We start from the raw sequence: 72,089 nt of genomic DNA, 5'->3' as shown, positions 1-72,089 counted from the left end.
GCAAATACCGGCCGCTGTGTGCGGAACGTGCCGCGGCACCAGCGGTAGCCTCTCCAGTACTGGAAACATGTCGCCGCGCGCCGCCGGTCCCTCTGAAGCCCAGAGCCCGCCCTGAGCTCTGGAAGGCCTCACCAGCGACAAGCAGATTGCTCACGCAGCTGAGCCGACAAATTCCTCTCTGCAGAGGCTGCTGCACCACCCATTACGTCAAGTGATCATTTTAGAACAGTCCAGTGACACCCTGAATTGAAGAGCCTGGAGAAACCTGTCTCTTAGCGATGTTTTATTGAAATACTAGCTCAAAATTTTCGGTAAAATTTTCGAAGAACTCCGATCTTGTGAGCAAAATTAGTGTAAAACAGTCTAGATCGCAATGGTTATTTTGTTTAACGTGGCCGGTTTCGGCCTGGTCTTAGGCCGTCTTCAGAATACCACCATCAGCTGAAGTTGACGATGTGCAGAACAGTCAGTAGACCTCAGTTCCTGAAACTGGATATCGTCAACTTCAGCTGATGGTGCTATTCTGAAGATGGCCTAAGACTAGGCCGAAACCGGTCATTTTGAACAAAATAACCATCGCGATCTGGACTGTTTTTCACTAATTTGAAGTACTAACTGGTTGCCGTGTGTTGCCCCCTTATTACTCATCTCGTAACGGCCCTTATTTTAAGTCAAATGAGTTGGGACCACTATTAAGACTTTCTGTGCTGTTAGGTCTGTTTAGCTATTCTTTTATTCAATTTCCGTTGCACACGTCTCGTGTGTGTGTGTGTGTGTGTGTGTGTGTGTGTGTGTGTACAGTATTTAAAGTTGAGGAGTGTCCAGTGGTTGTAGCTTTCACACACAAGAGTGACGCATTTTGATCTAGGATGGCCGACTGCAATGTTCGTTACTTTCAGACTGCGTTATCAGCAGAAATTTGCTCTTACTGATACAAGACGAGTCAGTGTAATACCCGTTGCTTTGAGAAAACAATATCTGGAGAATCTAAGCCGTATTGACATAAAACGAGACAATGCAATGCTCACTGCTTTGGCAGGATGATCACTAATTTATCTTTGTAACGGGTCACTGTGCACAAGGACAATGCCGAAACGGTGAAGTGAACCAACGGGGGATACAATTATACATTCAAGCGCCAAAGAAACTGGCACAGGCATGCGTATTCAAATACAGAGATATGTGAACAGGCAGAAAACGGTGCTGCAGTCGTCAACGCCTATATAAGGCAACAAGTGGCTGACGCAGATGTTAGATCGGTTACTGCTGCTACAATTGCAGGTTATCAAAATTTAAATACGTTTGAACGTGTTGTTATAGTCGGGGCACGAGCAATGGGTCACAGCAACTCCGAGGTAGTGATAAAGAGGGGATTTTTCCATACGACCATTTCACGAGTGCACCGTGAATATCAGGAACCCGGTAAAACATCATATCTCCGACATCGCTGCGGCCAGAGAAAGATCCTGCAAGAACAGGACTAATGACGACTGAAGAGAATCGTTCAGCGTAACGGAAGTGCAACCCTTCCGCAGATTGCTGCAGATTTCAATATCGAGTCATCAACAAGTGTCAGCGAACCATTCAACGGGACATAATCGATATGGGCTTCCAGAGTAGAAAGCCCACTCGCGTACCCTTGATGACTGCACGACAAAAAGCCTTACGCCTCGCCTGGGCCAACCAACACCGACATTGGACTGTTGATGACTGGAAACATGTTGCCTGGTCGGACGAGTCTCGTTTCAAATTGTATCGAGTGGATGGATGTGTACAGGTGCGGAGACAACCTCATGAATCCGTGAACCCTGCATATCAGCAGGGGACTGTTCAAGCTGATGGGGGCTTTATAATGGTGTGGGGCGTGTCCAGTAGGAGTGATATGGGGCCCTTTGATACTTCTAGACACGACTCTGGTAGGTGACACGTACGTAAGCGTCCTGTCTGGTCACCCACATCCATTCATGTCCATTGTGTATTCCGACGGACTTTGGCAATTCCAGCAGAACACACATCAGCAGAACACACAACCAGAAATGCTACAGAGTGGCTCCAGGAACACTCTTCTGAGTTTAAACACTTCCGCTGGCTACCAAACTCCCCAGACGTAAACATTATTGAGCATATCTGGGACGCCTTGCAACGTGCTGTTCAGAAGACATCTCCAGCCCTTCGTAATTTTGCGGATTTATGGACAGCCCTGCAGGACTCATGGTGTCAGTTCCCTCCAGCACCAATTCAGACATTAGTCGAGCCCATGCCACGTCGTGTTGCGGCCTTCTGCCTGCTCGTTGAGGCCCTACACGATATTAGCAGGTGTACCAGGTTCGTTGGCTCTTCAGTGTATTTCTGAAGGCGTCGCCTAACCAGTAGCCTAAGTTGTAGGACAAGTTCAAGCATCTTGAAATCTACGTCGAGACTGAAGTAAACAGATATTTGTATGCTCTAATGATTGACATAAATGACAATAAGATTAATAGAACAAAGTTCTGTATCATCAAGATAAATTATAAAATTACGGCAACAATCGAGGAGGTACCAAAAGTGAAATACTGTTAGGAGCTGGGGGAATACGATCCGTTTATATGGGCAACTCACATAAACGAAATAACCTTTCGACAGCAATACGCCAGAAATATAGCCGATATAAGGAAGTTTTGTGCAAAGCAAGTAAGTAACGAGCTACACAAATGTGTGTCGCACTACCACAACTGCGCTAGTTGCACTAGTTTCAACAGCTTAGCATGCACCGACCAGCACAGAACAGCAGCCAGAGATGATGACTACCCGACGGCAGCGCGGAACAGAGTGGTTCAAATGGCTCTGAGCACTATGGGACTTAACATCTATGGTCATCAGTCCCCTAGAACTTAGAACTACTTAAACCTAACTAACCTAAGGACATCACACAACACCCAGTCATCACGAGGCAGAGAAAATCCCTGACCCCGCCGGAAATCGAACCCGGGAACCCGGGCGCGGGAAGTGAGAACGCTACCGCACGACCACGAGCTGCGGACCCGGAACAGAGTGTTCGAATTTAAGTTCACTGCCGTCAACTCTCTTCTCTCTAAAACCTCTGCAGGGAAGAGATGCTATTATCAATATGATGGGTGAGAATTGTTGCTAAAATCATTACAAAAGTGGGGCAAAGCACACTTCAATCCTTTTGCATAAAAGATAGACATTTTTTAATAAAAAGTTGGCACTCTGCCGGAGATAATTTTTTTGTGGTGGTCTACTTCTATGTATATACTCCGCAACCCACCGTATTGTGTTGGCGAACGGTACCCTGAACCATTGCTACACGTTTCCTTTCCTGTTCGACTCGCTCATACAGCGAGGGATAAAACAGTTGTTTATATGCTTCCGTATGAGGCCTAATTTCATGTATCTTATCTTCGTGGTCCTTACACGAAGTGTACGTTAACGCCAATAGAGCTTCAAATACTGGTTCTCTAAATTTTCTCAGTATTGTTCCTCCAAAAGATTTTCCCATTTGAGTTCCCGAAGCATCTTCGTAGCATTTGTGTGTGCTTCGAACCTGCTGGTAACAAATCCAGCAACCCGTCTCTGAATTGCTTCGGTATCTTCGTCCAATCGACCTGTCACGGATCCCAGACACTCGAGCAGTACTCAAGGATACGTCGCACTAGCGTCCCATACGCATTTCGTTTACTAGCGAACCACACTCTCCTAAAATTCTCTCAATAAACCGAAGTCGAACATTCGTCTTCTCTACTACAACCCTTACATGCTCGTTGCATTTCAAATCGCTTTGCAACATTACGACTACGTACAACCACGTATACGACGTGAGTGTGTCAAGCAGGACACTATAAGACCAAACAGAAGTTTTGTCTAAGTCATCTTGTATCTTCCTACAGTCATTCAACTTCAACACCTTTCCTCACACCACAGCGTCATCAACAAATAAGAACAGATTGCTCCTCACCCTGTCCGCTGGATCATATACGTATATAGAAAATAATAGCGGTCTCGTCACACTTCCCTGGGCAATGCTGACGATACCCTTGTTTTTGATCAACACTCGCTGTCGAGGACAAAATACTGGGCTCTGTTACTTAAGTAGTCTTCTAGCCATTCACATATATGGGAGCCTATTCCGTGTGCTCCTGCCTACGTCAACAGTCTGCAGTGGGGCACCGTGCCAAATGCTTTCCGGACACCTAGGCTTTTCAGAGGTCTTGGCCTGAGTTCTGCCAAGTGCCCTCTGCCCCTCGGTAGGCCTGCTCACCTTAATGAGATACAGCGACTCACTTTCTGCCGGCAAGGGAGGATATTCAGATGTTTCCGGTGGCATGCCATCCATCGTGGCGAGTGCAGGGCTGCCTAGTCAAACACACTGCACCTGTAAACTCACCAGATAACTGCGAAAAGGCCGCGTAGCAATGTGTACACTAACATTATGACAATAACAGCACAGATTTAGTGTTTTCATTTTTATTTGTACAGTCGCCTAATTAGATTTTTGAATCGATATACTTCATCTATAAAATGACATAGTTGCAATCAATTTCCACTTTATCACAGAATCTAATAAGCCGCATAATGAAACATTTATAGCTTGTTTAAACCATGACCTATACACCACTCGTAAATTAAAAGCAAGGCAATCGATACCCGACGGCGCAACGGTACACTGAAGGTTGGCTGCTAACTTCTTATATAATTTTGTACATGTTTTGCGTCTTTCAACATCACCATTTTTGTTTTAGCAGTACAATACACACAGGCTATGACATTAGCTAATACTTACTATTAGACAATTCACCTGCAAGTTTTATAATTTGGGAAATGCTATAGAAACTCTGGATTTCAAAGATATTTGAGAAAGAAGAAACATACCATTTACTACCAATATTGATCGCATACGTATCCGAAATGATTTATTATATTTCAATGAGTTTAAATAAGACGTCAGAACAATACAGACAGTCGTGTACCACACTCCAGCCCATACAAACACGCGCACTTGATTCCAGCGATTAACATTACAGAGACATGGACGAACTGGCTGGCCAGCAGTGTTGGTTCACTCCAGGATGAAAGGCTAATGTGTTCCAGAGGTTGTGCCCATTGCAGAGGATAGTTGTAAGCGTCTTCTTGTAGCAACGCAGACTCTTCCATATCTTCTGACCTGCCCTTTGTCTCTGGCTGGGACACCACACTCTTTTCTCTCCCCTGGCATTCTGAAAAATTTGCTCTGGCAAATCTTTAGAATGGCCGGCTCAGAGTTGGAATTAGTTGTTAGTAGCTCTTGTCTCATGACTAAAAACATTAAAAAGAAAATGAACAGCGCTCACACTTTTTCGACTTTGGTAAGGCACAGCGCCTCAGATTTGGAACAGGACGGACAGATAGTTAAAGGGCGGCTCTTTGCCATGAATGAGCACTGCGCCCTCAGGGTCTGTATTGTCCTCTACAGGGTGCAGAGTTGGATTTGGGCGGGATGGAGCAGGTGGTTGTCACGGGCGATTTCTTACGAGCCCATGACGTGCCATTCAGTACTGACCGGCCGCCGTGTCATCCTCTGTCAATCGCGTCATTCGGATGGGGTATGGAGGGTCATGTGGTCAGTATCAACATCTACTCCGCAAGCCACCTGTCGGTGTGTGGTGGAGGGTACTTTCAGTACCTCTATCGGTTCTCCCTTCTATTCCAGTCTCTTATTGTTCGGTGAAAGAAAGATTGTCGGTATGTCTCTGTGTGGGCTCTAATCTCTCTGATTTTATCATAATGGTCTCTTCGCGAGATATACGTAGGAGGGAGCAATATACTGCCTGACTCCTCGGTGAAGGTATGTTCTCGAAACTTCAAGAAAAGCCTGTACCGAGCTACTGAGAGTCTCTCCTGCAGAGTCTTCCACTGGAGTTTATCTATCATCTCCGTAACGCTTTCGCGATTACTAAATGATCCTGTAACGAAGCGCGCTGCTCTCCGTTGGATCTTCTCTGTCTCTTCTATCAACCCTGACTGGTACGGATCCCACACTGGTGAGCGATATTCAAGCAGTGGGCGAACAAGTGTACTGTAACCTACTTCCGTTGTTTTCGGATTGAATTTCCTTAGGATTCTTCCAATGAATTTCAGTCTGGCATCCGCTTTACCGACGATGCACTTTATATGATCATTCCATTTTAAATCACTCCTAATGCCTACTCCCAGACAATTCACGGAATTAACTGCTTCCAGTTGCTGACCTGCTATATTTTAGCTAAATGATAAATGATCTTTCTTTCTATGTATTCACAGTACATTACACTTGTCTACATTGAGATTCAATGTAGCATACCGCTAGTACTGCAGTTGTCAACTTTCCAGGCCTTGGAGCCGCTACTTCTCACTCAAGTAGCTTCTCAGCTGACATCGCGAATCTGAATGCTCATCAGTCCAATCCTCTCCCCAAGGAAAAATCACTGGCAGTGGTCTAATCGAACTTGGGCCCTCTGCATAGCTATCAGGCACGCTGCCCACACAGCTACTGACGCGGATTCAGGGGCGACTGAAAGTCGTACATACACTGAAAACAACGCTGCACTTATTACAGTTTCGCTTTACAATGACACTCTCCAAGTAGGATGGAATTACACCTTGCGCCAGTCTTATAAGCGACAGGAATGGGTGGCAAAGTTAAAAGGTATTCGAAAGGAATACTGATATTATAGGGCGGATGCAGAGTCGTTGAAGCAGAGCCAGACGCAAGTTACAAAAGACACACACAGGAAGAGGGCCTAAAGCAGTCTGTCCTATAGAGCAGCTGTAACACAAGATAACGGGAGTCACGAACGTCTCTCTGTACTGCCCCTAGATTTTTGAAACATCAGTTCAGCACTGAGGTAGCAGCACGCTAGAAGGACTTGGTATGCAAGTAACGTAAGATGATAAACATTGACTCACACAGTCAGCACGGATTCAGAAAATACCCTTCTGGTGAAACATGACTAGCTCTTAATGAATAGTGTTATTGGCCCTCTTCTGTTCCCGTTCTATACAAGCGATTTAAGATACAATCTGAGCAGCCATCTTAGGTTGTTTCCAGGTGACCCTGTCATCTACCGTTTAGCAAAGTCATCAGAAGAACAAAACCAATTGCAATATTTTTTAGACAAGACATCTGTGTGGGGCGCAAAGTGCTAGATCACTGTAAATGGTGAAAAGCCTGAGGTCATCAGCATAAGTTCTAAAATGAATCCGTTAAATTTCGACTACATGATACATCACACCAGCTAGGGATTACAATTTCGAAAAATTTAAATTGGAACGACAACACGGAAAATGTTGTGGGGAAGTCGAACCAAAGACAGCGATTTATTGAAAATACATCTATAAGATGCGACAGATTTACTAAAGAGGCTGCCTACTCTACGCTTCTCCCTCTTCTTGAGTATTTCTGCGCGATATAGGACGCTTACCAGGTAGGATTGACGGAGGACATCGAAAAAGTTCAAAGAAGGGCAGATAGTTTTGTATTATCCCAAAATAGGAGTGAAAGTGTCACAGATATGATACATGACTTTAGGAGATAGCCATTAAAACAGAGGGGTTTTCCGCTGTGGCGGAAGTTTTTCTCGTAACTTCAATCAATAACTTTCTCCTTCGAATGCCGAAATATTTTGTTGACGCCCAGTTTCATAGGGAGGAATGGTCCTCGTAATAAAATTAAGCTGGCATGGAAAGATTTAAGTATTTCTTTTTGCCATGTGCTGTTCCAGAGCGGAACGGTATAGAAATAGACTGATGTCAACCCTATGCCAGGCACCAAGGTGTGAATTGCAGAGTAGTCATGTAGATGCAGATATGGTGGTGCCCACGTTAACGCTGACAGGCTGGGATTGTACGTTCCTCCGTTAAAAGCGAGGACAATTGTTTTGGACTCGTTTATTTTCGTGTTGCATTTCTTCCCATACCTTTATTTAGCGATAGTAAATCACATGGCTTCAAGATATTCTTAGCTTTCAGGTAAATCACCTGTGTCATCAGTATTATTATTTTACAATATAATACCATACTGGTTCGTAACTGTTCTCTGAGTTGCTTCTTTTATATGAATAATAAAAATATTTGGAAGTAGTGCGTATCCTTAGTGGATTTCATTCTCAATCTGTGGTTCTTCTTGAAAGGCCACCAATCACAGGCACCTAGTTTTTGTGAAGGTTCTATAACTGTTGTTCGTCTCTGCGGTCTATTCCTATTCTCTTTAATGTGTCAAACATTTTATCCCCATTTCTAAAGTGCTTAACGCCTTCGTTATATCCTGTGAGTTCCGCAGAGCTGTAAATCTTGTGAGGTGTCTTCAGTCAGAGCTCTGGCCCATTCACAGTGCTTTGTTGTCCTGACCTACAGACAAAGCAAGCGAGAGATCTCTGCCTCAGCCACAATGCTCTTCCTGGAAGCTCTCCTGGGCCGCCATTGTGTGGCGCGGTGCTTTCTTCCCGTGTATTCACGTTCCCTCCGTACAGACACATCACGAGGTGCCGGCCGTCATCTTGAGATACAGTGTTCCACACTACTTTCGTTGTGATGGACACTGCGAGCGAACTGGCATTGTGTCGCTGTAAGAGCACGTCTCTCTAGCGCTGTTAAGTGCAAGTGCGCCTTTGTTACAGGCTATCACCGGCAAGGCCATAATGTCAGGAGATGGTCCAGTAATCTGCTGCTCCGAACGTTGTCGCACCGATGGTCTGATTCAGCTCTCGCAAACGACCAGTAATAATATGTCGCTGTTTTTGTGATCTTTCCAAGGCGTTTGAATGCGCAGATCGTGTTGCACTATTAGAATAACTCGTTTTATTGAACTGATGGCTTTACACACAACTCATTTGAATCATACTTAACACACAGAAACAAAAACTTATGCTGGATAGTTCAAACTGTCTTGTAAGGGCAGAATTCACAAAGGCGTCCCCTAGGGTTCAATTTCAGGTCCGTTCCTATTCCCTATATATATTAATGACGTTCCACTTAACATTCAATAACAGAATTGGTACTTTGTGCAGATGATATTAGTGTTATAACAGATCCCCATTAGAGAGAAAGCAAGAGAAAAGATTTTTAATGACGTTTCCAAGGAATTTTTGAGTGGTTATCTGAAAATGGATTCTCCTCAAATTAAAAAACACTACGCAGTTCAGTTCTATACAACAAATAGTCGTAACAACAATTGATATAATACATGAAAAAGAGTCAGTAATTAGTTTACAATGCTCCAAATTCTTGGATGCACATACTGATGAAAACTTGAACTGGAAAAACAATGAAGTTGAGCTACTATTGCTCTTCGTATAATTGCTGGTCTTGGAAACAAACGAATCAACCTCCTGACCTATTTTGCGTATTTGCACTAAATATTGTCTTACGGAATATTTTTCTGGGAGAACTCACCACTTAGAAAGTAATTATTGCACAAAAACGAGTAGTAAGAATAACATGTGGTATTCACCCGCAATCTCCATGTAGACACCTCTTCAAAGAGCTAGACATTTTAACTGACAGCCACAATACATACATTCCCTAATGAAATTCCTCATAAATAATCCATAACAACTTGAGCAGTAACGTGCTTCTAAAATAGCATGAATGCCTCGAACTAATTTATGAGCATAACATGTCATAGGAGCAACGACATATATGACATAACCTCTTACCAAAAAATCATCCATAAAATATTTGAAAATGGCCTAAGGCCGAAATTGTACTATCGTACAGGAAATAAAGAAAATTTCAGCTGAAGACTTCAAGAAATCATTCAAAAAATTTATCGCAGCTGCGGAGCCTATTGCATTGAAAATTATTGTATATGTGTTAAGGTATTTTGTGTATGTGTTATAGAAGTGCCCGGTGCTTGCGTTATTCGACCAGGGTGTGTGACGTTGCATTCAGACTAGTGAGCGACGACGGGATTTCAGTCCTGTCTCCCGATATGTTTCTGGGAATCGGGCCACCTATTATTGTATTGGTGTAATTTTTTTACGGATGATGCTCAATTTCTCATTGAGCAGTCTACTCCCCAAGCAACTAATAACGGCTAGCCACATAACAAGCTTATGTGGCACCAGATGTCTACATACAGGTCACTTAAAGTGCGTAAACTGCGTGACTCTGGTATGTGGTCGTGGAGGTGGCGCTCATGGCGTCGCAGATGTGTTCCATCAACGTCGTATCAGGCCAGTTTGGTGCCGAAGACATCAGCGTGAGTTCGCTGTTGTGTTACTCATACCAGTGAATCACTATTCTGGCCTTCCGTGACATTGACAGTTATCTCGTGGAAGATGACATTGTTTTTGGGAAAGATATCAAACATGAAGCGATGAAGGTGGTCCGCCATAATGTTCACGTTGTCTACAGCTGACATGGTCTCGTGGAAGCTCAGATGAACGTCCTTCACTGCGTACCACTGCCACTCCTGGCCTGCATCCGCGATCCAGTGCGCGTTTCAAGTAGCCATTCGCTTGGATGATGGCGCACTAGAACACCGTTTTCAACCTGGTGTAACAAGAAAAATAATACATTCGAGCACTTTTCCATTGATTCATGGTCGAGCCTCGGTCACGCCGTGCGCACTGCTACAGTAATTGATGATGTAGTTGCGCCTCTCTGTGGACACATAAGGCTCATCACCGCAGCCGCTGTTCAACAATGTGCGCTGAACGATGTGCCCCGAAACAACTGCATCTGCACAAACACAGAACTCTATCGTGAGACCTGCCACAGATTGCCGCCATCCTCCAAGTTTTATCATGAGCCCTGGACGTCCAGTACATTGTCGACTAGTCCTGGTTTAACCATCCTTCAACCGCTTTTCATACGTGTTTATGATATTAGCACGTGAATAGAGTATAACACTACAGGTAATTACTACAGTAGCAAGTTCTCTACAATGTTACTCTTTCGGCGGTAATTAAAGCTGACCGTGATCGTGTGCTAATGACAAGTAATCGAAATTTGTTTCGTCACCTGACAGATTACTCATTGAACAGGGAGCAATAGTTATTTTAGCGGGAATCAAACCACAGTTGGGAAGTAGGAAAGTAAAGCCGTGTTCACCTAAATAAAAAACGGTCGCCAGTCTACTGAAGCAAAGTAATTTCAAGTAGATATACTGACAACAAAATAAACTAACTGCTGTTTTAAACTTTACTTGGAACTGAAATCTATTTGGTGAATTGGACATGAAAACAAGAATCTTAGCGTGTACTGGCAAATTAATTAGTCATGACCAACACACATAAATGAATCACATATATTGGCAAAAAACTAACGCACACAGACTGTTTTTAAGTGTCAAAAGCAATGATCATTACAGAATACCATTTTATAAGGGAGAAGCTCAGATAAATTTGACAAGGTGACTTTAATCTTCACTTGTGAAAGATAATAGTTTTAAATTAGTTATCGATCTGTTACTTTAACTCGCATGGACACTTTTGGTTTCCATATGAAGCGTATTGGTCTTTGAATTATACAGAACATGAATGAAACATCGGGACCCTGAATTTGTTATGATCTTAATAATTCGTTGCCAATTAGACTTAGAACAGCACAAATGTCTCTAGAATGATTATCGGAGTTCATACATAGTTTCACTGTAAGAATCACTGCACCATGGACTCAACGTTTGGTGGGCGATCCAGAAACTGGTCTATGTACTGACTGGGTTTAGTACTAATACTTTTAATAAGACACTTTAAGAATATATTCATAGACACAAATATATGGATGAAAGCACTAATACAAACCTGTAAAGTAAATAAGAATTGTGTGTAAGACTTCTAACTGCTGAGTTCTGTACTTTATTTTCATAATCACAGTTTTATTATGTTACTTTTGATATTGATATTTAATAAGAACTGAAAATAGTGAGTAGTCTTGTGAGGTCATGTTTAGGTGGTTTCTTATCCTATGACTGAACACAACTGTGTAAGCTGCAATGACATTGTTTAAAATTGCAATCTGGTCAAAGACATACATGAAATACACGCATTTACACAGTTTACAAGTTGACAATTTTACGACAGTTGTCAAACGAACGCATCTCATCCACAGGAAGTGAAATAATCCTAAACACAACAATCGTAAAAACTGGAAGTTTCTTTACAGAATTACTCTTACGACTACGTCATGATGTTGGCCAGTACTACAATAAATCATCCGATTCCGGTTCAAAGTTCAATACTATTTAGGATGAGAATCAAGTCTACAGAGGATGCTTAGTTTTGTGACAAGTGGAGCAAAAGATTACCCAAGGTCGCTCGAGTTTACAGTGGACGCAAGCTGGTGAACCAACAAGTTTACGCCTGTGAGTGCGGTATTTACCTTAGCTGTGATGAGCTGTCGTCTGCATGGCTGCTCTCACCCACTGAAATTCCTATGAAATCTAATTAAGGCTTTGTTGATTTTATTCAGCAGAAATTTTCCCTATGTTTTTGTGGTGCGAGAAAACGGATATGTAGCAATTAGTCTTGGAACATGGCGATAGGCACGTGCATGGCTGGGGCAGTGTGCATATTAAAATGCCCTCTCAGTCCTAGCAAGGACAATTAACTAACTGGCTGGTTCCTTTCTCCACAGTGGGAGCTCAAAGATGCAACAGCTAATATCTAGCTGAATGTCAGCCGCAGTGAACACAATGTCCACTCAAATTTCTCCTCTGCATCGTAAAGAACATTACGCGTTCTGTTCTGCACTTGACGCCAGTTCAGAGTAGAGTCCACGACAACTTCGTTCTTGCCTATCTCATAGCCAAACTGTCTTTCGTTCTTCACGTCATGGCTTTTTTCGACCAACAGGAGCGTTCCTCTTATTTTGTGGAAACTCTCTCTACCAATTGCAAGGGCCCTACCACTGAACTGCATCGAAATTTCGGCACTTTACTCTTTCCTAGTTCGTTTCCACCAATCAGACGTTTTGTGCCAGCTCACATGTGGCATTCGCTGTTCACGTGATCAACTGCATCACTGGTTTTGTTTGTATCCGTTTTGAATTCCGAAATGCAGTTTCCTAAAGCTTCTTTCTGTTGTACTTCTGGTGGCTCTTTACTCGCTCTGAAGTATGCATCATCTGTCCGGTCACTGACTGCCGTCGTGAGATGCCCCCCTTAAGAGCTTTCCGTAGTGCCTCCCGGGGTGTGGCCTTTGCATCTGCCCACTCTGGCTTCTACAGAAAACGTTCCCTCACGCTACTTGTTTCACCTTCTGGTCATTGACTTGCATTATGGAGTGGTGTGTTAATACCGTCAATTGAGTGTCATCCCTTTTGCATTACATACTTATTGGCAAATCTGCTCAGTACCACTGAAGTAAGTTAGGTATCATATTAACCTTCCCGTTAAGATGTATAAAACTCTTACGTAAAATGCGAAATTGACCTTCATTTATTTTGCCACCTTACATAACCTCCTCCTTCTGTGTTCAATTTTGCGCTGAGTCAATCAATGGTTGAGATATTGATTGCAGTTAGTGCAAAATTGTTTTCAACTGCTGACTGTAGCAATCGACCTATTTACTGACCAATTTCCTATTTTAATATTTTTATACCTTGGACAGTGGTTCGATCTAGTCATCTTATTGTTCTATTTCAGATTGTACTTGACTTCATGTCGACAGATTTCAGCTCTTAAGTTACATCCTTTTTTCTTTCAAAATTTAATATTCTTTCTAATTTTCTTATTTTTATACAATTCTATTTAACTCATCTAAGCTCCTTTTCTTTCTGCATAGTTGTCTACATTTTAATTTCAATTTAAATTCAAACAATTTGAGCTTATCTCAAAATTTGTATCATCCCTAAAAATTTTAACATTGAGATGATCTTTTTTTGATTACCTAATTTATGTTAAACGATGACAGATATGTATGGAAGTTGATGAAACTGTCATATACATTATCCTCCCCTTTTACAATATCTCCAGCTTTCATATCATTCATGATCTAAGAAAGTTTCATTTCTTATAATAAAGCTTCATGATTTATTTTAAACTCAACCAAATGATTCCCATGACGTTACAGGCGTAATGCTATTCATGAACATGTTTATTTTCCACAAAAATCTTAAATCTTCACAGTATAACTTACAAAAATTTTCAAATTTTTACTTTTACAAATATATTAAATTTCTAATCCTACTAATTTCTTTACAAAATTTAAACAGACATCATGGAATACCTAAATCTATTTGTATTTACCTATCCTGTGTTTTTGAAAAACGTATCATACATTAGAATCTTAACCTCTCCAAAAATGTTAACTTTAGGTTTTCTTAATTTAAACATGTTGAAAAATATGAAATACAAGGAAATATTATGATTGTGTCAAGATTACAGTTATTGAACACATCGCCAATAAGGATCTGTTGGTAACACATAAAAGTCTTCAAATGCAAATATTTTTAAACGCAATCGCCAAAATTAGTCCCTTTTTTTTGTTTGTTCAGATACTAGTTTGTCACAGACAGTTCTTTCTCCTACATCTTTAACGTGGTTCATTGAAATAGTAACTTGTTTTTCGTGTGTTTCGACATGCCTCCATCGAACATGGGATGACGATCGGCCGTGGGCCTCGCCCCGTCTCTGCTGAGCATGGAATGACGGTCGGCACGCGCTCGCCGCGTCTCCGCTGAGCATGAAATGACGGTCGTCAGAGAGAAAGGTTACTGAAGGTCTGAGCGTGTCGTGAATGCGTGGCTGCCTCTGTTCCATTTCGCATGTGTCTATGGCGACGTTGTATTGGAGATCTATTATTGGCATCATAAACTTTTCTTCTTCGTTTGACGAATCATTATGTCGGTTCATGAATGGTCTATTCGTCTCCAGGTTTTCATTTGAGTGGTCATCTCCCATCTCTCGGTATGATATCTGAAGTATTGCAACTTACCATAAGGAGTATCGGATATTTGTACTGCTAGAACAGTTAAGTGCAATGATGGTCTTGTATGGGAAGGGATTTGAAAAGGTTTCTTGATATCTTCTGGTCTAGGCTCTTCTTGCTTCCAAATCTTCTGCATTGCATCTTCTCTTCTTGGTGCATCTTGCTGTCTTCACACTTATGTCTTCGTTATACTCTGGACCGGGAATTGAGATTGAATACCTGCTGAACCTCGTAATCGTTTAATCCGTTCTTATTGCGTCTTCTTTGAAATTGTTTTGTATTCTTTTATTGTATTCGGTTGTTCATCTAGATAGATTGGACAGCCTTCCATCGTTTTCTTGCCTCGTCCCATGAGTATTCAGATTTTTTTTTTGCAGTTGTCTCATCTCTCCTGCACGTTGCGTTACAGAAACTTGTCTCTTCTTCTTCCTGTGGTGAATTTAAACACTTGCTCTTCGTCGCTGTACTATGTCCGTCTCCGTTCCGGTTCGGTGAACATCCCTCATCTCTCCATATGCTCCTTGGAAGAGTTCGCGACAGGAGTGTCAAGTATCTAACACTTTCGCAAAGTATCTAACACTTTCGCAAACCATTGTTATAACGCTTGTATGTTGCTTTCGTATGAATAACGGTCACGTCAGGGTATATGTTGATTGTATCCAGGTGTTATCTTCTTGACCGTTGCTTCCACCAAGGCCTCTTCTCTCGTCATCTCGTAAGGTGACGTACCGGGCACTCGCGCTCAGTGTCCCTTCCTCTCACGCCTAACCGCTCTCCTCAATCCTGCCGTCGATATGGCCGCAATGATGCTGCACCTTGTCTGTCGACGTCATATCTAATACTATGTTCGTCTACATCTACATCTACATCCATACTCCGCAAGCCACCTGACGGTGTGTGGCGGAGGGTACCTTGAGTACCTCTATCGGTTCTCCCTTCTACTCCATTCTCGTATTGTTCGTGGAAAGAAGGATTGTCGGTATGCCTCTGTGTGGGCTCTAATCTCTCTGATTTTATCCTCATGGTCTCTTCGCGAGATATACGTAGGAGGGAGCAGTATACTGCTTGACTCTTCGGTGAAGGTATGTTCTCGAAACTTTGACAAAAGCCCGTACCGAGCTACTGAGCGTCTCTCCTGCAGAGTCTTCCACTGGAGTTTATCTATCATCTCCGTAACGCTTTCGCGATTACTAAATGATTCTGTAACGAAGCGCGCTGCTCTCCGTTGGATCTTCTCTATATCTTCTATCAACCCTATCTGGTACGGATCCCACACTGCTGAGCAGTATTCAAGCAGTTGGCGAACAAGCGTACTGTAACCTACTTCCTTTGTTTTCGGATTGCATTTCCTTAGGATTCTTCCAATGAATCTCAGCCTGGCATCTGCTTTACCGACGATCAACATTATATGATTATTCCATTTTAAATCACTCCTAATGCGTACTCCCAGATAATTTATGGTATTAACTGCTTCCAGTTGCTGACCTGCTATTTTGTAGCTAAATGATAAAGGATCTATCTTTCTGCGTATTCGCAGCACATTACACTTGTCTACATTGAGATTCAATTGCCATTCCCTGCACCATGCGTCAATTCGCTGCAGATCCTCCTGCATTTCAGTACAATTTTCCATTGTTACAACCTCTCGATACACCACAGCATCATCCGCAAAAAGCCTCAGTGAACTTCCGATGTCATCCACAAGGTCATTTATGTATATTGTGAATAGCAACGGTCCTATGACACTCCCCTGCGGCACACCTGAAATCACTCCTACTTCGGAAGACTTCTCTCCATTAAGAATGACATGCTGCGTCCTGTTATCTAGGAACTCCTCAATCCAATCACACAGTTGGTCTGATAGTCCATATGCTCTTACTTCGTTCATTAAACGACTGTGGGGAACTGTATCGAACGCCTTGCGGAAGTCAAGAAACACGGCATCTACCTGTGAACTCGTATCTATGGCCCTCTGAGTCTCGTGGACGAATAGCGCGAGCTGGGTTTCACATGACCGTCTTTTTCGAAACCCATGCTGATTCCTACAGAGTAGATTTCTAGTCTCCAGAAAAGTAATTATACTCGAACACAATACGTGTTCCAAAATTCTACAACTGATCGACTGATCGACGTTAGAGATATAGGTCTATAGTTCTGCACATCTGCTCGACGTCCCTTCTTGAAAACGGGGATGACCTGTGCCCTTTTCCAATCCTTTGGAACGCTACGCTCTTCTAGAGACCTACGGTACACCGCTGCAAGAAGGGGGGCAAGTTCCTTCGCGTACTCTGTGTAAAATTGAACTGGTATCCCATCAGGTCCAGAGGCCTTTCCTCTTTTGAGCGATTTTAATTGTTTCTCTATCCCTCTGTCGTCTATTTCGATATCTACCATTTTGTCATCTGTGCGACAATCTAGAGAAGGAACTACAGTGCAATCTTCCTCTGTGAAACAACTTTGGAAAAAGACATTTAGTATTTCGACCTTTAGTCTGTCATCCTCTGTTTCAGTACCATTTTGGTCACAGAGTGTCTGGACATTTTGTTTTGATCCACCTACCGCTTTGACATAAGACCAAAATTTCTTAGGATTTTCTGCCAAGTCAGTACACAGAACTTTACTTTCGAATTCATTGAACGCCTCTCGCATAGCCCTCCACACACTACATTTCGCTTCGCGTAATTTTTGTTTGTCTGCAAGGCTTTGGCTATGTTTATGTTTGCTGTGAAGTTCCCTTTGCTTCCGCAGCAGTTTTCTAACTCGGTTGTTGTACCACGGTGGCTGTTTTCCATCTCTTACGATCTTGCTTGGCACATACTCTGAAACGTCCCCTTTGAACAATTTTACAAGACTGTGCTTAACCTGACACACAATATTTTGTTAGCGCAACGCAATCTGACTTTCAAAATTCCCTACAAAAGAATAGCCCTGACTAACATTAAACTATACCTTTCACAAATCACTTACCTCACAAAAATCTTCGCTGCTCAAGCTACTGCAATACAGCGAGCGCCACTACTGCCAGCTAAATAAAAGATTCAAACTACTGAAGGCACTAACTACTGATAGGGATAGTTAGCAAATGAAAGATATTAGTAGAGAACAAACAATGTATTTACCTTGATATCATCATATATAAATATAGCAGTTCATGACAATTTACAAATCTCAGCCATCTCTCTCCCCACATCCACCACTGCTGGCGGCTCACCTCCAACTGCGCAACGCTACGCGCTGTTCACAGCCAGCTGCCTAACACTACAATGGCGAGTATTACAACAATGCAAAGCAGCCACAGACTGCCCACAGCACAGCCAGTGATTTTCATATTGAGCGCTACGTAACGTTGCCAATAAGAAAACATAAACAGCCTACTTACATAGAGAAAACATAAACAGCCTACTTACATAGAGAAAACATAAACAGCCTACTTACATAGAGAAAACATAAACAGCCTACTTACATAGAGAAAACATAAACAGCCTACTTACATAGAGAAAACATAAACAGCCTACTTACATAGAGAAAACATAAACAGCCTACTTACATAGAGAAAACATAAACAGCCTACTTACATAGCCCCCATGCTCCCCACAAAAATTTTTACAAATGGTGTTGGGCACTGGCCAATACAGATTTGACAAAAATTTTTCACAATTACAGTAACAAAGATATAAAATGCACACACTTATTGATACATTGTTGGTCAAAAGCTAAAAATCTCTCACAGTCCATAAAGACAGTCCACATTGTTCATCACAGTAAAAATGCAGAGTTTTTCTCAAAGTCCAAGCAGTAAAAGAAAATGCACATAGAAGTAGTGGATTTCCATGCAGTCTTGAAGAAGTACTGTTGTCCTTCCAACTGAAAGACAGTGCTGACTCTTGACATGCAGACAAGTATTGGTCCACAACAGAGCAAACCCACAGCAGAGTCAGTCGAAGTTTTGATGAATATTGGTAGGTAGGTCATCACAGAGCAGACCCACTGGAGTCCTGGTAGAGATTGTGGTATTGGTGGGCCACCAGAGGTGCAGACCCACTGCAGTCCTTGTAGAAATAATGGCGTTGGTGGGTCATCATAGATGCAGACCCACTGTAGTCCTTGCAGAGATAATGGTATTGGTGGGCCACCAGAGGTGCAGACCCACTGTAGTCCTTGTAGAGATGACCAGCAGCCATCTGTTGCGATTGTGCAGGTGCACATTCACCATCGAAGAGTCTTGCGGAGAATATAGCAAGTCTATAAACCACCACTTGTGCACTCACAAAGTTTTTGGAATTGCCCTTAGAACGAGCAATGCTGTTATCCAGTCCCTTGCTGAATTAGTAACACACGTGCAGACACTAACAGTCCCTACTTCTCACATATTGTCCATATACTATGACCAACAGAAACGTGTGCAGTGAAATGTAACTTAATTTGAAGAACTGGTAACAATTACAATTTGGTAACATAAAAATACAATTACAAAGACACAGAAAACATCATTAAAAACATAATAATACAGATAACATTTGTAGTACAGGCTTTACAAAAGAATCGAACTAACATATACATCAGTGGAATTATGACATGAGTACATACATAAAAGATCACAATAACTTTTGAAACATCAACTTCACACATGAGCATTAAACAGAACGGAATTAATGTCTAACATCTTTACAAAGTAAATAACATATTATTAATGCCAATTACATTTGAGGATAACAGTATTCCTCATCATAGTGAATGTAGCTTAATATTAAAAGAAGAAAAAATTCTATGAAACTACACAGAGACAGGAAGAAAACAAATACACAAGGGTACACACACACATAGTGGGATAACACCAATAGGAAAGGACAGGGTTCGTTTTCAGTGTAACATTTGGTACTGCAGTCCATCCCAAAACTTCATATATCTTTCCTCTTATTTCATCCTTTGTTTCCACCAAAAAAATTCTATCTAAGCATGCTTTCTGTGTTTATATGTTCACACGTTTCTTACCTCATTTTTATTTTCCATTATCTTACCTCATCATTTATTTCCAAGAAAATCCTGCCTAAACCTGTTTTCTCAATGCATTTCTTCCAATTCATCGCAACTCATTCTCTTAGAGGCTACCCCCTCTTAAGCTAACTTAAATCTACTGAGCTCAGATGCTAAACTAAGGGACGAGGCAATGCAGCAGCACAAAATAAGTAACACAAACAGCAATGACCAAAAATTGGAAAATTGCAAAGCAAGCTACAGTGTCTAAATTAACAGATAAAATGCAAAATTACAACTAATATGAGCCAATGTGCAGCAACATGAAAAATCAATGAGTAGTAAAATTGGCTTAGCAGAGTAACACAAATTAAAGTTCAGTAGCACTATGCCTGGCAAACAGCAGCAGCAAATATAAAAAAAATAAAAACTTATATCTATACATGACAAAGCTCAAGCAGAAAAGATATTACAGTAAAAACAACAATGCAGATAAGGGAAATGTATATTCACATCTTGATATCTATGTAATTAAAGTGGTGCACCACAAGAAGTTATTCTACCAAAAAGTTACCAATTACTTGAAAAGAAAATTATGAATGCAGTTACTAGTTCCTTCTTATTGTTCTTTCCTTTCCAAGTGCTCCTTTTTTAAAGAATGTGGATCATAAAATAATTATTTAATAGATCTGTTGACAGAAAGTGTTCACATTAGCAAATGCATTTTATTTTATAAAAGCAATGCTGCAACACAACTGAAAAACAGGTATCAAATGAAATAAGCAATTACGCAAACCAAAGCATAAAAACATCATTCAATAGTCATGTGACATTTCATAAGTTAGTAGAAATTCTCTCAACTCTCGTAGAAAGACGCTTGTCGTAATCAGGTGTGCAGATGTACGAATACTTCCCATCAATTCATAAGCATTTCAGTAATTAGCACAAAGTGCGAGTAATCATATGTTTTCAAGTAACGAGGGTGTCGCATTAGCGATGAAAGGCACACCCTAATGGCTTGTTCTCCAGGTGTTTGACACAGCTGTGTGCCCACAACGCATTACAAAAATCATATGTGGTTAATGGCGTCCCCCTTTTTTTTTTACCTGTGCCGCTGAAAAGGGCTCGCAATAATGGCTTTTTCTTCAGGCGTCTGACACAGCTGGGTGCCCGCGACGCATTACGTGCAGGTGGTCACTTAACTTTCATACGGAAATATTTACGACAGCACTACCGTGGTAGTCTCATATAAAAATATTTCACAGGTCAAGAATTAGCGTTGCAAATCTGTAGAAACCAAATCCTATAAATATAAGTGTCCAAAAAAAAAATATTCGTCAGCATTGTGATACAGTCACACATTTCATAACTCTTAAAGTACGTTTCTTGGTTTCCAACATCCTGTTTCACAAGTCAAGAGTCCCTAAACACTACTCATTATTCCTTACCTCATTGTACATATACATATTCGTCGACACTTCTTCAATATTTCATCGTGAGAAATACGTAGCATAATAAACATTCCTCAACAACATAATACACATCGTCGTCGTAATAACAACATCATAACACTTCAGTCAAATCTCAAAATCGTCGTAGCTTCCTCCAATAATTAAAAAATTCTCTGCTCATGTCAAAAGTGTCATCTGCCTCAAACGTACTTTAAAAATCATGCTCCCTTACCAAATATATCATTCAAAGCTCTCATAGTATCACAATGGTTCCGAAAAAATATGAACAGTTTACAAAGTACAGACAAAATACAGTTTCATAAGTGTGAAGTTATCCAACTGTGTATTGCGTAAACATCTGTCACTGACGTAGTAAAAAAAATGTTTATCTCTCAGTTAAATGATCAGATAGCTGTGTAATTTGTGTGTTAGAGAAATATGGTACCGATGTGTAAAGTTGTATAAGCAAATACCATATTAGCTAGGGTTCCTTGTGCTTGCCAAACACATGGTACACAAAGTAAGCGTGTACCCCCCTGAGGATTAATGTAATTATACCCTCAGGTGTTACAGATTACAGCAATGGAATGAAATGTATCACGGAAAACTTTCTTTGTAATTCAAAAATCTTTAAAAATAAATGTTTTAAGTACAAAATTAATGACTCAAATACGTGTCCTGTAGCGCTAAATGTGCGTCTTGTTGCAACATAATCTCTGTGGAAGTGTCGTAGTTATCGTCCTCCGAAAGCTAAGTTCTGCAGAAGTCAATGTACTTACCTCATGATAAACAAAGTGAAATGCTTTGCGTATAGATATCTTAGTTATTACGCTTATTGCCATGATGATGAAAGTACTGTGCTGTAACGTATTGTTGTGCTATGGAAAAGGCTGTCTCCTTGTAGCTATACCACAAAAGTTACTACTAAAACATGTTTTTCTTTCCAGAAGAATTCAGAAAACTGTGCAGATATAAAACAGAAACACTGCAAAAGCAACATTGTAAATTGTCACTCATTAGTAGCGTCGTGATAAAATCGTGTAGCTGTCACATAATCTAACCACTGTGCCATCTGGTATCTCACTGAAAGTACTTTAAACCCAGAATGTATTTTCAAGTAAACCAAAATGTTGCATTAAAATCTCATTAGCAGTACCAGTATGTGTCCTAATTATGTAACCCTGATAGTCGTTACGTAATCGTGCAACTAACAAGCAAGAATGTACAAATACAACACTGTGTCGTCTGTTCACTATAACAATGCATTCGTAATTTCTGTTTTAAAAATGTTCCCTAGGTTCTAGACTGGATATTTAACTTCAAACATTGTTGCATGTTAACAGTTTCTAAGTCTGACAAAGCATATTAGTAATGTGAAGCGAAAAATTTTATGACAAGGACTAAGTTAAAAAGCAGATTATCTTTCAATAAATGGTTTTACATGTGAAATGTGGTGTAAACCTTTACTCTTCCTAATACGCAGACTTTCAACTTCAAAGCAATTATCATGTTGTTTACATCGGTAAAGAATGCTAAATCTTTTCTCAAGGCTAGCGTTTTTGTTATTTTTCCCTGAGCCAGCGGCCGCACGCGGCTGCCTGCGGTGCGAGTCATTGTCTGTCCCTTTGTTGGCGCGCGTCGTTATTGGGATTTGGAGACCTAACTTCTACAAATTCACCGTGACGAGAGGGCCCTGCTCTGTTTGAATCCCGCCAGTTCTGATGCAGTTCAGGTCTATCGTTACGATCATATCGTCTGTCGTCATGTCGGTAGATGCCATAGTTTCTTTCTTGTCGGTCACGTGGTGGAGAATTTCTCCCTGAATCGAAACTGCGCGCTGGACCGTTGCGTCTAAAGTTATTCTGTCTCCCCTGATAATATTTATTTTGGTTCCCATATTGTCTGTTTCTCTGATTGTCTCTGTGATAGTCATTACCACGGAGAGGTGATCTTTCCCTGTAGTTATTACTACTCTGCCAACGGTTGTCATACGGGTGGTGTCTATTTTGGTCACGATTTGTGTTGTGAGAATAGCCTTGTCGTGTCCAGTTATTACTTCTTTCATCGCGGATTTGCGACGGATGTGACCTGTAATTGTTGTGTTCCTGGTTTCGCGTTCCGCGATTGTCAGTGTCAATTTCTAATTCTTGTAACAGTCCCTGAAAAGCGTCAATGTCGTCTTTGCAACGTCCTGCTAAAATAATATGTCGTAAATGTTCAGGTAATTTGATTAAGCAAATGCGGATAAGTTCTGAGGGGCTGTATGGGTTTGACAGGTACTGATTCTTGTGCAACATGTCTTCAAAATATTTCACAAGGCTGGAGAATTCAGATTGTTCGAAATGTTTCATCATTATGATGCCATGTTTTACGCGGTCTTGTGTGGCTTGAGACCAATATGCTGAGAGGAAGGCATGGTAAAATTCTCCTTCACTGTGGCAATCGTGAATTACCGATCGCATTCTTACAGCTGGTTCATTCTCTAGGTAGCCACACATAAATTCTAATCTGTGTTCCAACGACCAGTTGGGAGGAAAACAATGAGAGAATTGATGGAGCCATGCTTGTGGATGAATGTCGTTGCCAGAATTCTTAAATGTTTTGAATTTACGTGTAGTAATGAACAGCTTATAGTCAAAATCATCATGTCGTCGAGTCGCATATCGGTCATTGTTAGGTCGTGTCGGCCGTTCCATCTCAAAATTCGGTGCACATTGCCAATTTCTTTCATAACTTCCGAAATGCCCTGTGTTATTATTTTGCGGCTTTTCCGTATTTCTAAGTCCCTCTTCCCGTGTTGGAGCGCGAGTGTCTTCTGAAATACGTAATTCTTGTATTACCTGTGTCAGCTGATCTTGTACTTCCCGGATTTCTCTTTGGTGTTGCGTATCAATTTGATTCAGATTTTGTTTCAGTTTCCTAATTTGTTCGCTCTGTTCTGTGTCATTAAAGACTACCGGTTTTGCGTCATTCAGATTATCATCTACCTTCGTAGATAAATTATTTAGCTGATCCGAAAGTTCAACTACTTTCTCTGATAATGAACACATTTCCTCAGTGTGTTTTTCTGAACCAAGTTTCAGAGTGTCCATTTGTGTTGAAATCGAATCTACTGTGTCCTTTAAGTTATCCTGAGTTTTTGCAAGTTGCGTAACCGAATCGGTAGATGCAACTGAGTCAAATTTAGCTTGCAAGGTCTCATGATTTTCATGAACAATAATTTGCAGTTCTTTTATGGCTGCTTCGTGATTCTGTAATGCATTTTCATGCCGCGAAAAAATAGGTTGAAAATGCTCACAAATTTGTGTTTTTACGTCATTACAGACTTTTTGACATTTAGATTCAATGTTATGTAACTCAGTAGTTAAATCTTCACGTGTTTGTTCAAGTGTGGTGTCTAACTTTTGAAGATTTTGTTCCATTGTGTCTAACTGTTGCTGTGTTTGTCTCTGATGTTGTTCCATTGTGTCTAACTTTTCAAGCTTTTGCTGTGTTTGTCTCTGATTTTGTTCAAGTGTTGTGTCTAACTTTTGTAGCTTTTGTCCCATTTGTTGCATTAACTGTAATAACAATGCACTGGTGTCTGAAACATGTTCCTCAGTGCTTTTCGGCAGTGAATTTGCACCGGCAACATTGACATTTTGACATGCAGAAAATGTGTCTTGACTTATTTGAGAAAACGGCGAGAACCCAAAACCTGAGTCTACAGTATTCGCAAAATTGTGTCCTGTCATTCCCGATTCCTGAGGCAAGCTGTTGCCGACCGATCGATCGATAATGCGTCCCTCTTCACTAATTGTTTCACTGTCCACGCCATTGTTTGCCGCCTGCTCCATTTCCCTATGAACAGTTACCAAATTACTACTTTGAACATCAGTTACTTCATTACTCGGTGGCGCTAACACACTGCTTTCATTTTCACTGTCATTTCTCAGTTTACTTTGGAGCCTAGTATTACGTTTTTCACACGCCATAATTGTCACAGTATTTCACACGACAACACAGAAAAACACAATTTGAAGATCAAAAATAAGAGAACACATTAACATAGCACTGAAAATAATATCTAGTTAATTCAAGCGCAGCTGCGAAATACTTGGTACAAATCTACATGCATGCCAAAACTGTTTTACTGTACAACAATGAAAGACTGCAACGACAAAGGAGATTTTCTCTACAATTACGCGCTAGCAATAAACAATAGCTACACTAATTACACAAACTACAAGAAAAAATCAGAAGATTCCAGTGAGGTATCCTAGGCTAAGGGTCGACATATGAAACGTCCCCTTTGAACAATTATACAAGACTGTGCTTAACCTGACACACAATATTTTGTTAGCGCAACGCAATCTGACTTTCAAAATTCCCTACAAAAGAATAGCCCTGACTAACATTAAACTATACCTTTCACAAATCACTTACCTCACAAAAATCTTCGCTGCTCAAGCTACTGCAATACAGCGAGCGCCACTACTGCCAGCTAAATAAAAGATTCAAACTACTGAAGGCACTAACTACTGATAGGGATAGTTAGCAAATGAAAGATATTAGTAGAGAACAAACAATGTATTTACCTTGATATCATCATATATAAATATAGCAGTTCATGACAATTTACAAATCTCAGCCATCTCTCTCCCCACATCCACCACTGCTGGCGGCTCACCTCCAACTGCGCAACGCTACGCGCTGTTCACAGCCAGCTGCCTAACACTACAATGGCGAGTATTACAACAATGCAAAGCAGCCACAGACTGCCCACAGCACAGCCAGTGATTTTCATATTGAGCGCTACGTAACGTTGCCAATAAGAAAACATAAACAGCCTACTTACATAGAGAAAACATAAACAGCCTACTTACATAGAGAAAACATAAACAGCCTACTTACATAGAGAAAACATAAACAGCCTACTTACATAGAGAAAACATAAACAGCCTACTTACATAGAGAAAACATAAACAGCCTACTTACATAGAGAAAACATAAACAGCCTACTTACATAGAGAAAACATAAACAGCCTACTTACAACTCATCTAACGCATTATGTACGACGGTTTTGACCTTGGTCCACTGATCCTCAACACTATCTGTACTTGAGACAAAACTTTTGTGTTGAGCCAACAGGTACTCTGAAATCTGCTTTTTGTCACTTTTTCTAAACAGAAAAAATCTTCCTACCCTTTTTAATATTCCTATTTACGGCTGAAATCATCGATGCCGTAACCGCTTTATGATCGCTGATTCCCTGTTCTGCGTTAACTTTTTCAAATAGTTCGGGTCTGTTTGTCACCAGAAGGTCTAATATGTTATCGCCACGAGTCGGTTCTCTGTTTAACTGCCCAAGGTAGTTTTCAGATAAAGCACTTAAAAAAAATACACTGGATTCTTTGTACCTGCCACCCGTTATGAACGTCTGAGTCTCCCAGTCTATATCCGGCAAATTAAAATCTCCACCCAGAACTATAACATGGTGGGGAAATCTACTCGAAATATTTTCCAAATTATCCTTCAGGTGCTCAGCCACAACAGCTGCTGAGCCAGGGGGCCTATGGAGACATCCAATTACCATGTCTGAGCCTGCTTTAACCGTGACCTTCACCCAAATCATTTCACATTTCGGATCTCAGTCAATTTCCTTCGATACTATTGCACTTCTTATCGCTATAAACACGCCTCCCCCTTCACTGTCCAGCCTGTCTCTGCGGTATACATTCCAATCTGAGTTTAGGATTTCATTACTATTTACATCTGGTTTCAGCCAACTTTCTGTCCCTAGTACTATATGGGCGCTGTGACCGTTTATTAATGAGAGCAGTTCTGGGACCTTTCTGTAGACGCTCCTGCAGTTTACTATTAGCACATTAATATTGATATTCCCTGTTGCATTTTGCCTACTCCTACCTTGCTGCGTCTCCGGAGGCGTCTTGTCGGGCCAAGGGAGGGGATTCTCTAACCTAAAAAACCCCCATGTGCACTCCACACGTACTCCGCTACCCTTGTAGCCGCTTCCGGCGTGTAGTGCACGCCTGACCTATTCAGGGGGACCCTACATTTCTTCACCCGATAGCGGAGGTCGAGAAATTTGCACCCCAGATCTCCGCAGAATCGTCTGAGCCTCTGGTTTAAGCCTTCCACTCGGCTCCAAACCAGAGGACCGCGATCGGTTCTGGGAACGATACTACAAATAGTTAGCTCTGATTTCACCCCGTGAGCGAGGCTTTCCGCCTTCACCAATTCCGCCAACCGCCTGTACGAACTGAGGATGACGTCTGAACCCAGACGGCAGGAGTCATTGGTGCCGACATGAGCAACAATTTGCAGTCGGGTGCACCCAGTGCTCTCTATCGCCGCCGGCAGAACCTCCTCCACATCTCGGATGAGACCCCCTGGCAAGCAGACAGAGTGAACACTGGCCTTCTTCCCCGACCTTCCCGCTATTTCCCTAAGGGGCTCCATCACCCGCCTAACGTTGGAGGTCCCAATAACTAATAAACCCCTCCCCCCTGCTTTGCGTATCTTACTCCTCTTATGTCCTTACCTATTCTCTATTTTACATGATACTGTAGGTAGGCTGTTTAGGAACCATTGTGATACTATAAGAGCTTTGAATGTCGTATTTGGCATGGGATCATGAGTTTTAAAGTACGTTTGAGGAAGATGACACTATTGAAATGAACAGAGAATTTTTTTAGGTTTTGAAATTATTGCAGAAAACTACGACGTTTTTGAGATTTAGCTGAGGTTTTATGATGTTATTATTATGATGACGATGTGTATTATGCTGTTGAGGTTTGAGGAATGTGATTACATGTTTATATGTATATAAATAATGAATAGAAGTTAGGGACTCTGTTTTGTGAAAAAGGATGTTCGAAACCAAGAATCATACTTTAAGAGTTATGACTTGTGTGTCAATGTGTGAATGTATCACAACACTGCTATTCATGAGATTTCGTTTCTACGTATTTCTACTGTAATCTTTCGATCTGTGAAATTTTTTTATATGAGACTGTCACTGTAGCGGAAACTACTTTCGTAAATTTTTGGGTAAGAAAGCTAAGTGACCTTGACGTAGTGCATTATGGCGCCCAACTGCGCCAGTCGCCTGGAGAAAAAGCCATTAGATGGAGAAACAAAGAGGCTATTAACCTCGCTATTGACATTCCTTTGTAGAAAGCATAGCAAATACGACACGCTCATTACTTGGAAACATATGATTACACTTTGGAGCTCGTACTTTGTGCTACTTACTGAAATGCTTATGAATTGATGGGAAATATTCTTACATCTGCCCACCTGATTATGACAAGTGTCTTTCAACCAGAGTTGAGAGAATTTCTACTGACTTATGAAATGCCACATGGCTATTGAATGATGTTTTTAAGCTTTGCTTTCTAGCTAGTTGCTTGTTTCATTTGATATCTGGTTTCCAGCTGTGTTGCAGCATTTGTTTTATAAAATAAAATTAAATGCATTTGCAAATGAGAGCACTTTTGGTAAATATTGAAAGTCAGATTGTGTTGCGCTAAAATATTGTGTGTCAGTTTAGGGTTTATCAGAATAAGTAAAGAGAGAAATGTCTGAGTACGTTCAGTTCTGCTCAGCTGTTTGAAAATCAAGTAACATAAGAGATTTATCAGCACAGTAATTCATTAATTTTTCTAAGGGGACATTTCAGTATCATTATCTATTTTATTCTATCCCTTATTTCCTTAAATTATGTTATAACTTTACGATCATAAAAAATTTCTTACTAAAAAAAGTTATTATTTTCTCTAAAAAATGTTTTTCTTATCATTGGCTTTTTTAATTCATCTTTCCTCCCTATTGTATTTGCTTTTCTTGATCTACAGGTCATGATTTCCTCATCTTCATCACGATGAAAAGTAAGAGTGAAATTGATGGTGATGTTGGTTAGTAACTTAGTGAATTCCTGCCACCATTTTATTATTCTAACTGCAAGTATTTCATATGATTTTTGAAAACTTCGCATCCTTGCCTCCGACTCCCACGGCTTTTTCACTGCAGTCTCTTCTTTTTGGCTGTAACAGAACTTCAGAATACAGTAAATCTCTTCTCTTTTCTTTTTCCTTTTCAAAAATTTTCTCTGTTGTCCTTTTGTATTGTTTTAAAGCTTAAAATTTTTTTATCTGTTGAACTTATCCCTTTCTCCTTTTTCTCGATAGTAAACTTTTATGTTCCTGCCTTTCCCCAACATCCACTGAAATCTTTTCTGGGTCAATCTTACTTCCTACTGTTTACCTCCTTCCACGAAATAACATGTTTCTTGCTTAGCTTAATAATTCAATTCTCTTTCCTAATTATTACTGCCTAACAACTTCTTATATTTATTTCCCTCATATCTTAATATCAATATCAGTTTGTGGTACCGTGCAGAAATCATCTATGCTTCACTTGTTTCCCCAAAATATCTCCTCAATTATTTGTTCATCGTCCTCGGCGAAAAAAATTAGAAATGACTATCTCCTTCTTACCTAATCCTTTATTTCCTTCCTACTTCTTTATCTCCTTTCGTCCACAAAAATCAACTTCCTTCTCCTTTACACTACATCTTTAAGAGAGAATCTACTACTGTTTCGTCAAACTATCCACATGCTGATCTGTATCTTCCTCCTTGGTTTCTACGCTTTCCCCAGAGAACATTTCTTTAGTTGCTACTTTCCTGCCTTTTCTTTATAATATCCTATTACCTTCCTACGCAATTTGTTTTATTTAGCTAACTGAGATAAGTACAAGTTAAAAGTTTTATCTGTGTGCATTTTGTTATCTTTGTTTAATTTACAGACATTTAATACAACTACATTCTCGTGTGATGTTACTCTTTTTTTTCTTTTGTTTACCATTTACACAATTTCAAGTGATTCACATGGTGCAAACCCAATGATTTTCCTGTTTTTGGATTAATCAGTTCGACTGCGTTATCATGGATTACTTTTCTTACTTCCATGGGGCCTTTGTATATAGAAAAGGACTCGTGGCTTTGGTGTTTCTTCCTGCTAGAGAGATGGTGGGTTTTTACTAGTGCCTTTTGTCCTACTGAAAATGTGATTTCACCGTTCTGTCCCCTCGGTTCTTCCTGTTTAACGCCGCATTCTTCAAATTGATCAGTGCTAATTCTATTATAGGCTGGGTACTGGTAGGAATTTAATTATTTCTTGGATTTTATCTGGTGCTGGTTTATTTTTCAGAACGGTGATTGGAGGTAATAACGTACTGCTATGTGACATTTCGTTTATAACATTTTGGAAATCAGACAAATGTCTGTCCCACGTATTATTCTGCTCGCTACAATACAAACGACAGAGAGTTCCCAAATCTTTCATCGTTCGTTCATCTCGTCAATTCTGACTCTTACCTGGGTTTGCTGGCATCAACTCGACTTCTTGTACCGGTTCATTTTGCGTATTTTGTCCTGCTAAAGCTTGATTTTCCCAACTTTTCTGCGTTCTGGCCATTCCATTTCCACCTGAGTAACCTGGATTTTGTTGTTGAAAACCTCTAAACCTTCCTGCCTCCTTTGCACGGTGATTATATATCGGATCGTAGTTGCTGCCGTAGTTTCTAGGACCAAATCCACTATTGTAGTTCCGCGACCCACCGAAACCATAATTGTTAATTGACCTCTGTGCGTTTCCAAAACCATAATTATTATGGTTATCCCATGGGCGATTACCACTCCTTCTAAAACGATTACCTCTTCCTACATTATAATTGCCATTTTAACTATTATTAAAGCCTATTCGGTTCTATTATTCCCTCTACCATTATTTTCTCTCACTGTACGTTGTTTCTTCGCGTCATCTTCACTGAAGATGTTTTTCAAGTTCTCTTAACATCTCTTTAAATGCTTGTATATTATCTCCTGCTCTACCAACCAATTACTGCTGATAACGTAACGGTAACATCATTGTGCACATACGTATCAGTTCCCCATCACTGTACGGATTATCTAAACACAGATTCTTTTTTGTCATTTCCTCGAAAAATTTAACTGGTTTCTTTTCTGTTGGAAACTGTCCCGTGTGAATTAGAATCACAATATTTGATTCAACGTACTACAGTTGCTCGTCCTCTGATACCACTTCTGACCCACTAGATCCGTCATTTGTCTGTTTTTGTGCATTCTCAGACTGTGACACCAATCGCGAAACTACCACCATTCTGTCTGCACTATCACTACGTTCCTTTCCGTGACTCGCACTCGAAGCTTTTTGTTGTATCTCGATCTTTATCCTGGCCACCGACTATCCCCAACACAAAGACGTCCTCGTGCCAAACCACATTTTACAGTCCTGACTAAAACTTTTCGTTGTGCAAGGGCTTCCCTCCGGGTTTTACATTTCTTACAATCCTTCATTCTCTATGCACGAACCAGTCATACATATAACATTTAACACATTTGCATTATGGGAGTAAGTATTAAAAAAATACATTCACAAATAAATTCTGCATCCATAACTACTCAGAATAACAACAGTTATTTCCATATATGTTGAGTCAAGCATTCGTAGGAAACATGCAGTTTATATAAAAGAGGCACAACGGATATCGTACGTAAGTGTTAAAAGCCGACCAGCAAAAAGATCTCTGCACCACTTGGCGTATCATATCACAGCACCCATATTCAGCTGTACCGACATGCTCTGCAAGAAAGAAATTAGCGTACCTGATGCCGGTTGCTGCTGCGGTGTAATTTAGACTTTCTGGAGGAAGATAGTCATGTTTCTGTGCTTCCGCATTCTGTTTTGTTTATTTAGTTCGGATTGCTGCTTGTTACTGGCGCTAATCGTGCCATTCATTCGCGAGTAGTTCACAGTTCTCGTGTTTGAAAAATTTATTTCGTATAACGTTAATTCAAAGTAATTTCTCGAATCGAATGTTTGGCGATTTGCTACAGGAATTTGATATTTCCTTGTGAGGTATTAGAATCCACTAGCACAGATGGGTAGGGATAGGCAGTTATAGCTGTCCCATATGTGAACAAAGCTGGTTAACGAGGTCTCTCTCTCACACACAAAAGGCACTGGAAAGATTATGTATGTTTTATTACAGATATATATATTTGTGAACTTGTGGATCAGTTTGTATTGGCAATCTTAACAGTCCATGTGGGACCCCAATATTTTCTGAAATATTTAGTTTCACATATAAGGCCTAGTAGCTTCCATTTTATCATATTTTCGTACCTACAGTTACTGCCTTGTAGCCACGCGGCTTTGTTCACTGATGCTGACACGAGGTGGCCTCATGACACTTAACCACATTCTCCTGTCAACTTAGTTTTGAAACTAAACTGTCTGCTCGCTTTGTAATCCGTACTCCTGCTTTATTTCGTTAGATTTTTCAGTTATGAGGAAAGGACGCCTGCCGCAGATCCTGAGACTCAAGAACAAGATGGCCCAGTGGTTAGCAGACCGGACTAGCATTCGGGAAGGACGTTGGTTCAATCCCGCGTCTGGCCATCCTGATTTAGGTCTTCCGCGATTTCCCTAAATCGCTTCAGGCAAATGCCGCGATGGTTCCTTTGAAAGGCACGGCCGACTTCCTTCCCCGTCCTTCCCTAATCCGATGAGACCGATGACCTCGCAGTTTGGTCTCTTCCCCCAAATCAACCCAACCCCAACCCCCTGAGACTCAACAAGACAGCGGTTTAGTAATGGTCAGGTCCACGAAGAGCACTGATTAGTAATTTTGAAGTTATATCACCCACAGATGGCAAGCACATTTGCCGGCAAGAATCAAACGTATAAGGTTAAACTCGTTACTCGTTTGGTCCTTGTGTAGGCACTGAGAATACGTAACATACAGTCTGTGCTAATTAGAAATACTTCACAGAAACAGTCCAGGTTCTTTGCGAAGGTTCTACCACGGCATTACACTACATCCACAATGTTACTCCGAAAGCCACTTGCAGGTTTGTGATGGAGATACTTCTGGTACCTCTGATTCCTCCCCCCCCCCCCTTCCAGTTTCCTGTTTCATTTGCGAATGGCGCGTGAGAAGAATGGCTGTAGATGAGCCTCAGCATTAGCTCTAATTTCTAGAATTTTCTCAGCGTGGTCATTTTGTGAGCTGTATGTGACGAGGAGTGATATGTTGTCCTTCTCTTCCCAGAAAGTATCCACTCGAAATGTCGACAGTAAATCTCTCCGTGATGCACAACTCTTCTCTTGTAACATTTGACAGAGAATTTCTGAACTTTGTTGAGCATCTCTGTAACGTTCTTGCGCCGGCTAAACAATCCCGTAACGAAATGCGGCCATCTTAGTTGGATCTTCTCTATCCATTCCTGGTAGGGTCCCAGATTGATGATCAATACTCGATCGAATGATCAATAATCGGTGGGACAAATGTCTTATAAGCCTTATATTTCGTGGATGCATTATATTTCCTTAAGATTCTTCCTCTGAATCTCAGTCTGGCGTCTGTTTTCCCTTACCTAAATTTTGCAAGGCTGAATGCGTTATCCAGGATTCAGTATCTGAAAATTGATATAAAATCCAGGGTGGAACCCGTTAAAATTTTAACTTGTACTTACGTTTTATAAAACGTGGTGCTCTTTTAATCCCTTTGATTAAGAATTTCTCTTCATTTTCACTTTCGTGCTGTCACATAGGACATAGGTTTTGCAGATGTTGTAGGTTCTTCATTTATCTCTGTACATAGCAACAATCCACTATGGACTGCGAGCTTCTCTACCCAACTTAAATTACAGAAGTCAACAAACGTTAGAACTGTTTCCCGGTTGTTCTTCGTTTTGCCTACCATTACCAAACGCAGTGTCAGAAGTGCTTGCGCGATAGCTTTTATCTTGTGATTCGTGTCCAGTTTTGTTTGCATTCTTCAGCAAGTTACTCTTTAGAAGCATTACTTGTCACACCAGTCCTTCTATAGTTTTGGCATTAATCCACACAAATGATTGCAGTTACTTAACTGCTCTTGCGATAATTGCTTATCATCTCCATCGCGGAATTACTAGTTTAGATTCATAATTATACATCTCTATATCGGAAGATCTTAAAGCTGCATTCGCTTATTTAATCGCACGAACGTGACGGAACTTAAGTTGCATGTAAGTGAAATTATGGTCCTCACATTCCAATAAATACCTCTCTTTATCGCTGACGGTAGATGGGTGTTCGCGCTGTGCATTACTGCCAGAGGGTCTCGAAGCAGCCGAGTCCTCATACGAGGACGCGCTGGTGGCGTATGATCACTGTCTTTGATAAAACTTTGCTTTGCGGTGGACTATTAAATCGGAAAACGTGCTGACGTAAGTATGCGATTCTACGTAGCTGCATGTCCGTAAGCAGGAGTAATCTAAGGCTGTCGCTCGTTTACCGAGGACGGCAGCGAAAATTATCGAAGCAAATTGCTACGAGCAAATGGGCACCGCTCGTAGATTCCGTGACGACATCGCAGTCGCTGCAGAACGGGCAGATGATTCTGCGGTCGGTCTGAATGGTTAAGTGTGGCCCGGAACCCTTGGCAACGCTCCACACGCATAACACACAAACTAGATAGAGAAACTAAGAGTGTGCAGCCTGGCTGCAGGCAACCCGCAGTACCGCCTCTGGCTGCTTCTGCGAAACCAGCGTGTGGTACGCAGTGCAATACAAACGCTTACATTCATTACTGTTACTTTAGTGGCTGCTGCACTGGAAGAAATATGTCGTTCCTCTCTAAATATGACAAAATTTCTCTATTTCACAGGGCATAAATTCAGTGCAGGGACAGCCAGTTAATCCTCAACGTAAGCAAGTGATGTAGTGAGCCGTGCACTGGACTGCATTGGTGAGTTGCAAGTGCGTCAGAGATTTTGCTGTTCCGTCTCTGGGTAACGGATTTCACTGTGTCGCGATAGCGGGGCACGCCAAGAGGCGGAGAAGGAAACTTAACTTCGAGCGCGCCTTCGCGTGTCTTGTCTTGGTCCGCACGCTCGGTCATGTTTGCTGGCTCTGAGTTCTCGGGCAGTAGTTTGTGCTCCGCACGAACTGCAACCAGCGTGTAAACCCTACGTAAGACTGGGAGATGTCTGCGGTGACGCAGTGTACCATTTAGCCGTGATCATTTCCTGTGTCGAGCGGCCCTCAAACACTTGGTCGCGAGCTCCAAATCCATACGTGCGGGTGCTCTGCAGGCTGTGTGGAAATCGACGACGGGAATTTATTTTCACCGATGGCATTATAGGAATTTCACAAACGTACTAGAGCCCTATTGCGAATTTGAACTTTTTGAAACTTTAACCTTTGCTCGTACTCCAGGCCAGCATCTAACAATGAGCTCACGATTAATAAAAGAAAGAAAAAGAAAAAAACACAGAGAATAAAATTTTAAGACGAAGTTTCTCATAAAAACATTACTCTAATTAAATATAAAAGTCTCTAAAACAAATTCAAGCTGACATGTAAATGACTTTATAGTTAACTTCTGCAATAGTTCAACACAGGATCATTAAACAACATTAAACAACCTCATGGTTTTAAAATTAAGCCACCACTCACTCAGTTACAAATGCATCAAGAAATAATGGTTATAATTGGAGTCGTATACTTAAAGCAGGATTACACAGCTTTCCTTTCATTACACATGAACTGCCGCTCTTGGTACGAGTCCTTTTACTCTCCAACAATCAACAGGCCTGCTCGCCCGTCTCCTCAGGTAGGTCGTTCGTTGTACACACAGGAGAGAACACAAAGTAACAAGTCAAGCTTCTGAAACTCACAAACGGATGGTGTTAATTCAAGAAGCCTCGAAAACATGTTCATACGTGCTTCCGGGAATACAGGCCAGGCAATAATGGCAATTTAAACTATAACCTGGAATACTTCAAGCAACCAATTGGTCCAGTAAATAAAAAAAAAAAAAACAATACCACGCTTGATAAACCATCGAAACACGGGATTTCACTACAAATCGTACAGGACTCGCAGTTGGCAATACCCATAGCACAGATTGAAGTAGCTGACGAGAATTTGGAATGAGGCAACAAGAGGCAGCAATACATTAAATCACGTTGTTATCACCTTTCATAGGCTGAAATTTTGCACACACACAAAAAAAATACCCTATCCATGGTTCCAGTGGCGTCGTGAGCAGAAACAAGGCTGTCCACTCAGAGTCCCGTCAGCCAACGAACGTCAGGAACACCAACGCCAGTACCAACAGTCTCAGTTCTACGCGTTGCCAGCTTATACTGCCGGCCAGCGTGCATCCAAACACTGTGCGTGCGCAATTCACGCCTCCTAGCGGTTCCATGTTCACTCTCCCTTTACGTGCCTCGCCGCAGGCGCGCGCTACGAGGGGCGTTCAGAAAGTAAGCTCCGATCGGTCACGAAATGGAAACGACTATGAAAATCCGATAAAGCTTTGCACAGATGTGTTGGGTAGTGTCTCTAGTATAACCCCAGTTAGCATCACGTCGCTCTTCTCATTTCTGAGCTCGCAGTGAGTGCGTAAAGATGTCTAGAAAATAGTGTCTGCCGCCAAGTACGAGGGCCTGGTGAGAAATTTCGCCTGAAGCTATGCAGCTAACATTACATAACTGTCGTGCTGTTTCGTCTTCACGACAATTCTCAGCCGTATTCCGCAGGGGCAATGAAGATGCTCCTGCATCGTTTTCAAATGGAAATGTTAGATTACCCACAATACAGTCCGCAATTGTCTCCCCCTGAGTTTCATCTCTGGTCACATGAACCGCTGTCATTGAAGACAACATTTTGACACAGACAACGAGGTGTAGGCCAGCGTGGAGAATTGTCGGAAAGCACTGGCGGCTGCCTTCTATGATGAGGCTATTGAAAAGTTGGTACAACGCTATGACAAAAGTCTAAGTCAGGACGGCGACTACGTAGAGAAGTAGCTGAAAGGTGTAGCTAATTGTTACAAGTAAAACATTTCTGATGTTCACTGTGGTTTCAATTTGGCAATCAATCGGAGCTTACTTTCTGAACAGGCCTCGTATATAGGCAAACTTACGCCAGACGGGATCGATAACCGCTAGGTCGATGAGCACACAGTACATGAATTCATTTACCTTTTAATATGCGTAATGGTTTACATGGGTAATTGCGTGACGAGTGTTGTTTAGGGTGTAATTATTTTCATTATCCTGACAAGTCGCGTATATTCCCTCCCCCCTCCCCTCACCCCTTGTTTTGATTTATATTGCTTGTTGTAACTCTGCTCTTTTATGCTGTAGTAAATTGGGCAGCTAACTTTTCAGTGGTGAACGATCACGTTTGAGGTGCCACCTGTGAATGGTGTATCAATGTATTCGAACAGCATGCTTACTATAGAAACGGAAATTATTTGTTACTAACTGAAATTTTTCTTCTATTTGTTAATTTCAAAAAATTATAAATATTTGCAAACTAAAGATTTTGTTGTTCTTTTAAGGTTATACTGAAAAGCGTCTTTTTATATCTACATATACGTAGATATTCCTTAAACCGCAGTACCAAGTTTGGCGGAGAGTAGCGTGTACCACCACCAGCCATTTACTTTCCTGTTCCACTCGCAAATACAGTAGAATGGCTCTACAGTCAGCTTCAAATGCCGGTTCTCAGTAGTGCTTCCCGAAAAGAATGTCGCCTTTCCTCCAGCATTTATTGTTTGAGTTCCAGAAACATCTCCGTAACATGTGTTGTTCGAACCTACGAGTAACAAATTCAGCAGCCCTCTCGGAATTGCTTCGATGTCTTCCTTCAGTCTGACCTGGTACAGACCCCAAACACTCGAGCAGTACTCAAGAATAGGTCGCACGTGCGTCCTATATGCGGTCTCCTTTACAGGTGAACCACTCTTTCCTTAAATTCTCCCAATAAACCGAAGTCGACTACTCGCCTTCCCTTACACAGTTCCATTTCATACCGGTTTGCAACGTTACGCCCAGCTATTTAAACGACGTAACTGTCAAGCAGGACACTAGTAATACGGTAACCGAGCAACACAGGTTTGTTCTTCCTACTCATCCGCATTAACTTACATTTTCACATTTAGAGCTACCTGCCTTTCATAGGAATAACTAGAAATTTGGTCTAAGTCGCCTTGTATCTTCCTACAGTCACTCAATCCCGACACCTTACCGTACACCACGGCATCATCAGCAAATAACCGCAGATTGCTGCCCACCCTGTGCGCCAAATCAATTATGTGTTTAAAGAACAACAGCGGACCTATGACAATTCCCTGGGACACTCCTGGCGATAACCATTTGTCTGATGAACCCTCGTCGTCGAGGAAAGCACATAGGGTTCTATTACTTAAGAAGCCTTCGAGACACTCACATAACATTGAATTTATTCCCTACCTGCAACGGGGCACCGTGTCAAATGCCTTCGGGAAATCTAGCCTGTTGCCCTTCATCCATAGTTCGCACGATATCGAGTGAGAAAAGGGCAAGCTGAGTTTCGCACAAGCGATGCTTGATAAACCCATGCTGATGCGTAGACGTAAGATTTTCAGTATCAAGGATGTTCATTATATTCGAACTGAGAATATGTTGAAGGATTCTGTAGCAAACCGAATTTAGGGATATTGGTCTCTAATTCTCGGAGCCCGTTCTTCTACCCTTCGTATATAACGGAGTCACTTGCACTTTTTTTCAAGTCGCTAGGGAGAGAGATTAACGATAAACGCAAACTACGTAAGGGGCCAATGCCGTAGATTATTCTTTGTAAAACCCTCTTGGGATTCAATATGGACCTGGTAATTTATTTGATTTCGATTCTTTCAGTTGCTTCTGTACGCCAAACACGCTCATTACTACGTCGTCCATACGGGAGTCTGTCCGAAGGTCAAATGACGGTAGGTAACTTCGGCTTTCGGTTTGCTATCCTCAGCTGCTGCTCAAGACTGGTCAACAAGCGACTGAACGGAAGCGTTAGACCCGCTTAGTGAATTATGGTAAATTTTCTTTGTTAATACCTTTGGGAATCAAAAGTTATACAATGACATATTCTGTACCCTAGCACCTTACCGCTCTCTGCTCCATGCACTGCTACCTTTTCAATTACTATCACATTCGTCTTAATTCGAGAAAGAATTTTCTAAGAATGCACTTCTGTAGTACGCTAGTATGTAAAGTAATTCAAAGTGTATTGCTGAGGTGAGAAATGAGTCGATTCTGTATAGATTCAGAGAAGACAGGAATGTGCGGCAACCATAGTCTAGGAGGAGGGATAATAGCGGGCCGTTGTGGCCGAGCGTTTCTAGGCGTTTCAGTCTGGAATCACGAGATCGCTACGGTCGCAGGTTCGAATCCTGCCTCGGGCATGGATGTGTGTGATGTCCTTAGGTTAGTTAGGTTTAAGTAGTTCTGCGTCTAGGGGACTGATGGCCTCAGATGTTAAGTCGCATAGTGCTTAGAGCCATTTGAGGAATAATATGGAAGAACGCGAGGGGAAGACAAACGATTGGAGATATCCTACGAATAATTGAGATAATTGAGGAGGATTGGTGTAGGTGCTGCTCTGAGGCAAAGAGATCGGAGGGCATCAAATTAAACAGGAGACAGTAAAAGCTCCTACGTATTTTTTTATTAGTTTTGCGGCTGAATACACTTCGCTTAAAAAAAAAAAAAAAAAAAAAAAAAAACTTGACAACGTGCGGAGTAGGGGCAGGTGTCTCCTTCACTTTCCGAATATTGAGGTTCCTCAAACTGAAAATGAAAAAAGTATCACTCTGAAGTAATAGTAGAAATCATATTACTCCGTTTTATTGTCTTTTAGGCAGGTAACACAATCCTTAACAATGCCTAGGTTCATATAAACTCGTATTAACGAGTTGATTCCACTTTCATTCTGATTAAGCCACTGCTGCTTTGCATTTTTAAATTAATTTAACAGATCATCACTGTTCACGGAAGCCTTAGGTTCAAATATCTATAAGATCCTCCAACGCAAGTTACTGGCCAACGATCATGGTGCTGTTTCGTCCTCAAAGTTCATACTTCCGCTAACCGGGTCATAAATCACTTTTACGTTATGAACGGACGTAAATCAATTAAAGTCATAATCAACGCTGATATACTCTCTCCTGCCGTGGAAGTCTGTGCAGTGACGTGCTGGGGCTCTGTAGCGTTTCCCAGCACAGAAAGTATTTTATATTATCTTTGGTTACATAGATATGAATTAATTAATTGAAATGGAATGTTTATTGTTTTATATTCATTACTAAGCATGATGTTTAAGAAAGCACAGAATAATTGGTAAATACTGGTTTAGAACACTACACGAATGTTTCTTGCTTTACTGGAGGCAATGCTGTTGAAGTGATAAGTACGACACAGAAAAAAATATACTCCCTATTCAATGATGTTACCTCCAGCCACAGAGAATGAAGTGAATAAAACGGTAAGATGAAGCACCAATGTGTGTTACAATGCATAGGGATTATACAAGACCCCTTTACAAATATAATAAATGAATCCTTCACATCAGGGACATTTCCAGAGCAGTTAAAACAGGCAAGAGTTGTACCTTTGTTAAGAAAGGTAATGCAGAGGACACAGAAAATTACTGACCCATTTCCATGCTGTTAGCATTCTCAAAAATAATAGAAGCAATTATGAAAGACAGATTAATTAATTACCTGAATAAATACAATCTTTTAAGCGAAACACAGTTTGGTTTCTGAAGTGACAAAAATGTGGAGTCAGCCACAGCAGAATTCACAAAAGTTGTTCTTGATGCTCTTGATAAAGATGAGGGTGTCGCAGGCATATTTTTGGATCTTTCTAAGGCGTCTGATACATTCGACCACAAGATTCTATTAAATATACCCTATTTAGCAGATAGGGTATAAAGAGTTGAGATAACACATACTTCAACTGTGCAGTGACGTGCTGGGGCTCTGTAGCGTTTCCCAGCACAGAAAGTATTTTATATTATCTTTGGTTACATAGATATGAATTAATTAATTGAAATGGAATGTTTATTGTTTTATATTCATTACTAAGCATGATGTTTAAGAAAGCACAGAATAATTGGTAAATACTGGTTTAGAACACTACACGAATGTTTCTTGCTTTACTGGAGGCAATGCTGTTGAAGTGATAAGTACGACACAGAAAAAAATATACTCCCTATTCAATGATGTTACCTCCAGCCACAGAGAATGAAGTGAATAAAACGGTAAGATGAAGCACCAATGTGTGTTACAATGCATAGGGATTATACAAGACCCCTTTACAAATATAATAAATGAATCCTTCACATCAGGGACATTTCCAGAGCAGTTAAAACAGGCAAGAGTTGTACCTTTGTCAAGAAAGGTAATGCAGAGGACACAGAAAATTACTGACCCATTTCCATGCTGTTGGCATTCTCAAAAATAATAGAAGCAATTATGAAAGACAGATTAATTAATTACCTGAATAAATACAATCTTTTAAGCGAAACACAGTTTGGTTTCTGAAGTGACAAAAATGTGGAGTCAGCCACAGCAGAATTCACAAAAGTTGTTCTTGATGCTCTTGATAAAGATGAGGGTGTCGCAGGCATATTTTTGGATCTTTCTAAGGCGTCTGATACATTCGACCACAAGATTCTATTAAATATACCCTATTTAGCAGATAGGGTATAAAGAGTTGAGATAACACATACTTCAAATAGATCCAAACATTTAGTAAAACAGTTACGAGAACCAAAAAAATGTAGGGGTTCCAAAAGGTAGCATATTAGGACCAATACTGTTCCTGATACACTTCAAATACCTTCCCAGTAGTGTTACTCATGGTTGAAAAATTCTCTTCACTGATGACAGCAATATTATAGTCACTGATAAAACAAGAGAACTCCTTGCCGAGAAAGCAAATGAAACTCTCAAGGAAGTTTATGATTGGTCAATAAGTAATAAAGTGACATTGAACATAAAGAAAACTAATGCCATGAATTTCAGTTTGAAGAGGAAAAATGACAATGTTAAATTAAATGTAGATGGCACTGCAATAGACTGTGTAACAAATGCAGAATTTCTAGGAATGAATATTGATTGAAGTGGTGTGAACACACAAAGGTACTTGCAAACAGAATATCATCAGCATGTTATTCCCTTAGAATCCTATCATCAGTGTGCCACATGAAGTGTCTTTTAGTTACATATTATTCATATGTACACTAAATTCTTAGCTATGGCATTCTTTTTTGGGGAACAAATGCACAAAATATGAACACAGTTTTCAGACTGCAGAAGAGAGCCATAAGAAAATAACCAAAAGAACTAGTCGAGCTCATTGCAAAGATCTGTTCAACACACTGGGGATTTTAACTGCTCCATGTGAATTTACTAGTCAGTTGTACACATCAAAAGTAACATTGGTAATTACCACACAAACAACTCTGTCCATAACCATGCAACAAGAGATGGACTCAACTTACAACTTACTCGGTTTTTTTGTTGCTAGGTGGGGTCACTTCAGAGAATGAGTTAGTTAGTTGGATGCATGTTCCATTGATCAGTCACATGGTAGGGTAGCTGTTATGATGTGGTACATGTCAAGTGCACAAGAAATGCACACACACACACACACACACACACACACACACAGATATATATATATATATATATATATATATATATATATATATATATATATATATTACAGTACAGTGTTAAAGATTAATATTTCTATTATTTACCCATTCCCTTAAATGCCACAACATGCATATAGTATATTTATAGATATTCAAGAGTTCATCTCTGGTATAGAAGGAGTTGTCAAGGAGATATGATTTCAATTTATTTTTGAAGCTATTGCTGACTGTTAGACATTTTATTTCATCTGGTACAATGTCAAAAATTTTTATAGCAGCATATTTTACCCCTTTCTGTGCAGAAGATAGGTTGAGTAAAGGATAGTATAAGTCTTTCTTTTTTCTGGTGTTATAATCATGAATGTTACTGTTTTTAAACTGGTCCACATTGTTGAGCACAAATTTTGTTACTGAGTAAATGTACTGTGAGGCTGTTGTAAGTATTCCCAATCTTTTAAAAATATGCCTACAATGTGTGTGACTATGAACCCCACACATTATTGTAGACACTTTCTTTTGACCAGGGAATACTAGTTGTCTAAGTGTTGAGTTACCCCAAAATATTATTCCATACGACATCAGAGAGTGAAAGTATACAAAGTATGTTAGCTCAATAATTTCTAGATCCTCAAAATTGGCAATTATTCTAATTGCAGAAGTTGCTGAACTTAGTCACTTTAGAAGATCCAAAATATGAATTTTTCAATTAAGATTCTCATCTATATGTACACCCAAAAACTTAGTATGAACTACCCTCTCCACTGACTTCTGACGATGTGTTATATTTAATGAAGGAATTGTACTTTTTGTAGCAGAAAATTGTATGTACTGTGTTTTTTTGAAGTTTAAAGCAAGCCCATTTGCAGAAAACCAATTAATGACTTTTCCAAAGACCTTATTTGTATTGTCTGCAGCTCGTGGTCGTGTGGTAGCGTTCTCGCTTCCTGTGCCCGGGTTCCCGGGTTCGATTCCTGGCTGGGTCAGGGATTTTCTCAGCCTCGTGATGACTGGGTGTTGTGTGATGTCCTTAGGTTAGTTAGGTTTAAGTAGTTCTAAGTTCTAGGGGACTGATGACCGTAGCTGTTAAGTCTCATAGTGCTCAGAGCCATTTGAACCTTATTTGTATCATTTTCAATTGGAATTTCTTTTACTGGCTTAATAATGATGCTTGTCTCACCAGCAAATAGTGTCAATTCAGCTTCTTCTTTCAGGTTAGAGGGGAGGTCGTTCACACATATCAGGAACAAAAGGGGACCCATGATTGAGCCCTGTGGAATACCTAATGTAATTTCACCCCAGTTAGATGAAGTGGCAAACTTATTTAAATCACTTGACCCATATAAAGAAACTATCCCGTTCTGTAGGCAAGACTTAAACCACTCATATGCTATTCCATTTATATTATACAACAGTAATTTCTGTAACATAATGTCATGGTTCACACAGTCAAATGCTTTGGACAAGTCACAGAAAATTCCTATTGGTGACATTTTAATATATAAAAACTATTATGTGGACAGTGATATTGTATATTGGTGTCTCGGTGGAACAGCATTTTTGAAATCCAAACTGGGATTTACCAAGTATCCCATTACCGTTGAGATGGCTAACCACTCTTGAGTATATTACTGTCTCAAAGATTTTTGAAAATACTGTAAGCAAGGATACTGGTCAGTAATTATTGACATCTGTGGTTTCCCCTTTTTGCAGAGAGACCTGACAATGGTATATTTTAACCTGTCTGGGAAAATACCTTGAGTTATTGATGCATTACATATGTCACTCAGAACATCAGCTGTAATTGCTCCACATTGTTTTAATATCTTATTAGAGATGTCATCTACTCCAACAGAACATTTATTTTTCAAAGATTTAATAATTTTACTTGTTTCACAAGAGGTTGTTAGGTGAAACTTAATCTGACTAAAATTTTTCAAAACTGACTCTTCTATGTACTGACTTTTGAACTATTCTCACTAATTTTTTCTCCTGTTCTTAAGAAATGGTTGTTAAATACATAAGCTACTTATGTACTGTCGGTTAGGATGGTCTCATTCTCTTAAATGGTAATACTACTTACACCAGTGGTTACTTTTTATGTCTTCCTTCTAACAAAATTCCATGTTGATTTTATTTTAATGCCAGAGTTGTTAATTTCTTCTCTTACATACATATTTCTTGATTTCCTTACAACTTTTCTCCTTGTATTACAATAATTTTTATAGTGTAAAACTATTTCTTGATCTTTACCTGTTGTTGCTGTCTCATACAGTTTCTTTTTCTTTCTGAAGACACTTTAATACCTGTAGTGCTCCAAGGTTTCCTTGAAAAGTGTGTGGTGTTACATTTAGTAATTCTCTGGGAAACAATGTTCAAAAAGCGATATAAAGTTATCAAGAAATATGTTGCATTTATCATTAGCATTTGGCTTATTATATACATCTGCCTAATTATCATTTCTTAAACTTTCTCTGAAGTGCTCTATAGATACCAGGTTGAGCAACCTCTCACTTTTACTTAATGGTTTCTGAGCTGTACACCCTGTTAGGTTTTGTAAGTCAGTCAGTTGTGCATCATGGTCTGACAATCCATTTACCACAGGGAATGTGTGTATTTGTTTTACACCATCTTTCTGAACAAAAACGTTATCTATTAGAGTGCTAATGTCTTGAGCTATATGCGTAGGAAAATTGACCACTGATTCTAAGTTATATGTTCTTAATAATTCTTCTAGTTCACTTTTCCTTTCAGAATTACTTAGAAAGTTTACACTGAAATCACCACAGATGAATAACTTCTTTTTGTCTGACAGACAGCATAACAGGGAGTCAAACGTTTTTATGAATAGCTCCTAGTCTCCTCATGGTGACCTGTACACTGTTGCTAATATCAATACAACATTATCTAGCTAAAGTTCACATGCACAAAACTCAAAGTGCTGATCAACACAAAATTTGCTTACTTCTACAGTTTTGGTATTTATACCCTTGTTTTATGAAAATGGCAACTCCTCCTTTATCCATCCTAGATCTACATGTGTAATATGATAAATTATACCCATTTATACTGACACTATCCATCCCCTCAGTTACATAGTGTTCAGACAGACAGAGTATATCAATCTCATTCTTATTTTTAAGATCGTCTTAACACACTAATAGCCCATCTACTTTATTTTTTATTTCCCTGATATTTTGATGGAGTTGATACTGTCCTTAGCTTTGCCCCTATGTACTGTTTATGAAATTTCTTTTATTCAATTTTTCTTGGTTGTTGTCTGTTTGGACTTTGAATTTAACCTAAAAAACTTGTCTGTATGGACACATTAACTACAGGGATCACCCCTTGTGTGACTGTGGCCCACCTTACAGTTTCTGCTAATAGAGAAGCTAACTTATTTTTCCTCTTCCCATTCAGGTGCAACCCACTTGTAGTGTATCTCCACCTACCAATAGCATTAACTTGAACAACACTTATGTGAGATTTTGCCGGTGTCTGGAGTGTTCTGTTCAGCTCTGTGTTAACATGCCTTACATCAGTGTTTACCCAGGGCTGATCGTACCGCGGAAAGACCTCCACAAACACCACATTTGTGTGTCCAGTTTCTGCTCCTATTTTATCCAGGCCACTCCTCATACTGTATCTTGGATTCATAGCCAGGCTGTTTCCTGCTCCCCCAACTATAATTACCTGATCTTCCTTCTCAAAGTCCCTGCATAACTGACCTAAGTTTTCTGTCACTTGGCTAAGCACTTGGTTTCACAAAACTTTGAAGCTGCTGGCCCACACCCCTTCCATGACCGCTGCCTATAAGCGCAGAATTCTTTTCCGATTCTGGTTTGATCCCGACCTGTCTTTTCTTTAAGCTATCATTCTGTTTCAATCTACTGTCAGCTACAACTGGATGGGGCCCTTCCTCCACTTCAGGTAACAAGCCAAACTGATTTACTATTTGCATTTTTATAGTTTTTTCAAGTGTTTTCCTTTTTCGCCCTTTGCTTGCTACTGTTTACGAGTTCCCAGTCTCTTTTTCCTTCCTTAACCTACATAATTCCAAGGTCGCGATTTCTAATTCAGCCTTAAGGGCACCAGTTTTTGCCTCCCGTTCAGCGATTTTTCTGTCCTTTTTACATAATCTACACTGCCATGGAAGAGCCTTATTTTCCACCCTTTCCTAGCCGCTACATCCGCCCCAATGAAACCATAACTTACAGTCTACACAGAACACCAGCTCTTTCAAATTTCTACGGCAACCACCACATTTATCACACATATTTTGATAGACAAGCTTAACACAAAAGCAGAGAGTAAGTTGGCACAAGAGCATAGTAATTTCGTAACCTATACTAATCCGTAAATAAACACTAATGTAAACAAACTTTTAAACTCACTTCCGAGAGTTTTAACTACTTAACTCTGTATGACAGACAGTAATCAATTTGGCTTTGAAGCGATACCTCTAGTCAAAAACGAAAATCTACACTCGCCTGAAATCTACTCCTAAAAAATGTAAACAAAACCAGCGACTACCGGCCTTTACGAAATGCTTCCTTTTTTATCTACATACGGTCAGGAAAGCGAAACCTATCAATAGATAGCCTAGAGAAGAAGTAAATACAGTACTCTAAAATGTAATATTAACTAAATTAGCTCTTATGTCAATATTAATCACTTAACTTAGCGAGAGCTTCGTATACGCGCTTCTAACTAACTGCAGGGCTACCAACTGAGCAAAGATATGAAGGTCAACTTTGTTTTTTTTTTTAATTTGATGCTATAGTTCAGAACTTATTTTCTGAAAGCGGCTATCGAGACGAATCCAATGATATGTAACAGTAAGATCTTTGAAGGTCAACGAAGGTCACAAAGGTGGCATGAACGTCCATTTACAGAAGGTGTTAGAAGTGATGACCATTGATATCAATGTAGTGCTGCAATCTTCTTATCATGGATTGAGTGGCATTCCTTATCACATCGGCACTTTTCACATGCTCTGACAATTCTCTCTCATATCTTCAGGTGTAGTTGGAACGTCTTTATAAACAATGTCTTCTATGAATCCCCACAAGAAAAAATCCAGAGGCATCAAGTCTGGCGAACGAACCCGCCATGACACATCTCCTCCGCGTCCAACCCAACGATTTGGAATTGTCTCTGCAACTCATTTCTAGCTATCAGTAAAAAATGTGCCGGACACCCATCGTGTTGATACCACATTCTGTTCCTTGTTCCTAGAGGTATGTCTTCCAATAGCAGACCTAATGTTTCTTGCAGGAATGTAGTGTACTTCTTACCATTAAGATTTCCTTCGATGAAATAGAGGGCTATAATTCTGTCCTTCAGAATCCCACATCATACAGTCACCGACCGTTGTTTTCGATGCGCAACATGGATTTTCAGTTGCCCAATAATGCATGTTATGCAAATTAACATTTCCATGGTTCGTGAATGTAGCCTCGTCAGTACATAAAATCAAATTAATAAATTTGTCATCCCTCTGAATCTGAAGTTGAGCCCATCGGCAGAATTCTATGCGACGCATACAGTCCGTACCAGTTTATTCTTGGTGGAGACTGATATGGCAAGGATGATATTTATGGCGATACCGAACACGAACAATACTTCTCTGGTTCATGCCAGATTCCCTTACGATTTGACGCGAACCTATCACAAGGATTTAGAGCCACAGTGGCAGGAGTACCAATTTCCGTTTGCTCGTTAGTAATTTTTCTTTGTGGGATGTGTTATCGATGCATTAACGGTCCAGTTGCTCTCAATTTATCATACACATATTTAAACGTACGACATGCAGGGTGAGTACGTTGAGGATATCTTTCAGCTTAAAAGTCCCTAGCTCTCACTGAATTTCGTTGGCAGTCTTCGTAAATGAGAAGCATATCAACTTGTTTTTCGAAGGAATATATCATTCACATTTACTTGAGTCGACGATACTAGTCTTACCGTTCTTATTAGTGTTGTATTGCGAAACCGTCGAATGATGTTTACACGTCAATGGCACGTTAGATGGATACCTCGTATTCAACGAATATTTATATTTGCACGATATACGAGAGAGAATTGTCAGAGCACTTGCTTCTTTAAGTGCCGATGTGATAATGAATAGCACACGATCCGTAATAAGAAGATTGCAGCACTGTATTGATACCAATTGTCATCACTTCGAACACCTTCTGTAAATGCCACATTTTTGACCTTCGTTGATGTTCAAAGACCTTACTGTTACATACCACTGGATTCGTCTCGATAGCCGCTTTCAGAAAATAAGTACCTAACTATAGCACCCCATTTTAAAAAAAGTTGACCATATCTCTGAAGCGACCACACCTAGCAACAAAAAAACCGTCATATTATGGCCCCCGCTGTCCCATGCAACATTTGTCCCAGAAACGTTTCTGCTACTATTATAGTTTCAGAGTTATTCTAGGTGGCAATAATTAGTGATTCGCCCTAAAATCGATGTAGTGCCGCGAGGAATGAGGATAACTGGCAGCAGAGGCACTGTGTCAGTAGTGTGTGGATAAGTTGAGTATTTGGGTCTGACGGGAGGCATGTTAGGGTAGTCTGTGCAGCTGCACTGACCACTGTGTCCGGATGGTTCAGTGGCCAGTCGGCTCTCAGCCGTGCTAGCGTGCGGAGCTGCTCCGCGCGCCGTCCGACGCTCCGCTGTCGGTGGTGTTTACTTCCGCGTCGCGGTGTTTGTGTCTATCGAGTCCAGTACTAACGTACACCATGGCGCACTCGTACCGCCGTGCAACGATCAAAGTAACGTTTCAGGCCGAACATCCACGACCCAGAGCTTTCGAAGTCGAACAGTTCATACGTGAGGATCTACGTTTGAACCCCCAGGACGTAATCGGCATACATTTTTCCATCACTGGAAGTGTTGTCTAAATCAAGATGTCGACGGAGGAAATTTGCAATGACATAATTCAGCGTCATGCCACCGGACTGAAATTTAAACACTCTGATGGACATATGGGTGCTGTGACGGTCGCCCATGCTGGATTCGGTCTCCGGACATTGCGGGTGTTTGAGCTCCCGTTCGAGGTGCCTCAGGATGTGGTCATTGCCGCTTTCCAACCATATTGAACCGTCTTGGGTCACGTCGCGGAGAAGTGGCAAACATTTACGATCTACCTCGTATTAAATGGCGTCCGGCAAATAAAAATTGAGCTGACTAAAAATGTCCCATCGTACCTGCTGATTGGCGGTGTGAGGGCCATCGTCATGTATGATGGACAGCCACGAACGTGCGCACGATGTGGCCAGGAGAGACATGTACGTTCCGAATGCTTACACCGCCGTTTAGTACAGACGCCGTTACGTGAAGAGACTCAGGCTTCGACGGTCACGTCCTTACCCATCACATACGCCAAGGTTGCACGGGACCCCGTCGTACCAATCTCGATTGCGCCAGTAGCATCGTCAACGCCACCCGCCGCCGCACAACGCGCCGAGGACACAAGCACGGCGTCGCCTCCAGTGCTCGCTTCAGGACCGTCCGGTTTGCATACCGAAACCGATGTTCCTGTTGGAACCATGGACGTCGACCTCGGTGTAGTGCCGACGTCTGCCTTTGTCCAGATGGGTTCGGCGTCAGACGACGGGCGACCACATTCTGATTCAGAAGGCCACATCAGAAAACAGCGGTCGCCTCGCAAACACAGGAAACGACGACGAACGCCTTCCGATGACGCCCTTTCTCAGTCGGCCCCACGAGATGTCGACCTGATGTCTGACGGTGATCTCCCACATTGCGTCCAGTCACGCGATGTGGCAGCAACAGGCGCCCATCCTGTGACGCCTACTCTCCCAGCCAGGGACGTGTCCTCGCCGTTGTCAACGAATGATGACGGCGGTCCCCATGCCACTCATGTTGCGAAATCTACAACACCCGTTCCGGAAGTACGTGACCGTCACATGTCCACGTCGTCAGCTTCCTGGGCCGATGACGTTGAAGAGGAAGTGGAACAGACTGCCAGCGTGTCTGCACAGGAGTCCACCTCGGCGACACTGGGGCTGGCGTCCCGCCAGTAACTATCACCACGGCGGGACCACCGGCGGGTCTCCACCTGCCGGCTACTTCTACCGCACGTTCTGCAAATACTGAGGATGGCCGTACACAGCAATATCGTATCGCCACGATGAATCTTGCCACCATTCGTGCCCCCCATAAACTGGCCATGTTCAGAGACACTATTTACTCTGCGGATGTGGATATAGCACTCTTACAAGAGGTGTTTGGGGCTGACTTCCTAGTTCCCACCGGATACAACGCCCATGTTTCCCCCGCATCCGATACCGGTAGCGGCGTCGCCATCCTGCTACGCGACGGACTCCCTGCAGAGGACGTCATCTACCTCCCCACTGCGCGAGGTATGGCCCTCACACTGTTCGGCGTGCGTATTATTAATATCTACGCTCCGTCCGGCACTGGCCGCCGACATGACCGACAAACTTTTTTTGCCTAAAGCCTCACACCCCTCTTCACCGGTCCGCAGGACGATTTGGTACTCGGTGGGGATTTTAACTCGACACAAGAGCCCGCGGACCAACTCCCGCGACATTCCCCTTGTGCATCTCTCTCAGTGGTCATCGACCGTCTCCGACTTGTTGACACATGGAAGAAGCTCCACGGCATTCAACCGGGCTATACATTCTACACCTCTCACTCGTCAAGCCGCATAGATCGCATCTACGTTACCCGCTCCCTTGCTGATGGCACACGTCATGCGGAAGTCTGGCCCTTGGCCTTTTCAAACCATGATGCGTACCTGTGTGACGTCACTCTCGCCCGACAGCAAGTGTGGCATAGTCGTGGTCTGTGGAAACTCAATGTCGCTCACATGAGCTCCTCAGACTGTCGCCGTATGGTCGAAGAAGCGTGGGCACGCTGCCACCATCGTCGAGAAGCCTATGACTCCACTTTATCATGGTGGCTCTCCTGTGCAAAGCCGACCCTCAGGAAGACTCTGATGAGTTATGGGAAGAAATTAAAGGCGTGGCAAACTAATACCCTGCACTTCTACTACACCATTCTACGTGACTGTACGACGATGCCTTTCTCGCCAGCCCGGCAGTCGATGGTCCATCGCACGAAGGCGCAGATCTCCTTGATCATGTGGCGTAACTTGGAAGGCACTGTAGTCCGTTCTCGAGCTTCTAATCGAATCCCTCAAGAACGTCCGTCGATGTACCACCTCCTTCAGGAAAGACAACGACGACGACGAGCTCTGATCCAAGTCCTCACTGATGTGGAAGGGCGCCGGCACGACACCCAACAAAGCATCGGTCGTGCTCACCATGCTCATTTTGCCGGGCTCTACGCAGCCGTACCGCATTCTGCAGCACTGCTCACAGAAGTCGCTCAGCTTACTACGAACACTCTTCCAGAGGATGCAGTGCATGACCTCCAAGACGACGTAGCCACAGATGAAGTGGTAGACGCTATCAAGGCGGGTTCCGATAACAGATCTCCTGGACCTGACGGTATACCCATCGAATTTTATAAAAGTTTTCACTATTTGTTGGCTTCCACGTGGACGGCAATCGCACAAGAGCTGATGTCACCGATGACAGTGGTCCCGAGCGCCTTTCTAGAAGGAATTATTATCCCTGTACATAAACCGCGCGGGTTATCGAGGGTCCAGGACTATCGACCAATTACTTTGCTCAACAGCGACATGAAAATATTCACACGGCTACTGGCATCGCGACTCAAGAAGATCGCACGTTACGTCACATCCTGCGACCAGACTTCCCTAGGAGGCGACAACAACATCTGTACGGCCCTTTGCCGTTACAGAGACATGATAGCATTAGCGCATCATCAGCGTCTCCCTGGCGCCTTGGCTTCACTGGACTTTAGCCAGGCTTTGGACCGTGTTGACCACTTCTATTTACGGACAGTTCTTCAGCATATGGGTTTTCCTGGCGGTATTGTCACAGTGGTTATGCGCCTGTTGAGTAGTGCAACCTCTAAAATCATGTACAATGGTCGTCTTACACCGTCCCTGGTCATCGCACGATCTGTACGACAAGGATGCCCTCTTTCCACGATTTTGTATGCTTTCGCCTTGGAACTCCTGCTCCAGGGCATGTGCCAACGTTTGGAAGGCATGGCTGTGCAAGGCCACCGTTTTTGTTGTACAGCCTACGCAGACGACATAGTACTATATCTGCGCAGTGAAGATGAAGTACGAGCAGCACTGACATGGGTGGCGACTTACGGCGAAGCGTCGGGGAGCTGCCTCAACGTGTCAAAATCCAAGGTCCTGCTCATTGGTGAGGGCTTGCCGGAGAGATGCGCTGCCCCCCTTAGTGTCGCCGCCACCATACGGTGCCTTGGACTTGATTTCACAGCAGACCTGCGCCGCTCAGCGACTATCAATGGTAGGCGCTTGCTACAGACAATCAGAGCAAATCTCGCAGATCACCGGCTACGAGCTCTCGACGTTATCCAACGCGCGCAATACGTGAACATGTATCATGCTTCCCGTATACCACACGTGGCTCAAGTACTACCAGTCCCAAATCTCCTGGCGCGACGACTGTTGATGGCTTTCGGCTCCTTCGTCAGCTCGGGGATGTTATTCAAGGTGCAGTATGAATCCCTTGCACTGCCACGAGATCGTGGCGGGGTGGGACTCATCCATGTGCCGACTCGTGTCAAGGCACTATACGTCAGCTCCCAACTAAAACTTTGGCATCGTTGCCCGCAGAGCCTTACTAGCCTCTTGCTTCACAATTTTGCACCGGCCTCCTTGTCCGCCCCAGTACTGGTATCGACCATTCCAACCCCCTTTTATTACATCCAACGATTTTTCCTGGAGTTGAGTTATATCTACCGGTCCTTACCACTTACACTTTGTACCTCACGAAAACAGTCTCCGAATTGTTACAACAGTGCCGCCCGTCCAACCCCATCGAACGTAAGTATCCACAGTACGTGTGGCGACACATATGGAAGGCAATCCATGCGCGTTTTCTCGAATCAGTCGTTCAATCAGCGTGGTACATCACCGTGAATGGCAAACAAGTTAACCGAGATCGTCTGCACCGCATCCATCTCGCCGATTCATCCCTCTGCACCCACTGTGGAGTGGATGACACGGATGTCCACCGGTTCCACTGTGGCACAGCGCTAGACGTCTGGACACTTGCGCGGCGAATTTTGGCGTTTCTTACTCGCCAGACACCGCCTCAGATCGACGTCCACATGCTTTTGTACCCCGATACGACTTTCTACCCCTCCGCCAAAACTAACTCTGTGAATTGGATCTGTGGCCACACGATCCGCTATCTTTTTACTTCTGGCGACAAGTCTACGCTAGGATATTGGACTTATCTCAACGAACGACACTGTGTCATGATACGCAACCCACGTTATAAACAATATTTTTCCAATTTCTTACGGAGCACTTTCGATGACCCACCTAGTAGCTGGAACGTCCAAGCCCTGAGAAGCTGAAAACTGTATAAACCGAACCGAACTGAATAGATCTGCTACCCAGAACCCACGCCTACGCCATGAGAAGACACGTTTGGACGAGCTGGCATGCTGTAGGCGAATACACTTTAGGAGCTCCTGTAAGAACTGGACTTTAACTACAAGTCGCACGACGACCTAAAAAGCTTTTCCTTATTTATTCCTCATAATTTGTTCTTAAAGGAAAAAGAAATTTGATTTTGGCTTTGAGAAACATTTTTTTGTTCCAAAAGATTGCTTCTTCGCCAACAAGACGAAGGAGACTCATTTTTGTTTACTGGAAGGGGAAACAAGTATAACTGGAGTCTTTGTTTTCTTTTGAAAAAAAAATTTCCTTATTTATTCCTCACAATTTGTTCTTAAAGGAAAAAGAAATTTGAGTTTGGCTTTGGAACAAAGGAAAAAAAAAAAGTGGTCAGAGCATCTGCCTAGTAAACAGGAAACCCGGGTTCAAATCCCAGTCTGCTCCAAATTTTCAGCTTTTCCCATAGATTTCATTCACTGTCCGCTCGCAGCCAATGTCTGTAACTCCTTTGTATCTTAATTCATAATGGCTGCTGGATCAAAAATGATGTCTCTTCTTTCTGACATGTCCGAAAGAACAGACAACACATTTATATATATATATATATATATATATATATATATATATATATATATATATATATATATATATAATTCATAACTTTCGAACACAGTGTATGTTCCAAAATCCTACTGCAAATCGACGTTAGTGATATGGGTGTGTAATTCAGCGGATAACTCTTATTTACTTTCTTGTGTATTGGAGTGGCTTGTGAAACTTTCTACTCTTTGGGTACGGATATTTCTACGAGAGAGTGGTTGCATATTATTGCTAATTAGGGGCTATTGTATCAATATACTCTTAAAGGAACCTGAATGGTATGCTATCTGAACCGGAGGCCTTGCCTTTCTTAATTGTTTTATCTCCTTTGCTACACCGAGGCTATCTACTTCTAAGTTATTGATATTGGCAGTTGTTCTTGACGCGAATTCCAAAATATTTACTTCGTCTTCTTTGGTGAAGGAATTTCTGAAAACTAAGTTTAATAATTCTGCTTTAGTGACGGTGTTATCGGTAACATTACCATTGGTATCACGCAGTGAAGATATTTATTGTGTCTCGCCCTTGGTTACTTTAGTTACGTACAGAATACCTTTGGATTTTCTTCCCGATTTCGAGACAGGGTTTCAATGTAGAAGCTATTACAAGCATCTCGCATTGAAGTTAATGCGAAGATTCGAGATAGAGTAAAACATCGCCAATCTTGGGGATTTTTCTTCCTATTAAATTTGGCATGAGTTTCTCGTTGCTTCTGCTACAGTTTTGTAACCTGTTTTGTGTGCAATGGGGGATCAGTAACATCTCTTCTAATTTATTTGGTATATATCTCTCAAATGCCATCAATCCTGTTTCTTCGAGTTTAAACCACATCTGGTCTTCGCTTACATTGTCAGATTGGAAGGAGGGTGCCAAGCTAATTGTTATCTAGATGAGATTTTCACTCTGCAGCAGAGTGTGCGCTGATATGAAACTTCCTGACAGATTAAAACTGTGTGCCGGACCGAGACTCGAACTCGGGACCTTCGCCTTTCGTGGGCAAGTGCTCTACCATCTGAGCTACCCAAGCACGACTCACGCCCCGTCCTTACAACTTTACTTCTGCCAGTACCTCGTCTCCTACCCTCCAAACATTACAGAAGCTCTCCTCCGAACCTAGCAGAACTAGCACTCCTGAAAGAAAGAATATGCAGAGACGTGGCTTAGCCATAGCCTCCTTTACTCAATTTCTTTTTTTTTTATTACAGAGGGCGAGCAGCCCTCTGACCGAACACGCTGAGCTACCGTGCCGGCATCTGAGCTACCCAAGCACGACTTTACTTCTGCCAGTACCTCGTCTCCTACCTTCCAAACTTTACAGAAGCTCTTCTGTCGCTTATTCGCAGGAGAGCTTCTGTAAAGTTTGGAAGGTAGGAGACGGGGTACTGGCAGAAGTTAAGTTGTGAGGACGAGGCGTGAGTCGTGCTTGGGTAGTTAAGATGGTATAGCACTTGCCCGCGAAAGGCAAAGGTCCCGAGTTCGAGACTCGGGCCGGCACACAATTTTAATCTGCCTGGAAGTTTCAATTGTTATCTAGTATTTAAAATAGATGTATTTTGCCTTAATTTTTGGTGGGTTTGGATGTTAAGGTATTCAGACTAGGCACAAAAACCTTGTGCTAACTAATCCCTGTATCTGTTGAAAAATGGTTCAAATGGCTCTGAGCACTATGGGACTTAACATCTGTGGTCATCAGTCCCCTAGAACTTAGAACTATTTAAACCTAACTAACCTAAGGACATCACACACATCCAAGTCCCATAGTGCTCAGAGCCATTTTGGTATAGCTGTCGTTGATTCCTTCACGTTTCCACTTCACGATGACATCAACAGTCGACTTGGGCAGCTTCAGAAGGGTTGAAATGTCTCCGATCGATGTCTTACTCAGGCTACATCCAATGACTGGTCCTAGTTCGAAGACAGTGGGTTATCTTGATCGATCCATTGTGCTGTTATTGCTTCTCTACTGACAACATACCACTTACCTGTCTTTTTATATTGGCGGTCAATTCGGCATTACATAGGGGTGTCCGGGTACTTTTGACGAAGATAGTGCATATTGTCCGGGGAGCTTAGAGCACAAGTCGTCTCGTTACAGTCGTGTAGAGCTAGACGGACAACGGCGCGTCGTTCCGTTGTCCTCTTAGATAGAACGGGGCAGTCACTGCCACGAGTTGTTGCGACGCCAGGCAGCTGAGTGGTGGAAGCGAGACGGGTCGGTACGGACTGGGCGCTGTGTCGCGTGTCTGCAGCGCGGCGCCCTTTTTAGGGCAGGAGCGGCTACCGCGCTTGCGCTCGCTTTTAGAAAAGGTCAGCGCAGTAAAAACGCAGCGGCTGATGTCATGCGGCGAGCGGCGAGCGGCTCGCCATCTCGGGCCGGCGGAAGTTTAGCCCGCGCAGGAATCTGCAGTCCGCCTCCAGGAGGAGGCGCAGTGCGAGAAGCTGGAGGGGTTACCGCAGCAAAAACACCAGCTGTACGAGCGCCGAGTTGTACCAAGATTTCCATTAACGGACACGGTGACCCGCTAACAGATTCTACAAGACAGTGTTGTTCACAGAACGAGATCCTCGCGTCGACCGTGACGCAAACACTTGGTTACTGACCCCTCCCCTGCCCACAACTAGTCTCAGAGATTATTCGCCATTATAAGCTTATTTTTTTTTTTTTTTATTTTTTTTACAAACAATCTTGCCGGAGGAACATCCGCAACTGAGCACTATACCATAGGTTTAAAATACCACTACCGTTGTAAGGTTCTTTTATTTAACACACGACCTGTTACGGGCTCTTATACTCTCGTATCTTCAGGTGTCGTAACTTGGTGCTGTGACCCCCAGTGCCGTGGTGTAGCTACTCCATGCTCTCCGCTCACTGGTAGCAAACCGCGTCTTATACTTGTCCACGGCGGCGATCACGGTCACAGCACCAAGTTAACACACCTGAAGATGGGCATATAAGAGCCCGAAACCGGTCGTGTGTTAAATAAAAGAACCTTATAACTGCAGCGGTATTTTCAACCTCTGTTTTTTATTTATTTTGTGCCTAATGCAGTATCGATTGCCATAGAAATACTGAATTCTTGGTGTAGTGTTGGCAGAAGAGCCAACACCGTGTTGCTAGAGGAGGCCGAAATGCACGCTTTTAAGCTCACGCAGATTGGCGTGAGGTCTGGAACAGTTAAAGGATTTGAGTCTAGCAAATAAAGTACGTAGCTGTTGGAATACTTAACTTTAATCCACAATTGGTGTACATCTCTCGTTACTGTACAAGCTTCACAATATTAATTATCAAATGCTATGGCACCTTGCTAGGTCGTAGCAAATGACGTAGCTGAAGGCTATGCTAACTATCGTCTCGGCAAATGAGAGCGTAATTGTCAGTGATCCATCTCTGGCAAACTCTGCTGTACAACTGGGGCGAGTGCTAGGAAGTCTCTCTATACCTGACGTGTGGCGGCGCTCGGTCTGCAATCACTGACAGTGGCGACACGCGGGTCCGACGTATACTTATGGACCGCGGCCGATTTAAAGGCTACCACCTAGCAAGTGTGGTGTCTGGCGGTGATACCACACTTGGAATACCCAATCGTGGCTAAACTCTTCCACAGGTCTGCAGGATGTATGACACTGACAAAATACCCTCAGTTTTCAAGAAGAATGTAATAACTGCAATTCCAAAGAGGGCAGGTACTGACAGGTTTGAATTTTACCGAACTATCATTTTAATAAGCTACGGTTCCAGAATACTGATAAGAATTATTTACAGAAAAAATGGAAAAACTGGTGGGAGCCAGCCACGGGGAAGACAAGTTTGTGTTCTTGAGAATTGTAGGAACACACCATCAATACTGACCGCACCACAAATCTTGCCGTAAACTTGAAAAACGGCTAACCTACGTTTCTACCATTTGTAGATTTAGAGAAACTTCTTTACAACATTGACTGGAATACACTCTGAAATTCTGGAGGTAGCACGGTTATACGTAATACAGAGAGCGAAAAGTTATTCACAAACCAGACTGCAGCCAGAAAAGTTGTAAGAAATAAAAAGGGAACAGTGGTTGAGGAGCGATTGAGACGGGGTTGTAGCTCACCGTCGATTTATTGAATGTGTATATTGAGAAAGCTGTTAGGGAAACCAGTAAAAAAATATGTAGGGAGTAAAAATTCAGATAGAAGAATTAGAAACTTTCATGTGTTTTGATGACACAGTAATTCTGTCAGAGATGCAAGGGATTTGAAAGAGTAGTTGAGGGAAAGAGGTAGTTTATGGACATCAACAAAAGTAAAACCAGGGTAATGGAATGTAGGCAGATTAAGTCAGGCGTTGTTGAGAGCGTTATATCAGTAAATGAGACGCTAAAGATAGTTGAAGAGTTTAGCTATTCAGGTAGTAAGTTAACTTTCAACGGCAGAAGTGGAGAGGGTACAGTGGCGACAGCCAGAAAAGCGTTTCTGAAAAAGAGGAACTCGTTAATCTACATCTACATCCATACTCTGCAAGCCACCTGACGTTGTGTGGCGGAGGGTACTTTGAGTACTTTTATCGGTTCGAATATACGTAGATATAACTGTTATAAAGTCTTTTTTGAGGGTATTTGTCTCTATGTATCCTTCTGCAGAAGTGAAACATGGTCGATAAGAAGTTCCGGTAAGACGAGAACAGAACCTTTCAAAATTTGGTACTTCAGATGAATGCTGACTGTTAGTGAGTAGATCGAAAATTAATAAGAAGGTAGTGAACCTAATTAGAGACAAATGAACCTCACGGCACAACTTTATACAAATAAGAGATCGTTTTGTAGCAGATATCGTAAGGCTTTCGAGGTATCGACGATATGGTAGTGAACGGAAGTAAATTGTAGAGAGGGACCAAGGGTCGATTACTGCAAGCAGGTTCAACTTTACGTAGGTACCATTAGTTATACCAAAGACGAAAATATTTGGACAGAATAGACTAGCATGTAGAGTTGAATCAAACCAGTGTTCTATCTGAGGAAAACAGGAAACAGTGGTCTCCCTTCCTACTACATTTTCTGTGTGGTCAGTTCAATATAAGTTGTTGGAAGTATAATCTTAACGCATTTATTTGAATCTACAACTTTTTCATCTGAACAGATATCTTGTGTTAGTCAATTTCGGCCCTGAATTTATTTTATCTAGCATTCGATTTCGAACATCCTCATTAGTTATTCCATTTACCCATCTAATCTTCAACATCGTCTGTCACACTACTTTTCGAACGTATCTATTCTCACTTAAACAGTAAACAGTATATCTTCTAGTTACAAAGGACATAGCTATCTACTGATGGCTAATTCCTGTTCATTATTCACACTTGTTATGTGCGTGCGCAAGCTTATTATGTGTGACGCTGGGCTCATGTAACACAATGCAGTACGCTGACAATACAACACTCATAAATCTTTACACGAAACGCCTTCAATTATGTATTGACTATATTCCAATTTCTGTCTTCCTGAGCCGTTTTTGCTCCTTGTAACGCCCTGTTGCGCCACATAAGTTATTCTCTGATGCCTTAACACATTTCCTGCACTTACTCTTCTTTTTTTTTCCTACCAACATTTGTTTCCTCACCAATTATGTACAGGACTTCCTCACTTCTTATCTTGTTAGTACACTGAATCTCCAGCGTACTTTTGTTAACATTACATCTCAAACGCTCCGATTCTCTTGTTTTTTTTTTTCAGTTTTGTCACGGTTATTCGCTTTTACAGAGCGCTGTGCTACAAACTTACATTATACGAAATTTCTTCCTTAAATGTCATGCGGACTACAGAATAAGAAATCTTATCACATCCGCCTTATCCATGTGGCACCCAATGATTCCTTCCTCTTTCCTAAAATGAGGGAACCTCTGCGTGGACAGAACTTCTCCCCCGATGATAAGGAGACGAAACATGTGAACTCTAAGAGTTATTATGTAACTATATTTTTGTTTGTTTTCAGCTACACGTCTGCAGTCCTGAAACACTTTAAAATTCCCCACCGAAGTACCGTGGGGCACGTCGATAGGGGAGACAAAACAAATTCGTGCAGCCCAGTGGTAAGATTTAAAACCACGTTCAAACTCAGTTAAATCTAGATAAACTGCCGTTGTAGCAACAGTAACCGATGCAGCAACTGCGCCAGACACTTGTTGCCTTATATAGACGTTGCCGACCGCACCCCCGCATTCTGCCTGTTTACATATCTCTGTGTTTCAATACGCATGCCTATACCAGTTTCTTTGGCTCTTCAGCGTAGTTTGTTTCCAGCATAAATCGATTCCGCATTAATGCATTACCCTATATACCAAGCTTCTCTGCCATACGATGACTACAGTCCACACTAGATCTCTGTGAGTAGCTGCACTTAATTCCAACCACCCGGTGTGACACCAGTTAGGTGGCGCAGACATTTCCAGTATGGTGAAACGAGTTTGAATGATGAAGGACGAAGTGACGGACCATCTGCCAGTGAAGTATCAGGAAGTAGAGTAGGCCCTGGTGCTCAAACACCGATGTGCCACAATCGAGGTGATAGTAGAAAAAGTGAAAAATCAGTTACTGATCAGCTTTCAACATCTTGCAGGTTCTAGGCGCTTCAGTCTGGAACCGCGCGACCGCTACGGTCGCAGGTTCGAATCCTGCCTCGGGCATGGGTGTGTGTGATGTCCTTAGGTTAGTTAGGTTTAAGTAGTTCTAAGTTCAAGGGGACTGATGACTTCAGATGTTAAGTCCCATAGTGCTCAGAGCCATTTGAGCTGTCTTGCAGGACAATTTGAACACTACAAAGGTTTCCGCTCACTGGGTTCCGCAATTGCTCAGACCTATTCAAAAAATTAAAGAAATAAAAATAATTTAATTTAAAAAAAATGTAATGGCTAGATCGCAATTTTTTCTTCACTAATTGTAGGAGGATAAGTAGTTTTGGTTGCTTTCTACAACATGGTTCGCTCACGATGACGTTTGTAACTACATAATCACGTAGTCTCGCTGGCCGGCAATATAAATGCATATAACTGCATGATTACAGCTAGATATGATAGTTTTTACTGGATATCTACCTCTTTTTTCGGTATATCGTCTTAAAAGCAGTAAAATATTGCTTATACAGTATTCTTAAGTGGATTTGTTTTGTTACATGTTCACCTTTCTTATTGGAGTTAGCTCTCCTTATATATTTCGTTTAGCTACTATGGATTATATACTATATTGTAAAAAACTTTCTTAGTCTACTTTCCCTGTACCTGTTTACAGAGCTAAAGATGGTTGTAGATGGGGAAGCGAAACTAGTTATACTGCTTTAAGAAGTTAAGAAAAAATTGCAGTTGAGGCATTCTACTTTTATTTAAATTAAATCTTCTGTATTTAATAAATTACGTTGACGCTAACATCTCTACCTTGACAACGTCAGGCTTCATTTTTCAGGAAACTAAGCCAACGGTGGCATTATCGGAATGTCAGATCCGTTTTGGGCCAGTCCAAATTTCTTTCGTCGTGTATCATCAGCAATGGAAACATGAGGATTCACCACCGCGGCAAAAGTACGAAGACCTAACCCTAATGGGCAAGGTGACACACAGTGAATTTTGTGACTACCACGGTGTAACATATGCTCCTAAGAGGCAAACCGCCACAGGATCATACTTCAGAAATATCCTAACGAAATTACGGGAGCCTATGAAGACGAAACGTCTCGAAGCGCATATTTCTGTTGCACGACAACATTCACTTCAACTGGACACTGCCACAGATGCTGCTTCTCTGGGATATCAAATTTTGACACATCACCCGTATTCTCCCGAAAAGCCCATTGCATTTCCAGGTCGATGACGAGGTTTTTTTCGAAATGGGGCATTTCCTGAACAGCTAAAATGCAAACGTCAACAACAAAGGTCCCCAACAAGTTATCCACCCCTGATGAAGGTGCCTACCATTGAAGGGTGAATGTACACAGAAAGGCTCACATCACCACCACGTTTTCTTACCGGAAGTTGAGTTTTTCGCTGTGACAGCTTCAGGACAACCGTCCTTGCGAACGCCCCTCGCACTCTGCCTACGTCTTTCCTACCTCGTCGCTCAGTGCGTGCTGGCGCCACCTCGTGACGTCACAGCCAGCGCGGCGGCGCTGCCCCGACCTGCTAATGACAGAGCAGCCCGCCGCACGCGTGTGTGACGCAATACGGCACTAACACGCGTGACGAAAGCTGACACTCGACCGAGGCGCTCCCACCGTAAATCATCCGGTGCGGCCTTCGGCTCCTGGAAAGCTTCTTTATGACGTCAAGGTCGCGAGAGCAGGATTAGGAGTATTCGATGAAGCAGTTGCTCCAGCCGATTTTTCTAGCCAGCTTCTATTTATTCTTTTTTGTTTCTTTTTCAGTTATCGCTCTTTCGACCGTTTTAATGCTCTCCTGCATCTCGTCCTATCTCGCTTTAATGTTTTCACATCTTCGTAACAATTACAGCCAATAGCATGTACAGTCTTCTCCCATACTCTACGGTTTGTGCGCCCCCACTATATTTCACTGCTTCGTCCAGCTCCGGGTTAATTCTGGACGCCGTAAAAATTGTAAGGGTCTTCCAATGACGTTTCCTTTCACCTACTATTTTCCGTACTTTTCCGTTTCACGTTTTATCTGTCCACATACTTTTTAACATTCTTTTACAGCAGTACATTTCAAACGCTTCAAGTTTCTTTCATTCCCGATTTTCCATGTTCCACGATCCACTCGTATTGAGTACTGTGCTCCAGAATTGCACTTCCAGAATCTCCTTCCTCTGTTCCGTATTAACATCTGACAGTAGCAGGGCTCTTTTGGGAAAAAAGCTTTCGTTTTTGAATTGCAAATATGCCTCACTAATAATTATATAACTGACGTAAGCTGATTTTTGAGAATAGCTTATTTTACCGGGTTAGTTTTGGGTTTTCGCCCATCATTGGTGGTATCTGTATTAGAAAGACTTACATTTCGTATAGAATATTGTTTATAGTATACCGCCTTTTATGAGTATGTGGTTTTCTATACTATCGTTACGTGAGTGCCATTATACAGGGTGAATCACCTAAATCTTGCACAGCAATATTGCTGTTAATGTGAGGTTTTCACAGACTGGATTGATAGTTAGGGGCTCGTACTGTTACCCAATAAACAATTTGTAATAATACTTAAAAAGTTTATTTTTATTCAAAAGTAGGGTAAGTTAGAATGTCAGCTTCAGGACAACACAAGTGCATATACTGCTTATGTGTATTCTGAACAGCAACGAGACAATTGACCATAACAGACTGTGTTCAGAATGACCTCTGCCAGCGGCAATATACGCTTCCAGTCTGGTACGGAATGACCGCTGCACACGTGCTAGCATTTCAGCGGATATGTCCGAACAGGCTGCAGTAATAAGTAGTTGCATGTTATTGGGTTTTAGTTGGTCTGTCCTTGTAGACAGCGTCTTTCAGCTTTCCCCACACAGAAAGGTCCACAGGCGTCAAATCCCGGGAGCGGGTCGGCCAAGGTGCAAATCCTTTACATCCAATCAAAAGATTTAGAAGCAATTTATGAGTACATATTGTAGTACTTTGTGCACTATGGGCTGGACGGCCATTATGTTGGTACCACATGTTTCTCCTAGTCTGCAGAGGAACGTATTCTAGCATCCGTGGAAGATGGCCTGTGAGGAAGCTGCGATAGTTGCGCGTTCAATGTCCCGTCTATACAAAATAGGTCTATGAGCTGGTGCTTCACTATCCCACATCACACGTTTACACTCCATGAACGCTGACGTTCCACCTGACGAAACCCAAGGGAATTGTCAACAGACCAATAGTACATGTTTCGGCGGTTTATCTGGCCATGATTGCTAAATGTGGTTTCGTCACTAAATAAGATACTTGATACATCCGGAGTATCCTGTCTTAATGCCCATGTACAGAAGATAACATGATTCTCACAATCGTTTCCGCGCAGCTCTTGATAGAGAGAGATGTGATAGTTATGGAACCTATGTAGGTGGAGAAGGCGTAGGACACTTGCGTGTCTCTTGGCACTTCCTCGTGCGGATCAATTGCAGCATTAGCAAGAACATTAATTTCCCGCTCTTCTGTCGTCACTTGTTTCCTTCTGTTGCGTTGTCTAGGTGCTACTCTACCAATTTCACGTAACTAGATGAAGACGTTGATAAATAAATGCCGAGACGGTTGACGTCTATTGGGATATCTTGCTGCATACACCGTACAAAAAAAAAAAAAAACTACATTTTTCCTACACTCTCCACACACCATAAGCAAATCGACTATTTCTGCATTGGAAAATCCCGGCCTAGTCCTTTGTCTGTCACACAATAACTGAATGGCAGGTCGCAATGCACCTAAGGACATCACACACATCCATGCCCAAGGCAGGATCAGAACCTGTGACCGTAGCGGTCGCGCGATTCCAGACTGAAGCTCCTGGAACCGCTCGGCTACAACGGCATAGACGGAACATTGAACGCGCTCAAGTGTCGCAGCTTCCTCACAGAGCATCTTCCACGGATGCTAGAACACGTTCCTCTGCAGACTAGGAGAAACATGTGGTACCAAAATGATGGCTATCTAGTCCGTAGGGCACGAAGTGTTACAGTATGTCCTCGCAAGTGCTTCTAAATCTTTTGATTGGATATATAGGATTTGTACCTTGACTGAACCGTTCCCGGGATTTGTCGCCTGTAGACCTTTCTGCGTGGGGAGAGCTGAAAGACGCTGTCTACAAGGACATACCAACTAAACCCAATGATATGCAACGACTTATTACTGCAGCCTGTTCGGACATCTCCAATGAAATGCTAGCACACCCACATAAGCAGTGTATGCAGTTGCTCTTTAGTGTGTGATACCACAGCCATTGTACAAGTCGAAGTGGCAACTTTTCAAAATATGATATCGTGTAAACGACTCGCACTAGAACCCTGAAACAAATACCACTGACATTCTAATTTACCCTACTTTTAGTCTGTTAATGTCAGCAGACATTGTTCCATTTAAAAAGTATGTTTGCACAAAAAATACACTTTTTAAGTATTATTACAACATGTTTATTGGGTAACAGAACGATCCCCTAACTATCAGTCCAGTCTGTGAAAACCGCACATTAACAGGAATATTTAGGTGATTCACTCTGCATAATGCCACTCACGTAACGATAATATAGGAAACCACATACTCATAAAAGGCAGTATACTATAAACAATATTCTATACGAAATGTCTTTGTAATACAGCGAATACCCAAAACTAACCCGGTAAAATAAGATATTCTCAAAAATCAGCTTATGTCAGATATATAATTATTAATGCGGCATATCTGATATTCGAAAACGAAACCTTTCTTCAGAAAAGAGCCCTGCTACTGTCAGAAGCGCACTGTAAGCAAAAATAACAACATCGTACGTAGCAACTGCTCAGCTTGCATGGCACAAACAAGTGAATGTGTGGAAACTTTTCAAAGCAATTCGTAAACAACTCGCACTAGAATCCTGCACCAAATACGAGTGATATTCTAATTTTCCCTACTTTTAGTTTGTTAATGTCATAGGTATAATTACATTTAAAAATGTGTATATTTGCACAATAAATACATTTTCTGTTATTACAACCTGTTTATTGGCTAACAATACGACCCCCTGACTACAAATCTATTCTGTGAAAACCGAACATGAGTAGTTCTTTCTATTTCCGTAATGTTGCTGTGCACGTTTTAGGTGATTCAACCTGTGTGGACTGCCTTTTAGCGATGTCAAAGACGATGGTTCATAAAAATCATATGATAAAAAGAATATATATGTATATACAGTAAAATTTTCTCAAAACTAAATCGCCTGGGACTAAAATAATTTTCCAAATTGGACAAGTTTCCGGATTTCACAAAACTCAATGGGCTATGTAAAATTTGTCAGGTATCATGCACAACAGTACAGAAAAAATTTTTAATTATGCGTGTACTGTATTCACATACCTTCACTCCAGCACAGTATATGTTCATTTACTGACAGCAGAACACAGGTGTATTACACTAATTGATAAGTAACACGGCAGTTCTATATTTTTTACTCGAACTGTAAATTCGTTTATAAATGTACGTAGATACATATTATTCCCATATTATTTTCCGTTACGTTTAACTTTTTTCGCCACATATCAAGCAGGGAAACTTGTCTTAATTTCCTGTTCAAAATTGTTTCTTCTAGGCAATTTTTTGCACCATACAATAGTTCCAACAAGTTGGGAGATTTGTGTGTTGCAAATAGCAAAACATCGTTTATGCATGAAATGGCTTCTTCAGGCGTATTAATTTTTCTAGGGACGTCATTTTTCCCCTCTTCCTCTTCCTTTGTTTCTTCTTCAGCATCCTCTGTGTTGCGGATTTCCGTTAAATCTGTTACTGAAGTGAAAGTAAAGTGAGCAGACAGAAAGTCATCAGTTCGAATGTAATCATCTGCACTATGTGAAATGTTTCGCATTTTCATTAATTCAGCAGTTGCTACTGGATTTTCTTGAACTGCGATGGCCATAGAAGCGTCTTGTTCTTCACCCCCAAACCCCGCTTTGTTGTAGCACATGGTGACTGTTGCGGGTTTTATTTCCTTTACTGCCAAGCCAATCCAATTTCCTGCATCCAGGACAGAAACTGACCGTGCAAGAGCAAACGCACTTTCGGCTTCTTCGACACTAAGAATAGGAGATTGCATCAGTAACCGCCAATTACACTTGAATGTGTAAATAATCCCGTGGTCCATGGTCTGAGTGAGGCTGGTTGAACCTGGAGGGTACCAAGCCAATTTCACGTTTGATAACGTTACTTTCCGGTGGCAGGTTGCGTTGTCTAGGAAAAGGAGAACTTGGCGATTTTCGTTTTTCATTTTGGCATTGAAAGAGCGCAGCCATTCTTCCATAAGACCACTCACCATCCACGCCTTTTTATTGCTTCACCATATGACTGGAAACTTACTGACGTCTATGCTTTCGAAACAATGCGGTTTTGGCGCCTTTTCAATCACGATTGGCTTCTCCATTTGACCTAACATGTTTCCACACAGCAGTACAGTGAGTCATTTCTTGGATATTTTTCCGCCGGTGCAGTTTTCACCTCGAATTGCTTGCGATTTTGAAGGCAACGCGCGATAAAACAGTCCCATTTCATCGTCACTGAACGCTTCTTTCGGGTCATAATTCACAATTAAGTTGGAAAATACTGTCTTCCATTCTCTTGCTACACTTTCCTGCACATCCTTAGCTTCCCCAACACACTTCATTCCAGACGATATGGTGCCTAGCTTTAAAACTGTCCAGCCATCCTGTGGATGCCTTGAACCCCGTAATTCCAAGCTCTTTAGCGACTTTCAGAGCCTCACTCTGCAACGTGGGTCTAGATAAAGGTAAGTTTTTTTTGCCCGCTCACTTTCGAACCATTCCCAGAGTATTTCGCTAATTTCATTTCCTTGCTTCTTCGCCTTTCTTTTCATCTGCCAGTTCCCTTTGATCCATTCATCCCGAATCTTATCCTAGTTTCTTAAAGTCTGATAAATTTGTGTTTTACCGCGTTTGAAACGCAACATAATTTCGCGCACAGAGTGTTTGTCTTTCTCACTCGCCTCGATTACATTAATCTTTTCGTTAAATGTTAACGATACATATCGGTTGCTCGACATCATGTTATTGTATCTCTGAAAGTGCTACTAGTCAACTGAAACTGCTAGCAAATAATGAGCTTGTCGGGTAAAACCATTGTTTAACGGAACAATACCCACCTCTTTCACTGCGCACATTGCAACGATGTTCCTGTACGCGCCGGCGTGCGTCAATAATGAGGAAAACGAGAAAACCGACAGACAGTGTGCTGACGAACGAACCGTTTCCTTTGATGTACTGTGCCGACGCTGAGCGTAAGTTATTCATTGTTGCACAGAGCGGTGCGGTTTTAGGCCCACACCAGCAGCACCGCGCTACGCTGGACCTCTTTTCTTGGTTTTGCGCCGCTTAACAGAGTTGTTAGAAGTAACTTCCTTGCAGAGTCGTGAATAACTAATGAACTGTAATACAGCAGTACTATATAGGCTCTCTTCCGCAGTATACAATGATAAGCCGTGCTGCGGCTCGCATTGGTGCTGTTTAAAGGTTTCCGCCCTCTGTTGCACGCCAGACGGTATCGTTTAGTTGGCATGGTTGCGGTTCTTTGTCTTCTTCTCGTGTTGACTGGCGTCACTCGGTTTCACAAGCGTTGCCTGTCCGCTAGTGGCAGCAGCTGCGGTTATCGATATGTAGTAACTGTTGCCCTATCTTTGGGGCGACGTCGTTGTTTTTCCGAGTCGTGTGAGTGAGCCAATTCGGTTGGGGACTCAGGAGGAGCCAGGTCCGCGCAGTGCCAGAATATGCCAGGACCGCTCGCGTCACGTATGGAATGCCGGATGGAAGGGCTGTGGTCACGAGGGTGCACGACCTCGTCGTAAACTGGATCCAGCAAGCTTTAAGATGAGTGCATTTCAATTGCAGTAGAGAAACCTCCACCATTGTGATATCTCGCGATTCTCCAGTGACTTGGGTTCGTGTTGCTGCTCGTAGCGCCGCCGAGGTGGTAGAGGTTCCTTTCTCGTTCTGGGCGCTCTAAATACAGTATTCTCGGGACGTAGTGCAGACCGCCAGTTCCGGCTTTGGCGTACTGTTCTATCGTTGCATTTGGTTTATCGGACGTCAGGTAGCTTCAGGAAGATTATCATTACTCATTCGTTAGAGGGCCACTAGTCTGAGTTACCATCTTGTGAAGTGAATGCAACTCTTGGCTGCCTATCTCATCGCTGGCGAAGGTGTTTATTGCCGGACCTTCTCAGAGGTCGATTCCTTGAGCACCGTATGGATCAGTTGCTTTTTTTTTAATTAACTTTTGCTGTTGTATTTCCTGTTTTACAGCAAGTTTCAATTTTTTTTTATATTATTTCCGTTCCTGGCGTGTAAGGTCTTCACCCGTAATTGTGGTCATTTGCCTTAAAATTCTAATTTGGTTTTTGTATTTCAGCAGTAAGCCTTAAAATCTTATTTACTGCCATTGCTGGCGTCTGATGCCTTCTGCTCTGTTCGTGGTGACTTACCTTTAATATTTCAATACCTGTAAGTTGGAAATTGCAGCGAGTTCTTAAACAGTTCTTAATTTATTGCCATTCTTGGCGCGTAAGGCCTTCAGCCGTGATTGTGCTTACTTGCTTTAAAATTCTAATTTGAAATTTGTATTTTAGCAATAAGCCTTAAAACCTTACGTACTGCCATTCCTGGCGTCTGATGCCGTCTGCTGTGTTTGTGGCGACTTGCCTTTAATATTTCATCACCTGTAATTTGTAAGTTGCAGCGAGTTTTAAACAATTCTTAATTTTTGTTATTCCTGGCGTGTAAGGCCTTCTGCCCAGATCACAGTGGATTGCTTTTAAAACATTATCTACTGTATCCGTAATTAATGGTGATGTGCTAAATTGTAACTCACTGAGAACACTATAATTTACACTTGTTTACTCCTTCATTAATAACGTGTAGTATGTTTTTGTTTATTGTTGAGGCTGGAATTACTGATTTAAAATAAACTGTGTGTAACTGTAAAAGGCAACCATAGTAACTGATTACGGCCCTGTCTCCTATCGTAATCGAATCCTGCCTTCCCTTGACTACCAGGTTTTAAATCAGTTATTAAGTATGTTCCAAGATTTGCTTTCCATTTCCGCGTTAGGCACGTTCCGCTTTATACAAAAGAAAAAAAATCATCATATGAAAGTCCACTGAGCGCGTCGGGACTGAAATACTTGTACGGTTTGGGCAGATTTCCGAATTATACACGGGCGATTTCAGCAAGTTTTACTGTATATATAAAAATCAGCGTAAGAACATTGTAGGATAGTATGCCTGCTGTTATAAGCTGTCACCAGCACACCAGGCGGCAAAGCGGTTGCGAGAAGATCGATAGAGACGAAAGACAGAATTTTAAGAAACTCGCGGCTAGCTCCCTCTCGACTGCCGGTATCTATATCGCCACCGTGGACGGGTGGGCCCAGTCAGTTCCCGTCAGTCATCCAGTGAGTCAACGAGCCGAGTCATCAGTCGCCGCCCAGTGGGAGCCGCAGCCGCAGCCGCAGTTAGCTCAGCCTCTAGCTCAGAGTCAGTACCTAGCGACCAGAGTAGTGTGTGTTTGCATAGCGGGACTTGTACTTCACCAGCAGTGAGACTAACGTGGACTATTACGAAAGAGTTTGTACCACATGGACTAGATTAAGATAAGTAACACCTTGTGCTAGTAAATAAAGAACACTGTTAATACGTATGTGCAGTTTGTGTTATAGGAAGAGAATACCAGCCACCAAACAACATCCTCTCTTTTCTCCCCATGGTACAAGCCTACAGTGACAATGACACGACACAAAAATACGTAACTACAGGTATTAATGGCACTTGTTGTATGTGCAAATATCACTATTTGTGATCCACCATAGACAATATATATTGTTACTTCTAATATGTATTACCTCTTTTATCATAACAAAGAAATGTGTCGATTGTTAAGTCTTCGATAATTGTCTTTTGTGTTTTAGATCGCTCTGTTTGTTCAGAATATCAATACGTTTCATTAAATGCATGAAAATTTCTACTTCTTCCAAAACATTTGGTAAACTGCCTTTTTCGGCAATATATAGAACTGACAGGCTCCATGTCATGTCACTGACCGTGTAGTTTTGTTCTTATAAGTGGGCACCAAGTGAAGATAGGTTCGTCCCAGTCAGATTTAGACGTTCTTTAAATCTTATTTTAAAATTTCTTCCAGTGTATTTAAGGCAAGTCATAGTATAAAACAGGAAACTACATATTCATAAAATACTATATGATACAAAAAAAACATATTATAAGAAATATGTGTCTGCTATAATAGAGATTCCGCCGGCGATGGGTAAACCCACAAAACTAGTCCGATAAAATAATCATTAAAAAGGAGTTTATTTCAAATTATTAATGGGACATTTCTGCAGTTTATTCAAGCTGCAGGGCACCAAATGTTCAAGACACTATTTTTTT

This window comes from Schistocerca serialis, chromosome 2 (assembly GCF_023864345.2).
Source record: "Schistocerca serialis cubense isolate TAMUIC-IGC-003099 chromosome 2, iqSchSeri2.2, whole genome shotgun sequence".
NCBI classification, from domain to species: domain Eukaryota; kingdom Metazoa; phylum Arthropoda; class Insecta; order Orthoptera; family Acrididae; genus Schistocerca; species Schistocerca serialis.
This window is presented reverse-complemented; position numbering follows the sequence as displayed.